Below are 72,089 nucleotides of genomic sequence, written 5' to 3'. Positions count from 1 at the left end.
AGTTGAGCGACATAGAGTGCGCAAACACTCCGCGTGGCCAAACCACTGCCGACAACTCTAATACGACTCGGGTTCGTCTAATACGTCCTACGTGGCGAAAGCAATCTCAACCACGAACATAGGGTCAATTACCGATTTCCTGGACTAAGGCATAGTCCCAAACACATTACACTACTACAGGTATTCATATGGAATGTAAAACAGTAATGGAACAACAACTTAAATCATGGTACATATGCATCTGAAGAATATCAACTTAACATAAATGTAAGCATATGAAATGCTTGAATTTAAATGACATGGAATGTAACTTGCATAAAGGGAATCATGCGCATCAATAGGAGTGTTGAGAATCACTTCCCAACGCCCACAATCAGTGTAATAAGTTACACTTAGATCATTCATGCATTTCTACAAACACTTAGCATACATGGAACAACATACATGACGTATGTTGAAATACATGCATTTAGACAATTCCTTTTACCAAGGAGTTGTCATACATGCATCTAGCATACATACATGACAAATAATCATGGCAAACATAAGTGCATATTTTATACGTATACGGTACTTTATAAATACACATAGAATACACAAATCTCAATATAACGCATGCATATCAGGAAAGCAACGTAAACACAACATTTGGCATGTAAAATCTCATCCATAACAAGAATAAATCATTAACTGGGATTGAAAGCCTTGAAAACCATAACCTATACACTTAAAGTCCGCACCTTAAGCAAGGAATGAACACCGAACTGATTTAGACAAGTTATCTTCGTCAACGGCGAAAGAATACCCTAAAACAAGGATAGAAATGAGATACAACAACTCCAAGACTAATCTAAGCTCTAACACAGGTTAGGGTTAGGTTAACTTACCCCAAAAGAACTTAGAACCGTCAGAAGAACGATTCAAAGTGAAGGTTCAAAGATGAAGAAGAACAAAGAAGAATCCAAGATGATTCACCAACTTATCTCTCTCACTTTCTCTCTCTTTTCCACTCTCTTTCCAAGCTAGGGTTAGAGAAAATTCGTATGGAAAAGAGGGCTAGGGTTTAAGGACTATAAATAGGCCTATATTTGAAAAAAATAACCCTAGGGACAAGGTATACTTAGGTTATAACCAAAGCATGCCTTTCTCGATCCAACGAAGCACTTCTGGTGGGCCTATAACCACGAAAGGTCAGACTTAAGCTCATTGACCATGGATCTAGGTCAAGCTGAGTTTTCATACCGACTGGCTCTTCAGATCAGCCGTGGCGGACCACACTCAATTCAACGGTCACGAAAACTCAATCAGGTCCACAAGCACTAAGATATGCCTAGGCCAACTATCCTGATCAGAGGGTGAAATTGGGTCAGAATCGAACGGTCAGATAGCTTAAAATCGTCGCGCAAGCGACACGACTCAGATTTCATAAAAAACTTAATAAATTCCAACCGTTCTCACACTCTTCACTCCGAACTCAATCAAATCGACCCAGAACATCACATGGACTTGATTTTCAAGGAGATGGTCAAGCCCAACTCGGTGACCGCAACAGCCTAAGATCATCGCTATCGGACTTTCAATGCGCGGCCCAGGTCCGATCCAGATCTTCTAAAAATTCTCCAGAACAACTGGATTTAGCGATGGATCCCAGATTTCAGAGTAACGTAGCGCTAACTAATCTACAGGTTTAGAGCCATGCAGATACAATTTAAAGTGATTGATGCGAATTTCACAAGCAATCGAGTATAGCGCTAATTACCCCAAAAACAACTACTTAAGGAAAGATTAGCATAAAAATTCCAAGGTCGTTACAAAAAATAAGACAGATCTATTTATCAAGTGGACCACACTGCACAGTGAGGATTGAACGTCTACCATTGGAATCCCTTGGGAATGTAGAAGTTTTGGATTAGTAGGAAATTTGTTTTATTCCTCTTAATTTAGGACTGTGTGACCCTATGATCGGATTGGATGGGAAATAAATGTTATGGCGGGTCTTGGGAATTTTAATGGTAGAAATCATTATCACCACTTATATTTGGGTGTGGCCCATTTGATATACATAGGGCCTATTGGCATAGCCCATTTGATATGCGTATGGCCCATGTGATGTGGCCCACATGCCATATGAGAGCCCATTTGATGTATTCAAGGCCCATGGGTTATGGCCCATTGTAATGTACATAAGGCCCATTAGTGCGGCCCATTGATGCGGCCCATTTGATGAATATAAGGCCCATGTGATGCGGCCCATGTGATGTATTTGGAGCCCTTAGGTCGAGGCCCAACGAGATGTATATAAGGCCCATTGCAATATGTGATTCCTCCATGGTTTATGTAATGATGTTCATGGCAGGCCTTGCCTTGGGGAGCAATGATGGTTTGATGTCCACATTGTAAGGATGATGTTGGTTAAATGTCTGCATTGTCACTCTCCCTAGGGCCCATTAATAGGCCCATACTTGTAGTGTGTAGGCCGTCTAGGCCCATCTTCGTTATGAGCAGAGTCCATCACCATATAATATGTTTAGTATAGATCCATGATTCATGCTCATACGCATCATATGTATGCTTGATATGAGGAGTGACTGATCATAACATATGCCTTCGGGCAGATTGTTTATGGGTTCCCTGATATGCGGAGTCGCCTTCATGAGCGCGCGGTACACGCAGGATTGTTATATGACTGATAGTGTGATTTATGCACTTCGCATTTGTATGACATGATTACTATATGCCCTAGCGATATCAGGGACATTGCCTCCACAGACACATCGTGGGTGGCCAGATTGGATACCGAAAATATTATTTCTAGTATCAGGGCACCATAGATATCCCTGGGTAAAAATCCCTAAACCCGATGGTATCAGAGGATGACTCCAACGTCGAGACAGAGTGGATACATGAGCGCACGAGGGCTGTATACCAATAGGCCGTGTCTCCCACTGTGTCGTGGTCGATTAGAAAGGGGTGTAACCTTACCCGCCTGAGTGAGGGGGTAATTTCTAGGTTGAGTTTGACCATCTTGAGGAATGGGTCCGCTATCGACGAGTCGGGCCCAATATTGGCAGGCGAATAGTGAGGTCTTTTCCACTCTCCTAGTTGTGCATTTGGATAGGGGCGGCAAGCTGGCGTAGAGTGTACTGACCCCGGTGATTATTCAGAATGAGAACTGTACTGATATTTGATGAGCCGTATGTGGATCAGTATGAGGATTGGTATACTTGAGTTGCATTATGCATCGCATGGTCTTGATATGGCCGATAGCATTCATATCTTGCACTGCATAGCCTTGGTACGGCTGCTTGCCATGTACTTATCAGTATGATTCTGCATTACTCTAACCTCACATTCTGAGCACGCTTATATTGCGCACACACTTACACCACCCTCTAAGCTTTCTATAAGCTTACACATGATTGATGCGTGCAGGTGACGCTAGAACGCAACTGTAGCTTCGCCAGAGTTGGAGTATGCAGTCGAGCTTTTAGAGTTTCTGTTATTTTCATTATCTTGTATTTTCCTTTCATACGCATTATACTGAAAGTTTTTGCTCATAGTGGATTTTGTGATGGTGTTCTTGTGGTTATTGATCATGGGTTATGCTTATGGTTATGCTCATTACGAATCAAAATCATGTTTGAAATCCTCCTTGTAGGATCTCAGGATCGAAACCTGGTGTATAGGTGACGAGAGCCGAGAATGGGGTACTGCGAAGGCTGTTGGCGGCGGATTCGGCGATCAAAAATTTTGTGAGCTCGGTTTCCAAGTTTGGGGCGTGACAGGAACACCCCTCTCCCACTGACGTGCACTGACAAATGATAGAAACTGATCCACATTCTCTTGAGCTGGGCATGGTGGAATGGGACACTATGTCCGAGCGTCAGCCTACGTTGGGGTGACGAGTCTCCCCATAGTGACCGCGACCGTTCCCGCTTCCTATCACTCCCCAAATGCTTGAAATTGGGGGTGGGGACCCCGATGGTATCAAGGATCGAGGGGTCTTGGTTTCGCATATTGAGGGGTCCTGGTTTCGCACATTGAGGGGTCCTGGCCTCGCAAATGGATGAGTGTATTGATATCATCGAGGTGTACCAGTTTCCCTAATCTGCTGAATGAACAGAATTAATTAAAAACTCGGATAACACATTCATGATCGTATTACATTAGTTAGGTTGGCGACTCGGCAGTTGAGGTCGCAATGAGGGAATGTTGGTCATGCGTGGACGTTAGATGAAGTCGCTCGAGGGATTGTTGTTGTGAGGCCATATATCATACCATAATTCATGCTTATGCATTAACAAGATTAGTTAGGGATGTGTAAATGTATGCTTTTCATTAAATTCATCATAGAATTGATATTTGATGTAACTTATGGCTAATGGCACCCACTGAGTTTATCACTCACTCCCACTCTGGGAGAATGTTTTAAAACACCAACCAGACACTTCATTAGATGCAGGTGATGCAGAGCTCGACGAGCCGTGCGGGATGAGATTAGACAAGGAAGAGGAGCTATCCTACTTCTTGCTTATGGGCGGGTCACCGTAGACTGAGCGGGATGACTATGGGTTGTTGAGTAGGGGACTCAACGCACTATTCTTATGGACATTTCATATATCTATTTTGTCAGGCAACGCCTTCTGCAACCCGTTTGATATCTTTTTGTAGACTCGTATATCTTAGCCAGCCGTCTCATTTACAGTAGTTTAGTTATGGTTGTGGTTTACGTTCCAGTCAATTCCATTTTTGCTCATTTAAATTGAATTATATGCAAATCGCTAAAATTAGGTTATATTGACACTCGGGAACTTGGAGGTCGAGTGTTTGCACGACCCCCAAATTTCAGGGCGTTACACCTATGTTTTGTCATAACCGGGTGGTAAGCAGAAGATTTGATCAACCGTGGGGACCACACTTGCGATGGACAGTCATCGGTGATCGATCGGGGCCGTGGCTATATGGATTCGAGAGAAAAAATATTCTTAACTCATACTTAGAGTTTGGCTGCGATCTAACGGCCAAAAAGTTATAACTTTGCGAAAGAGAGGGGGTCTATTTCACTTAAGTTTAAGATTTTTACCTAAGGCATTCACGCATTTTGAGCGGCCCAAGTTGAGCAGTTATGGGCACTATCCTGATTTGCCATCCGCAATGGATATCCAGCCCAGTGAGACAAACGATTTTCTATAGTTTTGGGCTTAACGGACCTACAATGCACATTCTAACTCTTATTTAATTTGTCTAGGCGAATCTCAGGAAGGCAAACCCCTGAGGTTCCTTTCAGGTCCCAATTTCCCTTAGGATTAGCTATGTATGTGACGTGGTCCCTCCACAATTTGTAAAAGTGGTCATTCAGCCCTATTTACTCCTAGTTTTTAGGTTTTACACATTTTCCCTTTGTAGCTTTCCTGGCACAGTCCTGGGGCGGTTCCGCCTTTGGGTGCCCTAGGATTTAGTTTTGATTTGTCACAGGTGTTCCACACTAGTTTCCCAAGAAATATCTAGGCAAGGTGTAACAACTACCTCCTCTTGATTAGACAACGACGGTGGCCCCATCAGAACTGCAACAGCCTGAAGAGCTCCATGACATAAGGAATGAAGGAAGGTCCAATGAATCTGACATGAGGAAGAACCCATCCCCCGCCAGATCATGATAATTAGGTACAATAGAGAAAATCAGCCTACTACATTCCAAAACCAAAGAAGGAAAATCGACATCTAGGATGTCTGACAATGTAAGAGTCATAAAAGGAAAGAAAAAAAAAAATCTTATGTTACTACCTCGAGAAGAATTGACCGTTAAAACAATCTAGTCATACAAAGTCTTGCTTCTCACCTAAATAGAATGAATTACCTCTATTGCAATAGTAAAAATGTCTTCATTTTTTAAATCCAAAATAGTACATAATGTGGGAAATAAAGAATCATGAGATGAAAATATCATTTTTGTGGGTTCAAATGTTGACTCATATAGCTAATATCTCAAGATAGATTTACTGCCCTCTCATAGATATTCCAGCAAACACAAAAGAATGAAGATGGCAAATAACCTTCAAGATACAATGAACTAATAGATCTAAAATTTAACATGAAGATTACACCTCTAAGTGTTAAACACACTCCAAGTGTTGACACTAATATGCCTCACAAAAACAATTTCAAAAGGACAAGAGCAAGAAGGCGGAAATAAAAGTATAACACTATGGATTGCTTAATTAGATAATGTTCTACTATCTCTTGGCCTGAAGGGACATGATGTCTCTCGTATAAAGAAGTATTTCTTCAAGACATCCATGTACCCATTTACACATAACAGTCATTTTGTCATATAAATGGATATTGACTATTTACTAGTGGAAATTATTTCTATCTCTTTTGGACAAATACAGTTACACAACAATTAACATCCAAATGCTAATTAACCCAACTAGACATGTGGCATCAATGCCACGTGTACAACCATATGTCAGGGGTCATTTGGCACCAAGGAAATGGTAGTAAATGGTGGAAATTGATGGTAAATGCATAAAGTATGTGCCTCTGGAGAATGGCACACAGATGGTAAATAGATTCCATTTACCACCATTTCAACCATTGCGGATTCCTTACTAAGATCTATGTTTTCAAATCCCATTACCACCCTGGACGACACCAACATCAAAATCAATAATATGCTTGCTTAAGAATTGGTGGGCCCCACTATTATATTTACATGAAATCCATTGTGACCAATAAGTGTGTCCCGTTAATTTAACCATACAGCCCAAAAATCAATTATGTGTGATTCAAGTGGGCCATACCAAGGAAAAAGTCGAGAGAGAGACTCACCCTTGATTTTTTTCAGGGCCCACCGTGATGATTATATGAAATCTACTCAAATCGTCAGATACAAAGCTAAACTATATGCATATACACAAAAAATCAAGCCCATTCTTGATTCATATGAGCCAAATGAAAGGAAACAATTTAAGGGTGAGGGTTACTGTTTCTCTTCGTATGGCTCACTTGAATCACAAAGCAATCTTATATTTGGACCCTAAGGTTCAAATTAAGCACACACTTGGTGATCGGGGTGGATTTTACATAAACATCCACAATATTTTTAAGGACTAGGTGGATTCACCTCAAGAGTTTGGAAATAACTTTGTTGGCTAGCTTCAAGAATTAATATACCCCATCTTAATGTTTACATGAAATCCACCCCAAACATTAGATGTACCACTCCATTTTAGCCGTATGGCTCCAAAATCAACCTGGTTCATGATTCAGGTTGGCCATATGAAGGGAAATCGTAGGTATCTCTTATATATTGTTTCCAATCGTATGGTCTACTTGAATCACGAATCAAGTTGAATTTTGGGCCCTACAGATAATATGGAGTGACACGCTTGGTGATCGATCGGTATAGATTTCACATAAACCTTACACTTTGCCACTATTAAGAATACAGTGAAATGCATGTTATGTCTAGAGAAACGTGCTAAATAAAAATTTTGAATTCACGTGAAATCCATATGCATAGCACCAAACACCGAAGTGGATTTTAATTCACGTGGATTCCATACTAGTTAAGATTTGAATTCCAATTCACATGCAATTTATACCGGCAAACTACCCTTATGCTAACTCGGTTAGCGCATTATGATCATGTCTTTAGGTGTCAATGAGTTAAATCTCTTATTTCATTCCCTAATTGCAGCGTAGTGGGCATGTGCATGTATAATAGAAGTGCCAGAAAGTCAGCCTTTTTAGGCTCCATTCAACAATACTCACGATGCGCTAAAAAGCACCCAACCCTGCAGCCTACGCTAGGGGTGCACATTTAACCGGTAGAACCGTAGAACCAGACCGGAACCGACCAAACGGTCCGGTTTGGTCCGGTTCTAGAGTGCACCGGTTCCGGTTCCGGTTCCAAAAATCAAAGAACCGGTGACAACGGTTCGGTTCTCGGTTTGGGGGTATGTAGAACCGAACCGAACCGTGAACCGATCCGTAGAACCAAACCGTGGATCCGATCCATAGAACCGAACCGTGGAACCAAACCTTGAACCGAACCGATGTATTTTTGCATATCTTATAATTATTTTCTCTAGAATAATTATTTTCATAAATGTATTTTTGAACACTTTATACAACATTTAAACCATTCATCAAATGGACCACAACATGGATGGACATGGGCTTGCAATTGGGTTGGATTATAAAAAGCCAAGAACCGTGGAACCGATCCGGAACCGAACCGGTTTTAACGGTTCGGTTCCGGTTCGGTTCTAGGGTGCCAACGGTTTGGTTCCGGTTCCAAATTTCCTAGAACCGTTAGGAACGGTTCGGTTCCGGTTTCACTCCAAAACCGGACCAAACCGAACCGTGTGCACCCCTAGCCTACGCTATCAAAATTTAAGCCCAATTTCCTCGGTCAAAAACCCCATCCTCTACCACTAATCTAACGGATTTTTAACAAAATCAATATTTATTTACTTTTTAAAAATAAATATTTTGTTTTTAAAATTTACTTTCGGAGTTACATGCTACCACAAACCAGATAAGATACTGAAGGATTGACCGGATGTCGAGACATCGCAGTAGTTGTGCTGCAAAGGAATATTACACGTAACCTCGCATCCCCTCTTTCCCGAACGCAAATTGCATACCGGCAATGCCAGTACTGACGTAGCTACTGGATGGGTTCTCTGTGGGCCCCACCATGATATGTGTTTTATCCACACCATCCATCCATTTTGGATCATGATTTTATAGTATGAGCTCAAAATTGATTCAGATCCAAATCTCAGGTCGATTACACCACAGGAAAATAGTGGTGATTGAATGCCAACCATTAAAAGCTTCTTAGGCCCACGTAATATTTATTTACCATTGAACCTATTTGATTGGGTCACACAGACCAGGATGAAGAAGGGGAAAAATACAAATATCAGCTTGATCTAAAACTTGTATGGTCCTTGAGAAGTTTTTAACGCGGCATTCAATCACCCGCTATTTCCGGTGGTGTGGTCCACCTGAGATTTGGATTTTTAATGTTGGGCATTCAATCACCACAATTTCTAGTGGTGTGGTTCACCTGAGATTTGTATCTGCCTCATTTCTGAGCTCATGCCAGCGTGGATAAAACACGTACATCATGGTCGAGCCCACTGAGCAGCTTGCCGACTGACAGTGTCAGTATGCAATCCGGGTCCCTCGTTCCCACCAGCAAATCTCTTCCTCTGTCTCCCCACATGCAATGCACGTGCCATTTGTTATCGAGAGTAGTAATCATCGTTCCGTTCGTGTGGTTGGGACGTCGATACGTGCATGACGAATGTGGCCAATTTCTTCTGCGTGCACGTGATGAGAGCGACAGAATATAAGCAGCAGATGAATGGCTCACACCTCGCACACGAGTGCTGAGGAAGCACTGTATGAAAGTAAAGCTGGAAATGCCACTGCTAGGAGAGGACACGAAGCTTTTGTCCCCATGTTAAAAGGGTGACTGTAGAGAGAATAACAAAGGCAGGGAAACCCATGTGGCCATCTGTTCGATTAAATGCCCCACCCGAAAATTGCGGGCAGAAACGAATCAGAGAGAGAGAGAGAGAGAGAGAGTTACCCCCAAGGGGTTAGGTGTGTGGTGCATATGCAGACAAGGGAGTTGTAAGTTTGTAACCGTGGATGTGACCATGCGCTGATGTACCTGTCTGCACGCTGCTGCTGTTGCTGCACTCACTCCCTCCCTTCAGTCTTCCGCATTCAATTTCACTTTTTTTTTAATTTCTCTTTCTTTTCTCAAGGACGACAGATCATACACCCCATACGGAGCTGCTGCTGCTGCTGCTTCTTCTATGATATCAGATACCCCATGTGTGGGAACTGTCGTCTCCTCTTGATCTCTTCTCCCGAGGCTACAAAATAAGTTCGTGTTTCAGTGGTATCGTTACTCTAGCTAGCTACGGTGGTATCACCCCAGAAGTGGGGTCCACATGATATATTCACGACATCTGAACCGTCCATCAGATGCTTCACCTCAATTTTATCCCCATCGTGCAAAGGGAAGCCTACCAGAAACTAGGGAGGCTGTAGAATAAGAGAAAGTTGAGAGGGACGCCTACCGTTGATTTGCATGGAAGGCCCGCCATGTTGCGTAAACAGAGTCTGAGCAATCAGGACCCTTCATCTGCCATATATGAAGGGTCAGGTCTCACCTTGTTCCTTCTGACATAGCTCACCAGAGTCTCTGGTCTTGTTGATTTTTAAAATCTAAAAGGTAACTGAAAGGTATGCAGAATAAGTTAGATTCGATAAATAAACCATGTAAGCCTTACTTCTACCTGGTACAAGGCTAATCTTACAGTGGTACTAGTATCAGTAGAGCATGCCCCTCAAAAAATATATTACCTCCTGCCATATTCCTTAAGCTGCCTCACCCTTGCTTATTTTATGTTAGTTCTGCTTAAGCAAGTAGGAAATTTGGGGTTCGAGTCCTTACCTGGGTGGTAGACTCTAAGGAGTTTTAACACAAGGTCTTGGGTTGATACCCAAAGGTGGTGAAATCCCACTACGGTGTGCGTTGGTATGTGTCGGTGTATGTCGGGTGCGTGTGTAAAAAAAAAAAAGCAAATAGGAAATTTGGTTCTTCACCATATTTATTACCTCTTGCCATAAGATTTTGGGCATGTTTGAATACGTTCATGGATTTTCAATGGAAAGTATTAGTTTTTCTACTTTTATCGTAAAAAACTAAAAATTATTCTTTATTTTAATATGATTTAAAAAATTTAAATTTATTAGATAATTGTCATCTTTTTTTTCTTTTTTCTTTTTTTTTTGTTAAAGAATTCTGAGCATAGAAAACAGTAATTAGTCAAATATTTCGATGGTGTTTTTGTGGAAAAGAACTCATATTTTTATATTAATATTGTGTATCCAAGCACACCTTTTATTTTTTAAAGACCCCCACATCATATGGGACCTCCATCCTATGATCTCAATGTTAAAATGGAGTTTGTTTACCATTGAGATGGAGCTGGAGCCTTAGTGTATCCAAACATGGTGGGTAATTGGGCGACTCGTGTCGGTATGAAATCCACTCATCTTTCTTAGTAAGATGGTGATTGGGAAAAGAGGATCCGGGAGGATTAAAATCCTCATCAACGGCAACATGGACAATATTGAGTTCTTTAGGGCTCACCATGTTATGTATGTGACATCTTCTACTTTCCTCTAGTGTGCCTATGAAGTAGAGAGGGTCGTAGATACTTTAATAATAAAGATGGAGTAGAGAAGGCCCAATCAAAGATGGAAATGATCCGGAGATTCGGAACCTTAAAATAGTCGTATCTTGCAAACTAAGATGAGTTTTTCGACATAGCATATATGATTTTGGAGTAGGAGAAGCTACTTTAGTCAACCAACTCGCTATTCTTGGTTGCCCACACCAGATTTCTGAGATTCAATCAGATCGATAGTTAAAAGTCCATTTTATTTTCATTTTTACAATAAATAGAAAGTTTTAGTTCAAGTATAACTTTTGATCCTTTGAGTTGTAGGAGTCATGCCCAACATAAAAATGGCTTAGAAAAGTTAGAAGTAGAAGTGTACACGAGTCAAGTCAAGCCGAGCTTTGCCCAGCTCGTGCTCGACTGGGACTGCTCGAGTCCCAGCTCGTGCTCGGAACAACAGCTCGTGCTTGGCTCGACTCGACCTTCGAGCTCGGAACAGCAGCTTGTGCTTGGCTCGGCTCGACCTTCGAGCTCGGAAAAGCAGCTCGTGCTTGGCTCGGCTTAGCCTTCAAGCTCGGAACAGCAGCTCGTGATTGGCTCGACCGAGTTCAAGCAAAGTTCAAGCAAAGTTCGAGCCGAGTTTTTGAACTGATGGAGGAGGAAAAGAGGCAGGAAGATGGGCCGTCAGCCGTGTGTCGGTGTGGCCGTGCGGGTAAGGGAGGATGAGGGAGAGAGTAGAGAGCGGGGGGGGGGAGGAGTTTTGCCGGCCGGACTGACAAAGAGGGAGGAAGACAGTTGTGCATCGGTGCGGCCGTGCGGGTAAGGGAGGATGAGGGAGAGTCAGAGAGTAGAGAGAGAGAGAGAGAGAGAGAGAGAGAGAGCTTCACCGGCTAGACTGATAGAGAGGGAGGAAGAGAGGGAGGAAGAGGTGGGGTAGGGTTAGGGTCGTGCGGGTGAGATGTATTTTGAAAAGGAGAGTGGGGTTTTTTTTTTATTTTTGAAGGATATATATACCCTGTATCGAGTTGAACCAAGTCGAGCAGTATTTAAGTCGAGCTAGGTCCAGCTCGAACTTGACTCGAAATGTTCCAAACTTCCAAAAAATGGCTCGACTCGATTCGAACAGAGTTTCGATCCGAGTCAAGTCGAGCTTTTTCGAGCCGAGTCGAGCGAGTTACCGAGCTTTTACTGCTCGTGTACAGCTCTAGTTAGGAGAATAATGTGGTTAGCCCAATTTGGACACTTCCTATTTTTGGTTGAAAACCATGAAGTCTAGTAGGAATTGAGACCGTCTATAAATAGTAAGTTTACTATTTATAGTAAGCCACCTTTTTAGGGTGTTTCAGTTGGAGTTTGAGTCTCAAACTCCATCCTAGTTTGAGCTCATTATTTAAAGGATTGTAATTTTTATTTTTATTTTTTTTATCATCAATTAATTTATTAGAAATTATTTCTATTTTTATACCTTATAGATTCAAGAAAGCTCTATAAAAAGTCTAGAGAACATCATGAATTCAGAGTAGTTATTTCCTAAGGAAGACGATGATCAACCTCATCCAATCCCTCCCTGCACCAACCTCTTGTTGTGAGGATCTACAACATGGTTTTAAGTCCAAGTCGACTCGAACGTCGTCAGACTTGATCAGGTTCAACACCACGAGTCTCCTAAATGAGTTACCCCCTACACAAATAAGTCACAACTCACTCAAGACCAGACGAAGAAATTTGAATCATCGAGTCTTTTAACCATGCTTTGGCATAAATACTTAGCCCGATTGACAAGTCAGTTAACCACGCCGCATAGAACAATTAGAGGAAACATCAACTGTAGGTTCGCCCGTCACGCCCAAAGCTAAAGTCCATCCACACATTGTGATCAGCTTAAAATTTTTAGGCATTATTTTACATTATTTTCTATGGTGCGGCCTTCCTAAGTTTTAAGTCAGTCTCTTTTTTTAGTTGAATGGTGAGCAAAGGGAGTCACACTTGATGGACGGAGTGGATGTCATGCACACACCTAGTGGGCCCCATAGAGCTCTGCCTTGTACACTCTTCTGGTCGGGTTGGTAATGTATAATGATACACATTTATATTTGTTTGTGAATAAAAGATGATATAGATGATCTGTATTTATTTATTTTTCTTTTTAAAGTAAAAGTGCATCCCTTTCCCAATAACAGACAAGTCATTAGTAGAGGGAGATTCTCTTATCTTCTTTCATCATTTAATATAAGGGTGACCCTGTATGCATACAACAAAGCAGCCTCAACTTGATGCCCATCCTCATCAGTCGCGTTGGATCATGAAGGGTCATACATCACATCGGTATGTGCCACTGTGGGTCTTACTTTGGTGTATGTGTTGTATATCCATGTTGTTCATTTATTTTGTCAGTTTATTTTAGGGTATGGGTTAAAAAATAAAAAAGATCCAACGTCAAATGGACCACACTACATGAAACAGGTGTAATTGACCATTAAAAACTGTACATTTGTGGACCACAAAAAATTTGGATTATCCAGATATATGTGTTTTCCCTCTATTCATGGTTGTGTGACCTAACTAATAGGTTCAGGGCAAATGAACATTATGGTGGACCCAAGAAAGTTTTTAATGGTGGGCATCACTATTTCCCATGGTGTGGTCCACCTGAGATTTGGATATGCTTCATTTTTGGGCCCATGCCCTAAAATAACCTTGAAAAACGGATGGACAACATTGTCATAAAACATATACATCCAAGTGGGCCTCATGGTCAGACCCGATGCAACCTGGTGAAATTTGAACCGACTAAATCTGTACCCAAAATCACATCCAATATTATTCATCTTATTCATTAGCTTCGGTCATTGCATTAGTATTTTCGTCCAAATGCACCCTTAATGAGAAGAAGCCGGTGGATTAAGGGCCTGTTTGGCCAGGCAGATTAAGAGGGATTAGGAGGGATGGGATGGTAAAATCTTGAGATATGCCAAACGAGCCAAACAGTATGAACTTGTCCCAGGATATGGCAAACCCATGGATCTTAAACCAATCTACTGACATCACCATCATTACCTTAAAATTGATCTCATCCCTCCTAATCCTTTTCGATCATGCTGGCATGTTTGGTTGGATGGATTGGAAGGTAAAATCCCACGATATGTTGGGCATGCCAAACAGGCTCGTTGAGCTTGTCCTGGATATAGCCATGGAGGTTAAACTAATCCACTGACACCACCATCATTACCTAAAAATCCATCCCATCCTTCCTAATCCAAAGGATCCGTACTGCCAAACAAGCCTTAAACCAATCCATTCCACGTGATGCCATTTCATTGGTCTACTTATGCTTGTCAGAGTAAGATGGAGTCCGTACTTGACCTGACAATCTTTCGAAAGGTGGGTCCTTTTCTAATAAAGCATATGTGAGCCAGTGAAATGGCGTCACTTCAAGGTCACACCGAGTTTAGTGTTACCAAAAATCACCAAATTTGCTTCCCTTCATTGATCTTATTAGAGTAGGGTTGAGTATGTATTCAGCCTCATAATATTTTGAAAGTTGATGGGCCCTTCTCGGACAGCATCTATGGACCAATGAAATGACATCACGTCCGGCTATATTGAATTGTGTATTACCCGGAAAACACCAAACACCCTTCCCAACAGGAGGGGCATGTTCCAATAGTAGCTTATGATGGTATCAAGCAAACGTGGGACCCCACGACATTTTTTGCATATTCTTGTAAATAAGGTGGGTCATCTTATAAAACCTAGAGTCCAAAAATCAACCCAATTCAGAACTCAGATTTGTCTCAGCACAGGGAATATACTGTCCAGGTGAAGTGTCAAGTGAAAATTCAGGCTGTTTTGCCACTTAGGTGGGCTCAAGGGGAATTCAAGGGTTCTTTGACATCTTATTTCCTTTGGAGTTGTTGTAATTCAAGGTAAATAGGTAATAATTACCTTTGTATTTCCAGTTGGATTTTCAATGCAGGTTTACAACCACCTTCTATTATTGCACTCCTCACTTCACTTGAAAAAGCATGATCAATTGTAAGGTCCACCATGATGTATGTGTCTTATCTATACCGTCCATCCTTTTATCCAGCTCATTAGTGCATGAGCTAAAAAATGAGGTAGATCTAAAGCTCAAGCGGATCACACCACAGGAAATAATGGGAATTGAACTCCTACTATTGAAGTATTCTTGAGGACTTTATAAGTTTCAGATCAAGCTGATATTTTTGTTTCCCCTTTATTCATGACTTTTTGACCTTATGAACAAGTTGGATGACAAATACACATCAATGTGAGCCCTAGGGAGAAAACAGCTTTCAATCTGTTAACATCTTTATAATCATTGTTTCCTAAGGTGTAGTACACATAAGTTTGGATTTACCTCATTTTTTGAGTTCATGCTTTAAAATGTTGTGTTAAAAAGGATGGATAGTGTTGGATAAGTCACATATATCTTGATGGGCCCCACATTTAAATCAGTATTAGCATGGTTTTTATGGACCAATTTTCGAAAGGTAATTCCTAGCCAATTTCAAACAGGTGCAGAAAGTCAAAATTATTTATTTCCATATATTTACCAAAAAAATTAAAAATCAAACACACTCTTAATGTGACCCACCTTAGCTTCGGATCGGGCTGATTTTCTGGGCTACGAAGTTTTCTACGGTGACTAACCTCTTGGACGAGTTAGATTCTACAAGCCTGGTAAAACCCCAAGCCTACCTTGATACCTGTGCCGCTGGTGCGCACGATAATCCGTTTCCGTTTGAATTCGAGCTGCACGCCACTCATTACATGGGCCCACCAAATGGACGGTCGAGCTTGAGTTCTTAAAACAATATATATGCATGAATTGTATAAAGTCGGGTCACGTTCTTCTGACAGCCCTATCGAGGTAAAAAGTTAATACGCCAAAAGCCAAAACAAACACGCACAAACCCTCTCTCCCCACCCATATGATACTCCTAAAGCATACGACACTTGATACTCACACACACTGCAGTTATACACGTGGCATACGCTAATTTAAATTAAACTAATTAAATTATAGCACCCACTGTATTTAACTCATGGTACTAAAATTAGATTGGTTAAACAATCATAACCTTTCATTTGTGGACATTTATTTTTTACATATTTTTTAAAAAATTAACTGTCAAATAAATTACCTTCGAGATGACGATAAGATGATTAAATAAGCATAATTTTTTATTAACAATACATCTAAACTGGGATTTATGATTTGGACAGTTTAACTTTTTGACTTTTACATGCCTATGCAATCTCTAAGTGCCTGTGTATCATCAATCACGGAGTGACTGAGTATCAAAGATTTCTCTCCTTGTTTTATCTCTCCAATCCCAAGATTTTATCCGTTTAAATCTCTCTCTGTGCGCCCGGGCGTACGAAAAACAACTGCTTTGTGCTTTTAAATATTCGCATTTACAGCGACCGTTTGGCTTCAACTGAGACATTTGATTCTTTTATTTAATCAAGTAAAGCAAAATGTCATAATAATGATGTGCGCCCCCCACCTATGGAGAGAAGGTAGTGAAACTGACTCTCTGACTATGCACGCCTTGCTTTTTGACATAGGGACATTCATATCTCCCATTTTAGCTGTCCGTTAGATCCTTTCCACTTTTTGGGCCATCATCAAAGATTTTTTCACCTGATTATATGAACTTTTCCATCTAAAGCCGTAGGAAAGAAAAATGAACGGTTTGGATCAAAGTTTCAGTAGTCAACATCAATGTTCTTCAAGCGGAGAAGTGATCACCAACAGCTGGATGTTTGGTAATTTGTCAATGCAGACAAATGCCACGTGTGTAGGACTTGAAAATCAACTGGCACAAAAAAATACGGTGTACCATGCCTACGTATTAGCGAATCTTTTGTATGACGGCACATGCGTAGTGTACAACCACTTTAGCATTTTAAAATCCAATCATAATAATAGAAAATTTCACTTCGGGTACGGAGAAACTAACATGTATAAAAAAGGAGAAGCCTATAAAAAAGAGAAATTTTTTACCTTTTCATCCCAACTCAAAATACGTGGGACTATCCATAGGTAAGGATACAATTTGAGTACTTGGTAAAATAAGAATTAGGAAAAAGAATAATTGAATTATTAGATGATTGCTTATATATTTTTATTGAGCGTAGCTCTGAATTTATACAAGAGGAATTGCCTTTAAATGAAATATTATAATGAAATCAGATTTATTATAAATTATTTATAACCTAATTCAATTACAACATCAAGGAAAAATGAATAAGAATGTGATGTAGAGAGGGTTGTGAACAGTTTCATAGCCAAGATGGGTTATGAAAGGCCCGATCGATGACAGAAGTGATCCCGACCGTACTTTAAATCGGACATATCTCGCAATCTGAAATGAATTATCGAATGTAAAATATATGATTTTGAAGTAGAACGAGCTACTTTAGCCACCCAACCCTGCTATGCAGGGTTGCGCAAGCCAGATTTGCAAAATGTCACTCGATCGACCGTGGCTTTCCTATTTTAATTCCATTTTTACCATAAAAAGTAAGTTTTAATTTGATTATAACTCTTCATCCGTTGGACTTTAGGAGTTGCGCCTAACGTGAAAAGTCCTTAGAATACTTAGGAGAATAGCTTGGCGAAATCAAATAGGACACTTACTATTTTTGGCCAAAAACCTTGTGCACTAGTAGACATCACGACCGTATGTAAATAGTAAGTTTACTATTTATAGTAAGTTGCGAATTCTAAGAGTTTTAGTTGTAGTTTGATTCTAATTTCTCTCTCATTGCTTAGTATCTATATTTAAAGAGTTGTGAATTTATTTATTTCATTCATCAATCAAATTATGAATTTATTAGAATTTATTTCTATTCCTTTTGCTTTCTTTCCTTGTGGATTTGAGAAGTATCTTTAAGGAATCCAAAGAAGTTCCGTGGATTCGGAACAGTTATCCCCCTTAGGAAGACTATGCTCGACCTCACGTCCTTCCCTGCGTCAGAATGAATATATCAAAATCATATACATGACTCAGCAGTAGGCAAAATCTATTTCAATATTGAGCTCATGGGATTGAGTGCCCATGTAGTGTGTTTGAGTGTGTAAATTCAAAAAAAAAATAAATAAATAAATAAATAAAATCTTCTTATTAGTACCGACACAAAGGTGAATCAATGGCCTCTACCATGCAAGAATGCATGTAAGGATAATCAAAGTTGTTCACCATCAAGACCAATTGCATAAAGGAGTGTTGTGTATCGTTATTGGGCATAATTAAGGTATGTAGTCAATTTATTTTCTAACTTATATTTTTAGTTGATATTATTGTGTATGTATGCATTTCACAATTTTCAATATGCAAGGGGATTTGGGAATTTGGTTTCATGATCCAGCAAATTAACAACCAGACAGTCAACAATCTAACTCATAATTTTGCAAAGTAGGTTGATTTTTGAGAGATGATTTTTGTTATTGGAAGGGGTTGCATGTTTTTCCTGAGTGGCAAAGGTTTGTCATTAGCACATGGTGTGGGACCTATTTACATCAATTGCTAGTGCATACCTGGCAAAAGACATGAATTTCCTATAACAAGGGGTTACAAGAATCACCCACTACCATCACACCATGTACTAAAAAGAGTGATACGTGCATGTCAGAGGTACAACCAGCATTAAATGTTGTCATTTTCATTGGACGTCAGGGTTACAAGAGATTTTGGTAAATAATTGGAAATTAAAGTCTTATCATAATTCCATACAATTGAGATTTGAACTAGACACTTTACACGTCAAGGGCTGCAACACATTAAAACAAATGAATTCCTAGAAAATAATTCTTAACCGTCAATTCACACCTAACTTGAAGAGAAATTATTTGATTTTTTGGGCAAAAGATCTAAGGATTGTTTTTAACCTCATGGGAAGCTCAGGTCTCAGGATATAGACCAATGGTAGGGTCCATGGTAGACAGACTCTTTCAACACTAACATCCTAAGATCAAATGCCCATGTGGTGTGGGTGTGTATAAATAAATAAATAATAAATCTCATGCATCTGTTTCAACTTGCACGTGTGCCATGCATGAATGTAAACCACTTTAGATTCATGTAAAATTAACAAACGTTCACGTGTCATGTTGGTGAAATTAGTCTGGTGCGAGTGATGGGTTCTCTACCGAGGAACCATTTTGATCGTATGACCATAACCATCATAGGGTGGCTGGGCAAACCAACGGCTATATGAAGAGAAGCCAACGTTTGGAAGGTTAGGATCATCCAATCAATGTGGGTTTTCATAGTGGGCCATGAAAAGGTGTGGCCCACAATGAAAGGAGGACTTAAAAGGTAAGTGATAGTCATTAGTCACACATGGCCGACCTAATGACCAGAGAAGCCTGGATCTTTGGGATACCACATCCCAAAAGGGGACCACCAGATGATTTCCTGAGTCCACCACACATGTGCCACATTGACTTTTGGGGAAGTAGGGATAACATCGGTCATCCTTCCACAAAGCTGTTTGTGAACATATCAGCTCCTAAACAAATCAAGAAGTGGTATTTCTATGCTCGGCCCAGAGTGCTGTTGGGGTTTTGGTGGGGCCCATTTTTCAACGATGCAAACCGTTAAATGACATGCCCCACCTAGGACGGTTGATGAATCAAAACCAACACAGATTAGGAGATCTAGCTGTATAATAACAGCATTTGCAACACACAACTGACTTATATGGTGATCCAACACCACATGATTGGGTGGTGTTTTTGATTGGGCAACATGTTGCTATTAGAGATAGGACAACAAAAAGTATGTTTGAAAGTTATTAGGTCGAGTACATATTTAATTGGGCTCATATCTAAATAGCAGCACATAACCCAATCAAATCTTACCGTATTCTAGAAATATCCAAAACTACCAAACTACGTGGTGTTGGGGTCACCACACAATCCAGGCCTAGAGAAAGGCATGTGAGGAGAGAGAAAGAGGGTGTGGGTCAGACAGAGAAAGAGGAGAGGGTGTCGGCCTACACATAGGGAGGAGAGAGGGAGTGAGGACCACTTATGCATAGAAAGACAGGATGTGGTCTACTGGCAAATGAGATTGGTTGGGTGTGAGCTATTCTATTCGCAGAGAGAGGAGAGAAATGGTGCATGGTATACACCAGCTTGCTAGTGTCGTAAAAATTTAAAATGGCATTAGGTCCTTTAATGCATAGAATGAGCACTGTTTGTAGGGTGAATTAGGTAAAATATAATATGTTTTTCAATAAGCACGAGGAGACATACAAACTACCTACGTACAATCTCCTATGCTGGAAACTCTTCCAATGTATGTTTAGAAATTCACGGGTCCTTACCCCTACGGTGGTAGTAGACTCATAAGAGTTTCAACACCAAGTCAAAGGTTAAGCACCCATAGTGGTGAAATGCGTGTGTATAAAAATAAAAAAATAAATAATCCCTTGCCCCTTCTGTTGGATGCGGATTTCCTGCCCAAGCCTTTCACGGGTAAGTTCTTACGCAAGGATGCTGGGTTGGGGCCGTATGTGAGAAATCCATTCCGTCCATCCGTTGAGAGAAATTCTCACCGCTTAAACCTTCTTAGGCTCCACCTTGATGTTTATATGCTATCCAAACCCTTCATAAGCTCATTCCCAATGAGATAAAGTGAAAACACCAAAAAGATAGCCTGATACAAAACTTTTATGGCCACGAGAATAGTTTAACGGTGCTCACTGAATGCCCACTGTTTCCTATCGTGTGTCCCACTTGAGTGTTTGATACACCTCATTTTTGGTCACACGGCCTACAATGATCTCGCAAAACAGATAAACGGGGTGGATTTCTCAAAAACATCTATGTGGACCCCACCCAGCATCCTTGTGCAGGAACTTCCTGCGCAAGCCTTTGGCAGGAAATCCGGGTCCCCTTCTGTCCATTTTCTTGGTTGAACATTAACTGCATCTGTCCTATATAAACTGTCTATTTTTTACCACTCATTGAAGGGTTTAGATTCTTCCAATCTAGGGCATTTCAGTGCATATGGTCCATCCACAATTAGCCACATAGTATAAACTGTTCAGATCATCTAACCATGGACCCCATTTGCCCACCCCTATTATGCAAATTGCAACCCTGAAAGGTACTTTTGCTCTACAACCTTTCAGACCCAGCTTTGTATAATGCCTCAAGGAAGCAACATTTTTGGCCCTTTGTCACTGTTGCAGTTGGGTATTCTACGTTGATGTATTATACAATCATTAGGGCGAAAGGTTGTACGGTAATTTGGGTTATTAGTTTTCCAAGTTGGGAGCAAGTGGGGCCCACGATTTCCACTGATGGTGGGCCATGGATCAAAAGTACCCAAGATTGAAAAAATCCTAACCTGAGGCTACAGAAATAGCAAACATTCAAATAAAAAATGCCCAATAGTATACAGCTATGATCTTCACCTAGTATTTTTGGTGCATAGGCCGTTCCCATTGGGTCCATCATATCAACGGTCTGTATCATTGGACCATGGACTGCATTTGTACAAAATAAAAACCCAAAAGGCTACAAGCTTTTTAGCCCAATCTTTGTACTTTCTCTGGCAGTAATTTCTACTCTTAAATCATAATTTATAACCATCATATGCTTTTCTTATGCACCATCTCTAGAAGGCATGCCTGAATAGGACACACGTGAGTGAGAGCAGAGCTAGTCATCAGGCAGAGCCCCACCATGGATGTGACTGAATCCATGGCCCACATGGATAATTCAAACAGCTGGGATTGAAGAGAAAATGGACACTCAAGGAAAACATATTGCCAACATCCCACATTCAATGCCGAAAATCAGTATTTTGGGATCAGGCCACAGCTGAGGAGCCTGTCCATTAAGCGGCTGGGACCCACATGCGCGGTCTCATTTCCGTCGAAAATAAATGATGTTTTCCACACAAAAATAAAATCATCCATGTTTGTAGGTGGGTCCCAGATATGGAGCATTTTCTCCTTTCCAGAGCGGCGGATCTTGCCGTATTAGTTGTCACTGCCTGGAGTGATGAAACAGTCTTTAACTTCCTGCCTACCATTTTGTGCGCGCGCGGGTGCATGTGTCTATATATATTAAAAGAGGCTGAAAATGATTTGAATAGGAAACTTTTGTTCTTTCCAGAATGAGTTGAAACTTTCATGATTACTCATTATCATTGCTTATGATTTCAATTTAGTATAAAAGAATGACCAGATTATCATTTGAATTATGAGGGATGACAAACACTTCAAGACGGAGCAGAAAGATGGACCTATGTCCCCACTTGGATAGCCACTAGCGGAGTGTTTGTTTAAGGGTCGCTTTCTAGTTAAATGCAGGGCCCTTCTTTTCAAATACAATACAATAATAAGCTGTCTGGGACCAATTTCATCTGAAATGCTTGCTGTTCAGTTCACAACATTTGTAATGAAATAAAGAGAGAGAGAGAGAGAGAGAGAGAGAGAGAGAGAGAGAGAGAGCCTAACTTGCTAATTAGCTTGACAGTTAATGGGGTGGTTGGTGGCTGCTGCAACATAATGAACTGGATTTCATTCCAATTTCTCTCCAAGCATCCAAATTTGAATACGTTTCCTTGAGCAACAACTGTTCTTGGCACTTGTGGGGCTTCTTGAGAAAGATCTGTCTCCCTATTCTTGAACATAGGCAGATATTTCACCTTATGATTTTAATACTCTTGTGACCTCACTGTTTTTAAATCCCTTTCCAGTCTTAAGTCAGAAGATTTGGAAAGTAGAATGTAGACAAGTTCATAAATCATATATAGGGAACGTCGGTCTTCTTTTGGTGTAAAAGCGCACTCATAATTCATTCATGCGTGGTCCATGTTCTTCTCTGTTTTTTTGTTTTTTTTTTTTAATAATAATAATAATTTATCATTGACAAAATAAACTGTAGGCGTGCCTCTAGAGTGTTTTGTGATCACCACGTACCAATCAAGCTGAAGGGGAAATTTTATAGGATAGTTATAAGACTATTCATGCTTTATGGAATGGAATGGAATGGAATGTTGGGAAGTGAACAATACATTCATGAGTGTAACTGAAATACAGATGTTAAGATGGAGTGGCCAGATAAGGAAGGATGTGATTAAAAACTAAATGAATTTGAGGAAACTTGGGAGTAGAGCACCAATAGGTAATAAGATGGGGGGAAAGTAGACTTCGATGGTTTGGCCATGTGCAATGGATAGAGATCAAGAACTGCAGCGGTTAGGAGAGGTTGGTTCAAGTTGAAGGTTCCAGAAGGGCTGGGGAAGGCCCATGTGGATGTTGTAAGAAAAGACTTGATGGCATGTGGTTTAACTAAAGACATGGTCCTTGATAGAGTAGAATGTCCAAACAGTAATGTGTAGCCAACCCCAATTATTAGTTGAGAACAGGAATGCTAAGATGATGATGATTAGGCCATGTAACAGCACAATAGTCTTCTGATTGGATTGTTGATGTGCCCAAACCACTCTTTTGGTTGGCGAGGAAATTGCCTAAATGGGCACTGATACTGTAGCAAGGCTGTCCATTCATTTACCTGAATTGTCAGCACAGCTATGGTAAATTGTTCAGATGATTAAGATGATCAAGCAGTTGAATTGCTAATTCACTCAACTATCACTTGGCGAGAGACCAGTTTTCTCAAACCAGTCAGTCACCCGGCTCAGCACAGCATAGTCAGAGACAGTCCAGAAGTGTTTCCATGAAAAAGAGTTTGTTGAAATTGGCGGGCAGATATAGAAAGGCCAAGCAGCTACAAGTTCATCTGCTTAGAAATGTTAGAAATGTAATGCTCTAGTTTCATGCATAAGCATCTAACCACTTGAACTAAGGTCAGAGATGGTAAATGTTATAAGAAGGATGCTATCCTGTAACAGTTGATTGACTTTTGATTTTTGTTAAGGATGTGTTTGGTTGCATGAAATATCACGATATTCACCCTAAAATAAAAGCAGGTAACACCATTCAACCAAAAAACTGAAGAATATGCATGAGTAATTATTGATTACACAGATCATCAAATCTGCCAAGTGACCATTTCTTATGTATTTTACATATATCAAACTGCTTCAGTGAAAGCACAGAACTTTCAGGTTTATTATCTATATGCTGGATTGGGCATCGTGTGAAATCAAGGTGGTGGAGATCATTCGTCATGGTTGAAATATTCATGCCATTGGTAATGAAAATCCCCGCGATTTTGTCAGTAGGAGTCATCACCCTGTAGAATTGCTATGTTAGAGGATACAAAACAACCTTCAAGGAGAAAATGACAAGCATTGCTCATCAAGAACAGAATCAATTAACTTTGAAGACAGAAAGCTCTTTGGATGTGAAGGTTTCTGTTACTTTCGGGACATGGAAATGTCTTCTCAAAATAATGCAAATGGTGAAAAATTTTGTCAAATTGAATGAATCTGCTGACATCTGGTGGATCAGTAAACAAGACTAGCATCCTAGGAAATGTATGCATGACGCATCCATCACTGATAAAAGTAAAAAAATCCTTAAGGACACGTTTGGATTGGTGGAATCCAGAAAATAAACGTAGAGAAGAAAATATTTTCCGTAGATGGGATGTTTTCCACCAATTGCAACAATAAAGTAACTTGTGGAAAATGGTTCTGTTTTCCATGGTTTTCTTGAAAAATGTGATTTCCCTTTACTCTCAAAAACCTACTAATCTTGTTTTCCACATTCTTTTGAGAGACTTTTCTCACTTTTTGACTGTTGACCTTTCCACTGTTCCTAAAAATCACATTTTCTAAAACAAAGAACCTTTTTAGGAATCTTTTTCACTAATTTCTTTACCATGGTTTTCCTGACGTGATTTCTAGATCTACTTCTTGGATTCCACAAATCCCAACAGGCCTTAAATAGAAAACACATGAGAAATGAGGAAAGCAATGGAACTATTAGGGCAAGTATGTGGGATGCAGGAAGAATCATTTCGAAGTTACGTTGGAACTCGAAACAAAATTGTCATAATCCTTTGTCATAGAGAACCTAAGGTAAATAAACAAGAAACCATCACATCCATTGAGTTCTATTTCATAACATATGTGAAACAAACAGCTTCAACTGATATCGACATATCATATTTTGTTGCATCTTCCTAACAGATCAGTTGCAGTCTGAAAGGTGGTAACCGAAGCTTTATATGCAAATTATTATAATAAAAAAAGGCACTGTTACCAAACAGCCCTCATTTCATTGATAGATATCATCTAAGATAGGCAGGTAACTAATCTATGTACAGAAGAAGACAATGAAACAATATTCTTTAAAAAAAAAAAAACAAGATTTTATCAAATTAATTAGAAAAATGTGTAAATCAAGAATTGGAAAAGATCAGCACAGACCAAATACACTACCGAATTGGTTAAAAGGATAAGATTTCTTGTTGACACGGGCAGTGAAGAAGTTCAAGGAGACAAGTTTGGAAGAGTACTATCAATGCAATTTTTCAACCTGCAGCCAAAAAAAAATAAAAAAATCACTATGCAAAGAGATTCCTTCCAACAACCACCTTAGATAATGGGTCGGCCACTTCATTGCCCCCCCTCAATGGGATGGATAAACAAAATGTTTATCCTAGAGTCAAATCAATGATTTCATTAAAGAAATGAAGCACTTTACTTCAGAATGGAAGGTAAGTTAGCTACCCAAGAAACGACATTGCTAAAAGCTCTCAAACAAGCCTCCATGCATGGTTCTGAAAATAGGTATTGTATCGGCCTAATGTGATACATGATGCCAGGCCGAGTCTGACCACCCCAAAAAATCTGTCTGTATTGGCCCATATTTATACAACTGATATGGGCTGATACAACCATTAAGGCCTGAATTTGATTTTTTTTTCCCCCTAACTTTTTTCCTTTTCTTTTTCCATTTTGACCATGGATGTATGTGATGATCATTTCATCAAATACTCCGAAATACTTCGAAATTAGTCTCAATTGATAGTTGGTTGAATAAAAATTTTGAAAAAAAAAAAAAAAAACATGGAGAACATGAAGAACTAATGGATATCAAAATCAAAGCTCCAACTCCATGATTTTTCATGCAAAACATGAAGAATCAATGGATTTGTAACCATTTGACAATGATTTAACATAATTTCAATAATTTAAAATTTTTAAATAAAAAAAAAAAAGGATTAAAAATTGAAAATGCTCACCGGATCGAACATTTGGGATATATCGACACTACCTGTGCATTTTGTATCGCACAGGTGGGATACAAGATATATCGTGGGATATATCGGCCAACATCATCGATATTTAAAACTTTGCCAAGGAATTCAATAACAGTTATAGCAACCATTGAAGCCAATAGTGTTATGAGCTGTAATAGCCGTTATGGCCCCATAACGATTAAAATTCTTTCTTTAGGAAAAAAAATAGAAAATAATGAAAAATTACCAAATTTTGAGAGGATTCCAAATATGTATTACTTTCTAGTTTTGAACATGTCTATGATGGTATAACATACCATTCTTTAGCAAGAATGTTGTCTTGGGCTGTCTGGTATTTTATCAATCTAACAAACTTAGATTTACTGCAAAACTCCTATATTTAATTTTCTAAATATCTAATATCAATAATTCTATACAAATAAGATTATATGAGCATGAATGTAATATTGAAATAATTAAACATTTTATATTTATATAACTATTTTAACATAGACAACCATTAGATGTTAATGTATGAAGTATAAACTATAAAGTAAACTCATAAGACAAAATATAACTGAAAATGATATTAAAGCCCAAAGGACAAACATAAATGCAAAAATATTATTCACCAATTGTGTCACCACCAAAATGAAAATTGTGTTGCCCGTGGTTGCTCAACCTCAATATCATCATCATCCGGCGATAACAGTGAAGTTGGTGCCACATATCCATAATAACTTAAAGGAAAGACAATGTCAATGTAACCCGAGGATGACTAAACATGATCACCATTGCCCCTAGGAATTTGTTGTGCTGAACCAGAATAAGGATGGGCACTAGTACTAGACATAGACTCATAGTCATAGCCACCATAGGTGGTATCTGTATTGTCCCTGGTATTGCTCGTACTGCTGAGAGTGGGACTACAATGATGAATGAATTGGATATGGATTTGGATATGTATATCCCCCATGTCAACCTACTCCATCTGGATCACAAAAAAGACTGGTTTTTTTTTTTTTTAAGTGCCTCAACATGCTCCATATATTGTTCTTGGTCCGATTCACATCCGTAGTCATAAGTCACCTGATGTACTGTCGGCCTCCCTATGATACTCCTCCCTAGCTAGTCATATCATGAATCAGTACACTTAAAAAGTCCGATGTATGCTTTGTCGATGCTTGTCAGCCTCAAACTCTATAGATGGCCATACCCTTGTGTGTTGAGCAACACTAGAAGCAGGACCAACAGGTCCATCATCATCGTTGTCGTTATCATCTATTTCAGCTTCGTTGTTGCAACTTTTCCCTAGGTCAAATCTTTTGTAACCCTTTTTTGGCTCCAAGACACTTATAAGACACTCTTGCTGGCCAGTGGGTACTGCTGGATCATGCACATCGACTTCCTTATTATCCTCTTCTACCTATTTCTTCCTTTATTCTACCAAGGTAGAAGTGGGTCCTCTTCATTGTAAACATTGTCCAAGTTTATTGTATAGAATTCACCTTCTTCAATTAGGTTCGCGAAATTTTTTTGTATTCTATAATCTCAGCTTCATGTTGTAGTGCATATTAACGAGCTGATCCAACGTCCTAACCTGCAACCTATTCCTTTGCTTTGAATGGATGAATGCAAAGCAACTTTAGTTCCTCTCTCAGCTAGAGGAAAAAGTTGTGAGGGTTAAAACTTTCACTGCTATTGTCATAAAAGTCTTTGCACTTTCTTAAAAATGAAGCCACCAATCAACTGTATAGAAAAAAAAAAAAAAAAACTTATGTTTTGCCGTAATTGTAAACTATCAAATGCACCACTCTACATTAATGATACAACAATTTCTACGATTATAGTAGTAATAAAACATCTGTTTTTACTTGGATGTGTTCAAAAGATTGCCCTTTGTGCAAGTGAGTTAGAGAAGCAACCCATGCGAAGTCCATTTATTTCCAACCGTGAGATATGCCAAAACATTCATATCGTTTTAAGCATTAAAATAACAAAATATGTAAGAAATGAATAAGTAATGACCAATAATTGAAGACTTGAACACAGTTTGTTTGACACCCTTATTTGCAAATCTAAGTCAGGCTCTAATCTCTTTATCACACTTTTCAACTCAACATGAACCTCTTCATCTTTGACAAATAATGGAGCATATCAGTATCTCGGATTTAAATAGTATCCTACATTAAAGATTTTAATGACTGCATAATAGAAATAACTTAGTAGTAACTAATAACACAAGAGAATAATGAATGTGAATGAGACATTACTAGAATGAGGCATTACATGGTAAATGAAGGTCGTGGTGAAGTCGATTTGTCAAAGGCTTGACAATCATCTTCCAATTATCTTTATAGTCATCACAATCACAATGAATAGAAAGCTTCATTTTATCCACGGCATCATAAAAGAAACCCATGGTAGGTATCTTGTCAGATTCTACAAGGCAGAGGACTTTTATTAGTGGTTCATCACGTTGAGGATGTTTTGGACTTTCTTCCAATATTTGTTGCTCTTATGGTTCGCACAACCTCAACCATGTCCCCGATGTCTTCTGCCTATTCTTTATGTTAAGCCATTTCTAAGAAGCAAACATCTCCTCAACTCTTTCTTATGCTCATACAAACTCTCGAGGGCAATAAAATATGTCGCAAATCGAGTCACCTCAAGCATGGACTTCCTCATTATGGCAACTACTTAGTTATAATTATAGATGAATGTTGTGACTCGCATTGCCCTTTCAATCAATTTTTCTTCTTTCCAATATCTTCTAATATAAGTTTGATGCAGTGTGCGACTAAAATATTTTTTTTAACTTGTTTGTCAACATCTTTTTCACTAATTCGTACAATGCATCATTGCCGATCACAATTCGCACCACAGTTTCCTCTTCAATTTCATCCACCATCCCATCCATAAGACCAAAAATATACTTTGTATTCTTGTTACCTCGGATGCATCAATTGATTTATGGAACACCATTACCAAATGGCAATACACCACAAAATTTATTATGCTTCATCTAGTTGGGCCAGCCCTACCATCACACATAATAGTGAATGTATCCTTTACCATATCAGTCTAAAGGTAGCTACATACCTCTTCACATCTTAGTACTCCACCTGTCCATTTCTCCTCAATCTTATAAGCTGTGAGTGCCTTGACTCCTTCACCTACCTCTACCACTGTATCCATTTCCATTTTCCAATAGGGGAGTTAGCAACATTTGGAGCTATGTAACCATATATGAATAAGTTGGTTGCTACCCTACTAAGCTTTTAGAATGCATTTTTACCCCAAATTTTCTCTAACCTCCTCTGCGTTGTCAAGCACTTCATTTTCACAAGGGGTGGGTAGGCTCTCTCATCATCATCGTCACCTCCATATCTGAATCATCACTAGACTCAACATACTCATCATCACCCACAACCATATAATCAAGACCAAACACCTCTACTTGAGTTGCTTCGAGAGAACATGCTTCTTCTTTTGTACGGTAGCTTTTTTCCATTTCATCTCTTCCAAATTCTTCCACATCATCTGTATTACCTTTCTTGGCACACTTGAGCATCCCACAACTTACCTCCTTTGATGTGCCAAATGTCGTTTCACTCATGTGATTCCTTTACTTACTAATCTGCCACAATCAATGTTTTCAGTATTACATCAATGCATGTTTGTCACCCTTTGAATACAGATACATATCGGTATCGCATAGGAAATATCACGTGTATCGCATAATGTGTCACAATTTTTTAGAAACCTTGGAAAATTAGTTGAATTTTTTAATGAAACTTCAGTGGATGTGAAAAATGGCATCATACATACTTAAAACTCAAAATATCACAAAAAACAAGAACATAACTAGTTTCCTTTGTATAGGGTCCTAAACTATACGTTGTCAAACAAACATGATGCAACTAGATTAAAAATCAGTTCTTATAATTTAAATCATAGAAAGCATGTATGACAACACAACCAATTAATTATTTTATAAAATCACACACATTGCATACAAGTAATTGAAATCAAATTGTCCAAATTATGTCCCATAACCTAAAAATTAAGTTTATTACCTCATCTGACGATGAGATTGGAGGACTTCTACTAAACAGTTAAGAATAAAAAAATATCCAATGGTCTTGTTTAAACAAACAAGTGTCTATGAATTAAAGGTCAGGTTTGTTCAAACACTGGATTGTTGGCAATATGAGAGGAAGCTTGATTGTGCAAATTTATCATTTTATTGATTAGCTTCTTGAGTACCCATGATGGACACGATTTGCTCAATGGTTTTGATATACTAATCAGACATAAAAATAAAAGATCCCTTTTTATAAATTTCTTTAGCAGGTATCTCAAAAATTTCCAATTCTTGAATTTTCAATGTTTTCGAAAATTATTTGTTGCTTTACGAGTATTATGCTCTAAAAGTGCCTCTTCATGGCTGAAACGAGCTGAAACTTTATGCAACTTAGGGTACAGCCAAAGCAACAAATGGTTCAATTAGGAAGAACTACAAAAGATATGAAAAAACAAAAAACAAAAAACCAAAAAACAAAACATACCATATACAAAGGAGAAAGTATACTTAGATATGATATACTTCTTCAACACACCTTATAAACTTGACTCTGATACCAATTACAAGCATGGTGTGGAACAAAAACTTAAAAGAAGATTGAAAGAAACTTAGATACAAAAAGCTAAGAACACACATTGAAGAGAAAAGTTCATAACTCTCATTAAGAAGAGGAGCTCGAAGAGGCTCTCTAGAACTAGGAACACAATCCAAATTTCTCTTTCTAAGAAAACTCCTCTCGATTTATAGCTGGAGAAAGAATCTTTCTTTGAGCAAATGTCATTTTCAACAATGGAAACACTAAAAAATTCTTCTTTATTTGTCAATTCTCGCTCGTGAAGAGATTGCAACTTTATTTTTTCAGACAAATCAGCTTTAACTTTTCGTAAATTTAACTTTCAGAAGAATCTCCTCTTTGTAGAGATGAACATGATTGGCAGTGAACCTTTGTAGTGGAATCTCTCGTTTTCCCGCAAGTATCATTGTTCCTGAGTAACAATGAAGCTTTACAAAGGAATCTCCTTTTTTCAAGTGGGCATCATTGTCCTTGACAGAGAGTTTAATTCAAAATTTGAAGTGATAGGCCAAATAAGCCTAGAACTATCTTTCATGTACTAGAGAGATGGAGTCACTTAGAGGATCTAGTATTGACTCCTAAATTTTGTTTTTATTATTATGATAAATTTAATTCAGATCTATGTTAAGGAATCATTATCCTCAGAAGATTATTATCTTTAAGCTCTAATAATACCTTAATTCTTTCAAAGAGACATTGATTCAAGGATTCAACCTTGTGAGACTTAATTTTGAGAAGGATTTTATCAAACCTCAAGAGACTTAATTTTGAGAAGGATTTTATCAATTAATGAGTCAATTTTCTTGGGAGAAGGCTCAGAAAGAGAAGGATTTATTTTATTGCTAAGGATATGGCAATTAGCAACTGAGACATCATCATAATCAAATTTGTCCACTGCTTGATGAGAACTGTTCGAGATAACAGTAATAATGAGGCTTTTTATTGGTCCATAAAAGAATTCAAGGAATGTTCAAAAGTGACTAAATAATTAAGAAACGAGTAAAGACCATTCCTTGTCTAAATATTTTCCAGCCTCAAGCTTTTAAAATAATTGAAGGGAACACTTAAACATGAAGAATATTGGGGGTATCCTAAAACAAAAAAATTAATAATGATTGAAAAAATTTTAAAATTTAATTTAAAAAAAAAAATTAGTAAAATTACTTGTGGAGTTTAGAAAAAAAAACAAACTCAAGCAAATTATTCTACAATTAAAAAAATCATCTCCCTAATTAAATGTACTTATAATTATAATATGATATTATTAATTAAAAATTCATTTTAAGAATTGATTACAAGTCTGCTAAAGAAGTCCTTGAGAAAGACGTTTAAATGTAGCATCAAAACAACTATTTGCTCAGAGGCAAGCACAGCTAGCGTTTTTTTCTTTTTCTTTTCTTCTTTTCTTCTTTTCTGCTTTTTTTTTTTTTTTTGAAAGAGAATTTATTAAGGGCCTATTTGGATTCATGGAAAGCATAGGAAAGGAAATAGTGTTTCTTTGGAAACCTTATTTCCAGGAAAATATAGGAAATAAAACATTGTTTTTGTTGTTTGTTTTTCAACAAGATTTTTAAGAAATTTAGGTTCTATTTCAAATTTATTGTTTGGCAAAAATACAAATAAAAAATCTATGCAGTCACTAGCATGTGCCTAATTAGCGCATGTGGCACATGTTAGATGCTTGAAGATGGATAGTGGCAAATGTGGCATACGTGGCATATGCGGGTACTTGAAGCTGTATTGTGGCACACACAGTGCGTATGAGTGCTTGAAGTTGTATGGTGGCACATGTGGCACAACTCACACATTAGCACATTGGACATGTGGGGCACAAGAGAAAATGCTTGACAAACATGTGGCACATTAGCACATGTGGGCACAAGAGAAGATAGATGGCGTACGTTAGCTCATGTGGGACGCTTTACATGTATAGGCGCAAGAGAAGATGGATGGTGACAAATGTGGCACATTGTTACACATGGCATAGTGGCATGTGTGTGGCATAACCAAAGATAGACAATGGTTCATTTGGCACATGTGGCACATTGACACATGTGGCCCATGTGATGGACGGTAGCACATTTGGGCTTAATCATTGAGAAACCCATTTTCCTCTCATCATGGGAAAATGCCTTTCTTAAGAGTGGAGGTGGGAAAATTTTTTGTTTATTTTCCAACAAAGATAGAAAGTGAGAAAGGGTGTTTCCCACAAAGAAAGGCTTGACAAACAACAAAAAAGTGAGTTTCATGGGAAACAATTTTCCTTTCCTTTCCTTTCCATGAATCCAAATAGGCACTAAGGGAACTAACATTTCCCGTACTGACTTTCTAGTTTGTTAATCTTTGCAAGGTTCTTGGAATGTTGACTAGGAGCAAGAACCAGAAAAATAAGAAAATTACAACTTTAATCTCTCAAAATGCCTCTAAAGAAATGTCATTATCATTAAAAGAATAAAATGGGAATTGACTCAAAATAGAAAATTTCTAAGGTTGATAAACCAGGTCAAAAGGTTGATAAACCGAGCAAAAAAAGCCCATATATTGAGAAAATTTTCATTCCCCTTTTCCCACTAGAAGATACTGATACAGTTTATACAGTCTCCTAAGTCCCTAAGAGTTTTAGACTTCCTCTCGCTGTTTTATTTGATAACGTGAGTAGCTTTGGTTCCTCTTCTTCAGAGGAGAGAAGGTCTTAGCATTGATCCTAGGGGTAGCTTTGTCTAGTTTGTTTTTCTTCCTTGAACAACTAGAGTTGAGACTCGCTCCAAAGAAGCAAGACACAAAATGAGGATGTCATCAGCAAACCAAAGACGGGATATTGAGGTTATGTAAGAAGAAGATTTTGTTCAACATGTTCTATTTAATACTAGTGGGAGAAGAACCCGACTCAGTATTGTTGTGAGAGAGAGAGAGAGAGAGGAAGCAAAACCAAGTCAAGAAATTTGGTAATAATAACACTTTCCTCTTATTACTAGAGGTAAATCTCATGAATTTTATATGAAAAATCTTGAAGATACTCGGAGTTTCTTAATCTAAAACTACTTTAAAGGTCCTGGTCAGGCCCAGCGATACACTTATTCTAGGTTCTGTCTTAAAGTTATTACTTTAGAGCAATGTGGAAACCCTAACCCAGCTCAGATTTTATCAAATCCATAACAATTTTTAAATATTACATATTATTGTGATTATCGAGATGCTTGGAGTAATATTCTCTTTATCCAAAATCATGGAAAAGCATTCCTAGTTCATTTAGTTAAGGAACTAAATCAAGTGAATTTCCCCACTTGGTTTTATCATTGGTGGAAAATTTTTGGAGCCTATATGGAAATTTTCCTTGATCAAGTTGAACCAATAGTTGAACAACAGTTGATTTAGAACAATCCTTTAAACTTCTTCATTTCTTTATAGTCAACAACACCCCTTGGATTCTCATATAGACCTATAAAATCGATACAAAAACTTAATTACCATTTAATGTTTTCAATATCAATGATATGGGCCAATATACCCCAAGATATATCTTGTATCGCACTTGTGCGATACAAAATGCATAGGTAGGCTGATATTTCCCACCTATTTGATCCGGTGAGCATTTTCGATTTTTGATCCTTTTTTTTTTTTTTTTTTTTTGCTATAAATCATGTTAAATCAATGTCAAATGGTTTTAAAAAAACCATGATTCCTCATATTTTGCATGAAAAATCATGAATTTGGAGCTTCGATTTTGATATTTGAGGGAGATGGGCCTACTTGCTAAAAAATGGGGAAAAAAAATGAAATTTCCCAATTTCTTGCAAATCGATTGCAATCTAAGTTAAAATAAATAAATAAATAAAATCAAACATGTATGTAAACTGATCTAGTGATTCTTAGTAATTTAGAGATTTTTTTAAATTATTTTAATTAAAAAAGTTTAAAAAATATTTTCTTTCAAAATTTCGCTTCAATCAGCAGTTAATTGACCCTCATTTCAAATTATTCAGGAGTGTTTGATGAAATCATCATCATATACACTCTAATTTTGAGACTTCGGGGAAGATGTGCCCAATTTGCAGAAAATTGAAAAAAAAAAAATCAAAATTTTATCAACTTAGAGGGATGAGTACCAGCGTTATATTAGAGAGTATCTTCACTGGTATCATTCTATTATGACTTGGGCATAACATTGTTAGTTTTTGGAGTAACAATACTATGTTAAGCCCCATCGAGATGGAGATGATGATTTTGAGCCAACCCTATATGGGTCCGAGTCACACCCACAAACATTACTCACAGGTATATTTCTAGTTTTCTACTTCTTTTACTTTTAAATGTATTTCTTATGTCTCTATGCATGTCTTCTTACATTCATAGATGATTCTGAATATCCTTGCATCAGTTCAGTCAGAGAACGCATAGATTAGGACCCCATACAAAGGAAACCTATTATGTGCACTTGTTTTCTGTTATGTTTTGATTTTTAAGTATGTATTAGTGTCTTTTTTTTAACAATTCTTGAAGTTTTACCAATTTTCCAATGTTTCCCCACGTTTCCCAACAACAACGATACATTACACGATACAACCGATCTATCCCAAGTGATAACCAAATGTATCCATATCCCACGGGTGCGACACATTACACGATAATGATATAGAAAACATTGTTACCATTATTATCTCCAAGAATTCTCATCAAGTAGTGGGACAATTTTGATTATCATCATGTCTCAGTTGCTAATTATTATGTCCTCAATAATGAAATAAATCCTTCTTTCTAAGCCTTCTTCAAGAAAATTGACTCAATTAGTTAAATCCTTCTTTCAGTCTCAAAAAGTTGAATCCTCGAATTAAGATCTCTCTGAAAGAATTAAAAATGCCTTATTAGAGCTTGAAGATAATAATCTTCTCCCTAATAAGGATGATGATTCCTTAAAACAAAATGGTGATTATTGTTTTGACAGACATCTAAATTAAATCTATTATAATATAAAAATCAAACTTAAGAATCAACACTCTTTCGCATTTAAAAAAAAAAAAAAAAAAAATTACTTCAAATCCTCTGACCGTTTCCATCTTTCTAGGACACAAAGGATAGTTATATGCTTATTTGGCCTATTACTTCAAAAATTGAATTACTCTCTATCAAGGACAATTATGCTCACAAAAGAGAGAGAGAGAGAGAGAGAGAGAGAGAGAGAGAGAGAGAGAGATTCCGCTACAAAGTTTCACTTTCACTCAAGGACAATGATGCTTGCTGGAAAAGGAGAGATTCCTTTGCAAAGGTTCATCATCAATCATGTTCATCTACAAAAGGAGATTCTTATGAAAAGCCTTAGTTCTGAAAAGTTAAAACTGATTTGTTTGAAAAGATAAAGTCACGGCCTCTTTATAAGCGAGAATTGCAAATACAAAAGAATTTGCGAGAATTGAATCCTCGAATTAAGATCTCTCCGAAAGAATTAAAAAGGCCTTATTAGAGCTTGAAGATAATAATCTTCTCCCTAGTAAGGATGATGATTCCTTAAAACAAAATGGTGATGATTGTTTTGATAGACATCTAAATTAAATCTATTATAATATAAAAATCAAACCTAAAAATCAATACTCTTTCGCATTAAAAAAAAAAAAAAAAAATTTCAAATCCTCTGAGCATTTCAATCTTTCTAGGACACAAAGGATAGTTATATGCTTATTTGGCCTATTACTTCAAAATTTGAATTACTCTCTATCAAGGATGATTATGCTCACAAAAAAAAAAAAAAAAGATTCTGCTACAAAGCTTCACTTTCACTCGAGGACAATGATGCTTGCTGGAAAAGGAGAGATTCCTTTGCAAAGGTTCATCATCAATCATGTTCATCTACAAAAGGAGATTCTTATGGAAAGCCTTAGTTCTGAAAGCTTAAAACTGATTTGTTTGAAAAGATAAAGTCACAACCTCTTCATGAGCGAGAATTGCAAATACAAAAGAATTTTTCCAGTGTTGCCACTGTTAGAAATAACATGTCCAAAGAAAGATTCTTTTTCCAGCTATAAATCGAGAGAAGTTTGCAGACAGATTTGGATTGTATTCATAATCCTAGTGAGTCTCTTGTAACTTCTTTTCTCAACAAGAGTTACTATCTCTCCTCTTCAATGTGTATTCTTTGCTTTTGTATCTATATATACATATACATACATATGTATGTATGTGTGTTTCGGGGGGGGGGGGGGTTGGTTTATGTTGACTACATGGATAGGTAGAGGGAGTTTGAGTGATCTCGGCATGGTTGGGGGGCCATAAAGGGTCGTTGTCATGGACAAAGTTCGACATGTGGTTTTTTCATGGCTACCAAATGTGTCAGTGGAAACTTTGTAGATTTTTTATAAATTACATGGGCATACACCAAGGATCCCACACTTTGAGTGTGTGCACCTCCTAGATTTTCGTGAAAAGAAAATTTCCTATAACCCATGGAGAGAGATCACAAACAATAGGGTAGGCATGTAAGACTATGGACATCAAGGACTTGTCCACAGACCAGCATTGAGATTCACTCCCTATTCATCTCCTTTGCAACTACAGTAAAAAAAAAAAAAAAAAAGATTAGTTCCAATGCAAAGGAATATTATTTTTAATTAGTTGACGTCTTTCAAAGTTAAATGGCAGAATAGAATTCATAGCTGACACCACTTAGTTGGGATTAGGCTTAGATGATGATGAACCATACAAAAGTCCAAGATTTTTTTTTCTTTTTTTGTTATAGACAATTTCTCTTCTATGATTTCATTATGACCCAACAATAGCACCATTAGCGACGTCCATACTCCATAAATTGACCTTCACTCCCAATTCCATATGTAATGACTGAAAAAGGCTAGAAGGAGAGATGCAAACACCAGCAATTGTCCTTTAAGAATTCACATGACCTCTAAATGTTCTCAACACATGCTACTTATAAAAGCATGTGGCTCACCTCAGGAATGTGCACAAAACAACTTTGACAACACTAAAGGAAGAAGGCACTCAATCTTCTAGAAAGTCCTTCCACATGTGTGGTATGTTAGGCAATGCTAACGGTGTCCATGTGTCCTTGGTTACCTATAATGGATGTTCATCGGCATAAGAGATTTCCTCAATCCTGCAATATTTCTCATGCTCTCTCTAAGAGGCGGTGATTAGAAGCTTAAATAGAGAGTGTTAGAAGCGGTCATGTGGGGTTCACCTTTGGCAGCCACTAGTGAATCATCAACCCCACTTGACAAATTGTAGAACCACATCAAAAGAGATGTATTTATTCCAATGAGTTGCCACATGGGAAAAATGAGAATTCATTGGAATGTGAATGGAATGCCTAGAAAGATGAAATATCCATTGGAAAATGAATGGGCCAGATTGGAAAGAGCACCCACCGTTAGTGTCTCGTGAGAGAATGGACACTACCATTAATGAGTTGGTTCCATTAATGAGTTGAGTCTATATATACCGAGCTCTCCCAAGCATAAGGTGCAGTCCATTTTGTAGTCTAATTGGCCATCTCTCCCTTAGTCCTTGTGCATCTCTCCCTCCATCGCCACACTTTACTTTGGGGATCATCTCAAACGGTAGACCAAAGGGGTGGACAAAGTCTTTCCTTCCCCGATGATTATGATTGTGAACCGCCCTTTGGGTCAATTGTTTCAGCTCTTGACAAGCAAGGTCCATTCATTGTAAAAGCAGTGTAGATGGCACTTTTTCAGCCTTCAAAAAGAATATCACTGAATTAACCAACAAGAGCTATGATATAACAAGAGACTCTTTTCTCATGTAAGTCTTGATGGAAAACTTTTGTTCCCTATTTTCAAGAACACATGCAAACATCACTAGCCACACCCAGTAAATAGTGATTTTTTTTATGGGGTTAGGGAAGACAAAATCCATCACAAACACCTTCTATTGAGTTATGGGCTCAGATACAATAGATGCATCAATAATAAGACATTCCATTTCAATTGGTCATTACATTCCAGAAACAAGGAATTTTTTTTCTAATGACAAGCATAAACAAGGAATTTTCTTGAGGATGGGATCCTAGTCTTCCATAGTAAATGATAGTGCCTTCAATCTCATGGAATACATGATAATGACACTTCAATTTGTTGAGAACCTAAAAATTCAAAGTAATGACTTTCATCTAGCATCATTAGATGGTGTTGTTTTTTTCTTGAATTAGCAAAGAAATTGCTCCCCAAAAAAGGAGAATTTTTCTGCATAAAAAGCTTTCATTTTTCATTTAACTATTCCTAAAAGAGTCTTTTACATGTATGCATGCCTTTCCTAAAGAAAAAGAAATATAATCCTAACCATCTACTTTACGAAAATATTATGAGGACTAAAATATCCCCAAATTACCCGAATCTAATTAGTTGGGATAAGGCTTAGATGATGATGATTGATGATGAAAATAAAAATATCCCTCAATCCCATGACAACCATATAGGCCTTCTATATAGGTCATAACTCAATTCATATAAGAACCACATTATCTTGGGCTCGTTTGATAGCTAACTTAATATGCTTTTCAAGAAGGATCAGTTTCATGTCATTCAGACCATTTGGTAACCAAAATGTGGCCAAAAAAAAAGAGACAAAAATACCAAGTTAAATTGTTCAAAAAGTCACTAGCTAACACTAACAATAAATTAACTAACTAATGTAAGGACTTAAAAGGACTAAACCCAATGGACATGTAGACCAACAGCATGATTGCGGCACACTTATGGTCCACTAATTGATTGCATCACCATCATGCGCCCACTAGAGTGTTTGGACAGATCATGGGGCCCATTCTTCAATCAAGCATATCTGAAGCCCACTTCTGGCTTTCTTGGGACCCATTCTTGGACTGCATCATTGATACTTGGCTTGAAAGTATTCCTATAATAAAAAATTTCCTCCAATTTGATTTTGACACCTCAGATAAGTGGCATCAGATTGTTTCTGATTCGAAGAACTGGGATATCCTTTATTCTTGGTGTCAACTGTATCGATAAAGTTTAAAAAGGAAACATACGTGACAATCCTCCTAATTTCTTCTTCAATTGATTCTCTTTGGAAGGGTCTACTGATGGTGATCTTCCAGTCTCTGTTAGCAGGGATATTTATAGGCTCCACGCCTCAAACCTGAAGTTCATACATGGGTCAAAAAGATTGTTATTCCTCTATACCCCCACCATCTCTTGTTTTGCTTACCACTTGTTCCATCAAGAAACTCCTACCAAATATTGTGTATGGTGATCATATCTCCACCACATGTCTATCCTTCCATCCTAGAGAAATGATAATATGATTTATTTTTATTTTTTTTCCTTTTTGGGTTATGTTAATCCTCTTGCATTTGGAGAACTATAGCCCAATGGTTCATTGTTGTGTGGAGCCCCAGGGCCATCCTTTCATCAGTCAATTGCTCTTTGGATACATAATATTGTTAGTAGGATAGACAACAAACAAATCTGTCAAACCTACCATATATTGTTGTATAGTTATTTAGGAAACAAATCTGTAAATATCTTTCCTGAATTACGGGATATATATGCTGTAATTAGGAGATATTATGCTGTGATTAGGGGATATAGATGTTGCTGTAATTAAGAGATATTATGCTATAATTAGGGGATATAGATGTTGTTGTGTTGTAATTAGGGGATACTGTAATTAAGGGATATATTGTAATTAGGGAAAATGATTTCTATATAAGAAAAGGACCACTCGATTGAGGGTCATTGAGAAAATATGACATGGTATCAGAGCCACTCTCTGCAACCTTGTCTTTGGTCCAATTTTCGTGGTTCTAAGCTCTAGTTTTCTGGTTTCTTGGGTGCAGGTTCTGGTTTGCAGTTTTTTTTTTTTTTTTTTTTTGTGCATTTTGAGAGATTCTAGTTATGGCTAACAACTCCAACTCAGAAGTCTTTCAAACTCGGTTTACAGGGAAGAATTATGATGCCTGGGAGTTTCAGTTTCAACTTTTTGTCATGGGAAAGGGGAGTTGTGAGGTCATGTTGATGGGAGTGATCCAGCACCTACCGATCCTACGACATTGGTTCAATGGAAGGTGAGAGATGCTCGCGTGATGACTTGGATTCTTGGGTCTATTAATCCACTACTTATACTCAATTTAAGGCCGTGCAAGACGGCTAAATCGATGTGGGAGTACTTGAAAAAGATCTATCATCACGATCATTACGCCCAGCGATTTCAGTTGGAAACTGATCTTGCTGCCTATTCCCAAGGTACACTCTCTGTTCAGGAATATTTCTGTGGTTTTCAAAATCTTTGGGCTAAATTTTCTAACATTGTGTATGCCAACGTGTCGGCCGAGTCCCTCTCTACTGTTCAACCAGTCCATGAAGTTAGCAAAAGAGACCAATTTTTAATGAAACTAAGGTTAGAATTCGAGTCTATTCGCTCCAACCTGATGCACAGGGATCCTTCAACATCTCTTGACATGTGTTTTGGAACACTTCTTCGAGAGGAACAACGTCTTCTTACTCAATCTTCGCTTCCGCAAGAGAATGTTGTCGCATACGCTGCTCAAGGCAAAGGGAGGGTTCGAGACATGCGTATAGTTTAGTGCTACAGTTGCAAAGATTATGGGCATATTGCTGCCCATTGTGCTAAAAAGTTCTGCAGCTACTGTAAACAGAAGGGGCACATCATCAAAGAATGCCCAACACGACCTCAAAACCGACCCATGAATGCTTATCATGCTACTGCTACTGGCCACACTTCGGATGGGGTAACCAACACTCAAAATCTCACTCCAGTGTCATCTTCCTTTGCTGCTACACCTACCCTTACACCAGAAATGGTGCAGCAAATGATTGTATTGGCATTTTCCGCGTTAGGGTTGCAAGGTAAGGGTACTATACGTACTATACCCTCTCAATCTTAGCTTGTTGATTCTGCTGCATCCAATCACATGACCAGTTCTCCTGATATGTTAGCAATGTTCGTAAGTACACTGGTTCTTCTAATATTCAAGTTGCTAATAGCCATCATTTACCGATTACTGGGGTTGGTGATATCGCACCATCACTTACTAATATTTTTGTATTACCTGGGCTTTCCATGAGTCTTATCTCGGTTGGACAATTAGTGGATAATAATTATAATGTTCAGTTTTCTCGTGATGGTTGTCATGTGCAGGATCCGTTGTCGGAGAGGACAATAGCGAAGGGGCCTAAAGTTGGGAGATTGTTTCCATTATACTTTTCCATTCCTAGTATCATTTCTTTGGCTTGTACTACTGTCTCCAATAATTGTGAAGTATGGCACAAATGTTTAGGCCATCCAAACCATGTTGTTTTATCTCATTTGCTAAATTCTAGTTCGTTGGGTAAAAAAAAATTTCTTCTTTGCCTCATGCTTTGTCTTTTGATTGTTCTACGTGTAAAATCAGAAAAAGTAAGAATCTTCCCTTCCCTTCTTCCGAGAGTAGGGTAAATAATTGCTTTGACCTTGTTCATAGTGATGTATGGGGCATTACTCCTATCATTTCTCATGCTCATTATAAATATTTTGTGACATTCATAGATAACCATAGTCGGCATACTTGGGTATATTTTCTGCGCTATAAGTCTGGAGTCTTTGTTGTTTTTAAATCGTTTCTAGCATATGTTGAGAATCAATTTACCACTAGCATTAAGACTTTACGATCTGATTCTGGTGGAGAATAAATGTCTCATGAATTTCTTGAGTTTCTTCGTCACAAAGGAATTGTTTCTCACAACTCGTGTCCTTATACGCCTCATCAGAATGGCGTGGTTGAGCGCAAAAATCAACATTTGTTAGATATTGCTAGGACCTTGTTACTTGCATCTTCTGTTCCTCCTAAATTTTGGGTTGAAGCTTTAACTACAATAGTATATTTGATTAATAGGTTGCCTTCTAAAGTGCTAAATTTCAACTATCCATACTATCGTCTGCATAAACAGCACCCTAGCTTTCTTGACTTACACACTTTTGGCTGTGTCTGTTTTGTGCATCTACCTCCACATCAACGTCACAAACTCTCTGCGCAATCTGTGAAATGTATCTTTATGGGATATAACTTATCTCAAAAGGGATTTGTGTGCTATGATGCTTCTTCCAATAAATTTCATATATCTCGTAATGTCGTTTTCTTTTAGCATCAATATTTCTTTCCTAGTTCTATTACATCATCTCCCGCAGTTTCTGTTCTTCCTCACTTTGATGATTTGATGTGCCCTCCTGAATGCTTCAAGCCTGGTTTTGTGTATGAACGTTGTCGACTAACTTTACCCCTTCCTAAGTCTGATCTACCACCTGATCCCGTTTTGCATCCTCCTTGACGATCTGGCTGTACTTCTCATCAACCAGATAGGTATGATTTCCCCCATACCTCCTTCACGGCTACCTTATCAACTGTGACGATTCCTAATTCCTACTCACAAGTTGATAAACATGAGTGTTGGAAAAAGGCTATGCAGGAAGAACTTCAAGCTCTTCAAGAAAATCGACACGGTCCCTTATCCTTCTCATGTCAAGTTAATTGGGTGTAAGTGGGTTTTTTCTGTGAAACTTCGGCCTGATGGGTCTGTGGACCGTTATAAGGCTCGTTTGGTTGCCCTTGGTAACCGCCATGAGTATGGGGTTGACTATGAGGAGACCTTTAATCCTGTCGCTAAAATGACCACAATGCGTACTATTATTGCCATTGCGGCCTCTTAGGGATGGTCCCTTTGCCAGATGGATGTGAAGAACGCATTTATTCACGGTGCTTTACAAGAAGATGTTTACATGACACCTCCTCCTGGCCTCTGCTCGTCGTCGACGTTGAATGTGTGTAAGCTGAAGCGCTCTCTGTATGGTTTGAAACAGGCTCCCCGAGCTTGGTTTGATAAGTTCTGGGCTACCTTACTTCGATTTTATTTCATCCAAAGCCAGTATGATTCTTCGTTGTTTCTTCGTACGACTTCTGTTGGTACCGTTCTTCTTCTGGTTTATGTCGACGACATTGTCATCACTGGGACTGATTCTGCCTTCATTGATCAACTTAAGCAACATCTTCATGATTCATTCCATATGAAGGATCTTAGTCCTGTCCAGTATTTCCTCAGTTTGGAAGTTTAGTTCGATTCCTCTGAGATTTTCCTACATCAGTATAAATACACGGAGGACTTGATTTCCTTGTTTGGTTTGCAGGACTCCTCTTTAGCGGATACCTCTTTGGAAGCGAATGTCAAGTATCGACGTGAGGAGGGGGATCTCCTTCCTAATCCCATGGTGTTTCCACAGTTAGTTAGTAGCCCCAATTATCTCACTATTACACGGCCTGACATCTCCTTTGTTGTCTAGCAAGTCAGTCAATTTATGCAGTCTCCTCGCCACCTTCATCTTGCTGCGGTCCGCCGAATTATTTGATATCTCCGGGGTTCCTCTCACCGTGGCTTGTTCTTCTCTATTGGTACTCCTCTTCGCCTTGTGGCTTTTAGTAAGGTTGACTGGGCAGGATGTCCTGATACTCGCCGGTCTGTCACCAGGTGGTGTATGTTTCTTAGTGATTCACTTATCTCTTGGAAGAGTAAGAAACAGGATTGTGTTTCCAAATCTTCGACAGAGTCCGAGTACCAAGCCATGTCGGCAGCCTGCTCGGAGATTATGTGGCTCCATGGCTTACTTGCTGAAATAGGGTTTCCTCAATCTACTCCCACTCATCTTCATGCTGATAATACGAGTGTTATTCAGATCGCTACCAATCCCGTCTATCATGAGCGTACCAAACATATCGAGGTGGATTGCCATTTTATTCGGGAAGCTGTTGATACTCGGGTTATCTCTCTTCCACATGTCTCAAGCAACCTTCAAATAGCGGATGTCTTCACCAAAGCTATGACACGACTACGTCATCAGTTTCTTGTTGGCAAATTGATGCTTCTTGATCGAACAACATCAATTTGAGGGGGGATGTTAGTAGGATAGACAACAAACAAATCTGTCAAACCTACCATATATTGTTGTATAGTTATTTAGGAAACAGATCTGTAAATATCTTTCCTGAATTAGGGGATATAGATGCTGTAATTAGGAGATATTATGCTATAATTAGGGGATATAAATGCTGCTGTAATTAGGAGATATTATGCTGTAATTAGGGGATATAGATGTTGTTGTGCTGTAATTAGGGGATACTGTAATTAAGGGATATATTGTAATTAGGGAAAATGATTTCTATATAAGAAAAGGACCACTCAATCGAGGGTCATTGAGCAAATCTAACAAATATGATTATAACAAGGATTGCAAGATTGATTGCAATACTATTTTCATTAGTAGGCTTATGGAAATTAGAAGGCAAGACATCACCAAACACTCCAATCCCATATTCAACCATGAAGAGTTTGCAAGCATATTCACAGGGCCTTAAGAAGGCTTTCTAGGCCGAATGTGGTATCAACAACTCCTAACAAATCCTAAAACAACTTTGAGAAGTCCTACTCAAATATCAACTCTATTATCCCTTTTAGACTTGAAAGTTTGGTGTATAATGAAACCCCAAATAGCTATCAAGATGGAAGTTATCCTATAGATGCGGCATCCATGCCTTGTTTGAACCCTCATCGAATCTTTTGATGAGATTCCAGATTCCATTTCCAAAACTCATTCTGTAATGTTTGGTGTAGTGTAAGCGATCAAGAGGTTGGTAACTCATATCACAGGAGGAAACTTTCCACAGATTTCCATTACTACTATTAGTGAGTGGCTCTGGGAATTTTTTATGGGCTGGCCCCTAGCTCTTACTAATCTCTCGATTTTAATATCATAGGAGTGGCTCACAGTTATCAATGAACAGAGACATGCCAACCAGCCTATGGAAATAACTAAATCAAGTTGGGTACCTTACATGATTGAAGTATCCAGTTTTGTCATGGTCAGCCTTCAAATACGTTTTTCAAGGGTAGATGTGTTGCAATGTAAAGGATTGAGCTTCTAAGATACGTTTTTTATTGATCATGGGCAATGCAAAGGCAACTAACATGTCTCTTTTTTCTTCATTTTCTCTTGAGAAAACTTGTCCATGAACAGATCAACCTAGCAGGATAGTCTTCCAACTACCTAGTGGAATCAAGGATTAAATATTGGTTCCGGTGTGTACCATACCGATCACAACTGAAACCAACATGTATCGGCCGATCTGGGTTGATACGTACAAGCACTTAAAAATTACATGCATCACATACAAGTAATTCAAATTAAACCATCCAAATTATAGGTGCCAGTTTAGATGTATCAAGTACAAAAACTTATGAAGCTATTTAATCATATGACTATCAGATTGCTATGCATTTATTAGATGGTAAAAATGAAAAATATCCAATGGTGTTTTTCAACAAACAAGTCTCCATGAATCAGTGGCTAGGATTGTTCAACCAATCTGATTTTGGAACTAGGACTTGTTGACTGTGGGTTCAACAATTTAGTCGATTTAATTTGAGTTAATGCAGGCCACGGGTACAATTTATGTGCATGCGTGTCAGGTGTAGTACTCTAACAGAGCATCAAATAACTCCCTGATGTTGAAACCAAGAACAGAATCACTTATTAGTGGAATCAAGCGTATGGTATTGCAAACCATATGATAGAGTGATATTTTTGCCCAGAGTGATGTTTGTGCCACACTCAAACCATGCATCAGGTACGGCCCACCATGAAGAAGGGATGCCCCAAAGACCAGGCTGATCCAAAGCTCCAATGGCCCACAACATAGAAACAGTGTAGAAACATGTCCAAACCTCAAAATTCAAGTGGTGTGGCCCACCACTGTTTTGGATTGGCATGATTTTTGGGGCATCCCCTCATCCTGGTTAGGAACACTTTATGAATGGGGTTGGATATCATATATACACCACGGCTGGCCCCACAAATGATGTGTGGTGAGCATTCTCCCTTTTTTTTTTTCCTATTCTGTGGCCCCCTTGAGTGAAATGCCTGATTCTTGAGCTCATGAGAAGGTGGGCAGGGGGATTGATGGACAAGGTGGATTAAGATACACAATGGTGGCCCCCATAGCACTTGGTCCGGATTGCCCCAACTCATCCAAGTCAACCTGATATCAATGTTGCAAGGTGATTACAGCCAAGTTATTGGCGTGTACAGGTGGGCATACTGTATATGTACCAATACTGGCACGTATCGGATGGCACCTACCAGTTTTGGAAAATATTTTAAACCTTGAATAGAATGGAAACTTTCTTTTAAGAAGGAATGGCACCAAAAATATCAGACGCATCACTAGATCATTTATTAGACAATCAGTTCAATCCAGATGTTATGATACGAAAGGGTGTAAATGTCATCAAACATCATTAATTTTCCAAGTGTATAAACAAAATCTTCTAAGGTAGCAGTTGTTTCCCATGGTTGTGAAATTTGATGCATGCGTTCTCAAGTATTAACGTTTCGATCCAAAAAGGAGCAACTACCAGTTTGGGATTTCTTTTGTAATAGTTGGCTGCATATGATTATGTGAATGAAATACTTCTAAAAGCAATGAATCACTATGATAACATATCTTTTATTTAAATTTCCTTTAACTGTTGGCAAAAAGGGAGATCAACATATAGGCTGGATTAGATGTGCACAAAATTATGTTTTGCATTTTAGATCATCCTAATCACTTAGAGATCTAAACATGAAAGGGGAAAACATCCCAACGAAACTCTTCTCTATCATGCACTCCCAGTCATCACACTGTGCACCTGGTGCTACGGCTACAGCTAAATAGAGAAATAGCCCAAATGGATGAGTAATTTCCCAAATTGCAAAATAACTTTACTACCCAGGATTGGTCTCGAAGGGAATCAGCAGATGGTGAGTAGGAACAAATAGCAGGGAGAGAAGAAGACAGGTCAAAGAAGATAAAGGTGTAGAGGGTGACCCAATCACTTAATAGATGAAAGGAAGATGAGAGGATTTGGGAGGTAGATAAGAAACCAATACATAGAAGCCATGCATGTGCAAAGGCAATTCCCTAGCTGAAGCAAAGACTTGAGCACTGAAAAATGATACATATCAGCCCCACTAGAAAGCTAGTATCTTCAAATCCAAATATTGTGTTTTTCGAGTTGTTTTTTACCGAATAACATATTGGTCATGGATATAATTAAACCAATATCAGCATTAAATAACAAAGCCAAAATCATTGGGTCCTGAGGCATTGAATCTCCATCACTGGGATTCTCCCTGAGGCGATTATTTGGGCCTAATGTCTTAAGACTTTTGTTGGCACTGCATAGAAGATTTTGCGCGATCATGGGGTGTTGATTCTAGGCTTTTAGGGGTAGGATTATTGCTTATCATTCCTTCTCAATTTGTTTCTGGAGTGTCTATCCTTTATTTTGCTCCTAACAAGAGTTTCCATTTAGACCACACACACAGAGAACAAGTCATAAATGCTTTTAGTACTGTATGATCCGTTCAAGGATGACAAGTCATGAAAAACTTCCCAAATGCAGCAAACGAAGAACAAAAACCTTGCTCTAGAGCCAGTGTGCAGATGTTCACAAATAGCTAACAAATCCATAATCAACAATGCAAAATACGGAGAAATGATTTTCCTATGGAAATACTTCGACTTGCTAACTAAAATAGGAATTGTTCCAAGAGATACAAATACTTTATGAGACTCATGTGGGTGTGTTCTTCTGTACACGGGATCTATGGATGCACTACATCTTATATTCTCAAAGCCTGTCTTGCTTTTTTAACCCCACACGCATGATGCAGTTTTCTGTTTCTTGTTTCTTGAGGCCCCTACCAATTAATCCTTTTTAATGCATTTACAGTTAATATACACAAAAGGAAAAGAAGGTGCAGATGTACTCACGTATTTTGGGCCAGTATACACTTCTTCCTAGTAAGGTTTGTAGTAGCTTGGTTTCTGAAACCACAGCTCATTAGAATACTCATCCTGCCCATAGTGATGCTGCTCATGGCTGTGCCTTTCATAATGACTAACCTGCTAAATACAGAGAATGAATGACAATGACCAACCTGCTAAATAAAGAGAATGAATGTAATGCAGGGGCATTTTCACACTGGGCTCGGGTGGGGTCGCCTGTTGGATGTAGGGGCACACTCGGGGTGGGTGACCCATGCGATTTAGGGCCCACGGGGGAGGTCTCGTGTTCGAGACTCCTTACCAGGGGTGATTAATGCGCATTTCACACCGGGCTCGAGTGGGGTAGCCCGTGAGATACGGGGGGCACACTCGAGGTGGGTGGCCCATGTGATTTGGGGCCCACGAAAGGGGTTCGGCCGAGGTCCTAACCCATGAGATGTGGGGCCTGGGCTATGAGATAAATGGATTAATTCGCCATACTCTAACAGTTCGAGCTTTTAGAGCAAGTGGTTAATTGTCCTGCATCAGAATGTCATATAACACTTGATACACAGGCACTCATAAATTGTACTCATGTCATATAAATTGTGAAAACCACTGTCACTAATTTATATTCCCAAAATCAGATTGGTTGAACAATTTTAACATCTGATTCATTGAAACTAGCTTGTCGAGATAAGACCATTTTTTATTTTTCTCTACGAACCTTCTGATAAATGTCCACCAATCCAATTCTCTGATAATCAAGTAATCTTAATTATTGATTCTAATTATTGATTCACAATACATCTAAAACTGGGACCCATAACTTGGACTGTTTAATATGAAGTACTTTTATGTGTCTATGTATCATCCTTCACACTCAGCCACAGTATCGAAGTTTTTCTCTATCTCCAATATTGCGTGTGCATGTGTCTTTCCAAAGTCTTGAACTATTTCTTTTCAACCTGTCCGGGCTTCTCTCACCTACTCCCATAGGAGGACTTCTTTCTCATATCTAATTCCTAATCACTTATATTGCAGTCGCAGATTATCAACAAAAAACAGAGGCGCAGAGAGAGAGAGAGAGAGAGAGAGAGAGAGAGAGGACACATCCACACAATGTTGGCTACTCACATATTTTGACTGAGTATGCTCTTCTTCCTGGTAATCTTCGTAGTATATTGGTTCCTGAAACCGCTTTTCTTCCTGGTAATCTTCGTAGTATATTGGTTCCTGAAACCGCTTTTCTTCCTGGTAATCTTCGTAGTATATTGGTTCATGTTGACTACTCACATATTTTGACTGAGTATGCTCTTCTCCCTGGTAATCTTCATAGTATATTGGTCCCTGAAACTGTTTTTCTTCCTGGTAATCTTTGTAGTATATTGGTTCCTGTTGGCTACTCACATATTTTGAGTGAGTATGCTCTTCTTCCTGGTAATCTTCATAGTATATTGGTTCCTGAAACCTCTCTTCTTCCTGGTGATCTTCATAGCATACAGGTTCCTGAAACAACAACAGTGCACTATAGTCGTCCTGCCCGTAATGGGCCTCCTCAGGTCTATGCTTTTCATAGACATAGGTAGGATTTCCATAACTTTGAATCTTGTCTCTACTTTCATCATTAGGATTCAAATACCCAAACAAATATTCTACCATCCCATTCCTATGATTTCCAGAGTTTTGGTTATTGGCATCACATGGATGGTAGTTGTTCTCATCTTCTTGAGATGCAAAAAGCCAGCTATAGAATGGATTTGGATTTACACAAGGCTCTGCATAATTCGGACGGTAATCATCCACAGCTTGAATTTCCCAACCGTAGCTCTCTTCTTCACCTTGATATGGGACCACAGGCTCATTGTTGTTGCTGTGACCACATCCATAGTTACCGCCAATGCCATGAGAGAAGATACCACCTTCCCAACTACCATTACCATTGTTGGGTTTGGGATTGTTAGGTGAATTCCCACTGCCAGCATCAGAGAGCGGCTTTTCTCCATCAGATGACCGAGGAAGCACCTGGCCACTCCGTGGCGGCCCATGATCAGCCCCCTCTTTCCCGTAAGGTGAAGGTATGGACCCATAAGAGAATCCCTTCAGAGTCGATGAATTCGGGTCCTGTAGCGACGGAGGATAGCAGGTGGCGTCTGATGCCGGGAGGGGTTTGCCGTAGGTGAGAACAAGATCTAAGCCACCATCATATGGAGTTGGGTCGTACTCAGGGAAATCATCATCATAAAAGTTGTTGTTGACTTTGATTCCTTCTGCACTGCTAACTACAGTCTCCGGCGCCGAAGAATAGTAAACTCGTTTGCTGTGATTGACTTTAGAGAAGGCTCGTCGGAGAATTCTGCCTGTTGATTTCATGGTGGGTACTTAACACATGAGAATGAGTCACAGAGATTCTTCCAAACGGATATTCTGAGTCAGACTCAGTTCTCAGTATGACAGTTTATACCCGTAACAGGTAGAGATAGAGAGAGAGAGTCCGCCGCAGACACAGAATCTAAGGGCATGCCTTAAACAAATCATGTGCAAGGACTACATACATCTCCATCAATCCAGACCGTCCAAGGGCTGAATCAGCAACACCCAAATGAGCATATCTTTGACACTCTGGCAGAGTGTCATGGATGATATGCCGGCACTTACAGATTACTTCGAAATTGCATGCTTAAAAGAGTCTAAATTATGGGCCAAGCTGATTTGATTATCTGATTACCAGATTAATGGACATTTATATTGGACGGTTGAGATGAGAAAAATCCCATGGTGCTATTTGGACAAATAAGTGTCCACAAATCAGAGGCTAGGATTGATCAACCAATCCGAATTTGGGACTGTGACTTACTACAGTGGAACACACTATTTTGTCGCTTTAGCTTGAATTAATTGTATGACACGTGTACCATTTATGAGTGCCTGCATATAACGTGTCATGGGCCGCCAGAGTATCAAATAACACCCCCACCCAAATCGCATTAGTGAGTGCCGTACGATAGATCAGTTTTACCAACCACGTGCAACAGCGGAATCGTATACATCACCTGTATTAAGCAGCTGTGTAAAACACCCAAGCTCTGTGGACCCAACTTGTTTTCATATCTAAATCCAATCCGTCCATCTGGTGAGAACCGTTATTTTGAACTTTATATGAAAAAACTCATCCGAATAAAAGCTTTGATGGGCCACACCAATGGAAACAACGTAAAACTACTCCTAAAACGTTGTATTCTTACTTCATCATGGTAAGTTAGACCTGATTAACTGGTTTGGTGAAAGATACAAATCATGGTGGCCCCAGACACAAACCTACGGTTGGCATCCCATCCCATGATTCCCCATGATGTAACCCGCCTGAATTGAGAATCTGACTGATTTTCTGCAAATCGTCCTAGAATCAACGATATAACTTGATGGACGGAGTAGATTTACATATACAAAATGGTGGGCCCACAAACTAAAACTTTTGCTTTAAAGGATTCAGGTCCACGCGCAAGTATAGAATGCCGTAAAAACGAGTGAGAAGAAGAAAAGAGATACCTCATTTTTTCTCAACTGTTCGCTAAAGCGGCCTTGCGACGCACTCCATCCAGCGTCAATAAAAAAAGCGCCATTTGCGCACCCACACGCATCTTCTTTCAGGAATTTTGTCGAGCATTGGAGCTGCATTTAACGGCATGGGGCAGTATCTGGCATGCCCACCACCAACATGACGACCGCCAAGCGCCCACACAAAAGGCGTGTGAGAGTGTCGAACGGTTGAGTGCATGTTTGAGCTGAAGCTCGTGCTTTAACTTTTGAGATTGACCAGAAATAGAATACATCCCAACGTATGGGGATCCGATCCATTGACGATTCTCGATTTGTATAATGGAAAATCAACAAATGTAGGCTTCAATTGGCTTTTTGGCTTGGAACATGGACGATCCTAGTAACCTTAGTACAATCTCTGTCTTGGAATATTTAAGCTGAGAGGTTTTCCGGGCATCTCCTAAGCGGAGCCTTGTCAAATGAACGGTTTGGATCATCTGGAAAACCAAATTCAATGGCTATTCCAGCAAACCTCACTTTTTCTTTCGTCCCCTTTTCCTATCCCTTCATTTTCTAGGTGTTCTCTGTTTGCATTTTTTAGGTGTAAGCTGTTTGTAACGAATAGAACTAGCTGTCCACCGAGTTTGTACACGCGGGCCATCTTTGGTTTGGCTGCGTACGTAACAGACCCTAATAATACTTGTAAACGCAGAAGCAACCTCAACTGGAATCAAACAATGCAAATGAAAAAAAGGATATACAAGCAATTACATAAAACGCATGAATTTACGACACTAAGCAACAAACAATCCACCGTAAACAGAAAATTACAAAAAATGGAACAATTGCCCTGGGGTTAAATGATCATTTCAGCCTCCCAAAGGGTGAAATTACCTTATTTACTATTTATTAAGTGGATTCATAATCTCATGCCCTCTAACTGTCCATATCATGCCACATTGCATATTTGCTCTCCAAATTACTACAAATTATAAGAAATTATATTCCATTCTCTATAAATAGATGCTCACCTTCTCATTTCAACACAACTTGAGAGGGAAGGAAGATTGGATGCTCAGAGATAGAGAGAGAGAGAGCTCCCATCTCTCAACACTCAGCTTCCAAGTCGTAGCAACCTCAAACTCTCCTAGGTCATACAAGAGAATTCAGCTCCAATCTCAACCATCCATTTTCGTATTCTCTTGCAACCAACCAATCTCAACCCACACATACATCTAAGCCATCTTAACTATCCAATATTAGTGGAGTAGGGTTAGGATTCAAAATCTACAGTTATCTTTTCCAGGAGTGCCCTAACTCTCCTTACCTCCTCTCACATCTTTGAGTGCATTGGCGGCAATCTAGCCGTCCACCTGCACTTTTTCTATTCATATTTTACATATTCGCCCTCTCCTACATCCCCTGCTCATAATTGAGTAACCCTTAGTTGTATGCTCCACACCTTGTTGGTTTTTTGGGACCCCAATGCACCGGAAACCAAGTTTTTTTGACCATATGTTTTATTTTCACACCAAGTTTGCTTGACCATATGTTTCATTTTCTTTGCTAGGTAACTACCAACTCCCTAAGTTCACCCTAAATTGAGACATTGCGATCTCCCTAGCTTGTAACTTGAGTGGTAATATATATTTAGTTATTTTCATTGTTGCATCATTCACACATCGCACTTTGCATTTCCTTTATCTCTTCATTGCTACTATAACTTCTAAATATACCCTGGGTTGAGATAATGAGGTCTCTTTGGTGGTGATTTGGGGAGTAGTGGCCCACTAATCGATTTCTGACCTTGTCATTAAGTAGAATAGTTCATTAATATAAGACTTTCTCAAAACCTTCAAAATTCTATAAAAAGAATCCTAAATCCTGTAAAGTAGAGACTATGTGCAAGCGCGAGTAGTTGAAGGTACCTAATCCCTTCCCTCACCGTTGCTGACATCCTTACGTAGAATCTCCAATCACAGACTTTATTTAGGAGTTAAGCTGATCATAGATTTTAGGCCTCCCCTGGCTAGTGGGAAATCTAAGTCAATTAGATATATTGTTTTGATTCCGCACCATATCCATCAAAAACCAATACCGTAACATGACACAAGATGTCGATTTTAAATGCGTCCACCTGTGAAAGCAGGATGGCGTTCACAATGTCATTATCGACACTGCTTTCTATAGTTCTGTCCACTTAAGTCTTGGATTTGCCTCATTTTCTAGGCTTATACCGTAAAATGACATTTACAAAAAGATGATCCGTGCCATAAATCACAATGAGACATGCAAAGCCCCATCCTGTTTTGAGCTCAAGACAAGTGGGTGTAGTACTTAATCCAAATCTTATTTAATGCATCTTCAAATATTGTCTACTTTTAAGTTTTATAAATAAACGCATACCTTTTAGGTATAGGGTTGAAAAAGCAATAAGTTTGACTTTGGTTAAGGGCTAATTAATAGAAAAAGCATTTGGTGGTATAAAAGATCATTTTACTTACTTTTGAGCTCATATTACCTAATGGTTAATGGAATCTACTACGATATCCTTAGTACATCCACTACATGCATCAATTTCACTAGATCATTCTAGAATGTGAGCTAAAAAATTAGGCAAATTCAAATATCAAGTGGCAATTGCTAGTTCACTTGTTTGTCAATCACGTGTATCAGCATATTAGTGAGTCAGTTGAGCCCTTAAAAGTTGAAAACCGAAAACACATGGATACTTAAAGCGTGTTTAGACAGTCAAGAGGGATGGAATTAGGTGAGAATAAGAGGGTTATCCTGCGCCATCCCATCCCGTCTGCTGTTTGGGATGGCGGGGATGTATTTCATCCACCGCACCCTCGTAATCGCCGCCCAGATCCTGCCAATCCTGGGATGCATGTTTTCATCGCTATGTGGGGCCCACCGAGATATGAATGAGATATCCACTCCTCCATCATTTTCACCAGCCTACATTTAGCCATAAACCTATTTTGAGGCAGATATCCATCAGTGAGTGGGGCACACCATGAGAAGCAGTGGAGATGCAAACCCATCCATTCGTGACAGTCCAAACACTCTGTTGTGTATCCTATGGGCTATCCTAAACCCATGGGATCAGGGGACAAACACTGACACCACCATCATTACCTTAAATTTCATTCCATCCCTCCTAATCCCATGGGATCGGTCTGGCCAAACACACCCTTAGAGCATTAAGGAGTAAAGAAACATATAAAATAAGGTGTCTTAGTGACCCTAACCTTAAACCCTTTAGGTCCAAAATAACCTTAGCCTCTAGATGATCCAATTCCAAATAGGTAAACATTTGTTTGATCATCACGTAGCATTAATTTGATCATAATTATATAGGCTTCAAAGATGTAAATGTGCTAATATATAAACAACTCAAAATAGCAGTTTTGAGTGGATCTTGATCCCATCAATAGTCTGTCGATAGAACTTGATACGATCGAAGATCTCCTCGATAACATCAAAGAAATAGTCCAACAACCCAACTATATATTTCTGGATTTTCTCGATCGGATCGAAAGCTAGTTCGATCCTATCGACAATGTCGTTGAACTAGTCATTTTATAGCCATTGGAGACACTTTCCTTATAAAAAAAGCATTCGATCATTGGGCAAATTGATGAGTTTTTTGTGCAATTAGAGCCCAGGTTGTCACGCCCCGAACTCGGAAACCGGGCTCACAAAATTTTCGATCGCCGAATCTGGCGCCGACAACCTCCGTAGTACCCCATTCTCGGCTCCCGGCACCTATACACCAAGTTCCGATCCTGGGATGCTACAAGGAGGGTTTTAAATCATCAGTTCAATTGTAATGAGCATAACCAAAAGAATAACCCACAAACAATAAACACAAGAACACCATCACAAAATTCACTATGATAAAAAACTTTAAGTACAATGCGTCTGAAAGGAAATATAAGATAATGCGAATAGCAAGAACTCCAAAGGCTCGACTGCACACTCCTGCTGTTGCTATGTTACGGCTGCGACCTGGCGTCACCTGCACGCATCAATCGTGCATAAGCTTATAGAAAGCTTAGAGGGTGGTGTAAGTGTGTGCGCAATATGAGTGTGCTTAGGATGCAAGGTCAGAGAAATGCAGGATCATGCTGATGGACACATGTATGCAATCAGCCATACAAAGGCCATGCAGTGCAAAACATGAATGCGATCAGCCACATCAAAGCCATGCGATGCAGAATGCAAGTCAAGCATGTCAATCGTCATCCACATATCAATGTAGCTCCTCACTAGAGCATCAAATCAGTGCGGTTCTCAGTCTGGATAATCACCGGGGTCAAGTACACTCTACGCCAGCTTGCCGCCCCTATTCGGATGCACAACTGGGAGCGTGGAAGAGACCTCACTATCCGCCTACCAATATCAGGCCTGGCTTGTCGATAGCGGACCGATTCCTCAAGCTAGTCAAACTCAACCTAGAAATTGCCCCCTCACTCAGGCGGGTAAGGTCACACCCCTTTCCAACCGACCATGACATAATGGGAGACGCGGCCTACTAGTATACAGCCCTCGCGCGCTCGTGTATCCACTCGGTCTCGACGTTGGAGTCATCCTCTGGTACCATTGAGTTTAGAGATTTTCACCCAGGAACATCTATGGCGCCCGTATGTGAGAACCAAATATTTTCGGTATCCAATCCTGCCATCCACGATGTGTCTGTGGAGGCTATGACCTTGATGTCGCTAGGGCATACAGTAACCATAATCACACAAATGCAAGTGCATGAGTCACACTATCAGTCATGCAACAGTCCTGCGTGTACCATGCACTTATATGGAGCAACTCCACCTATCAGGGAGCCCATAAACCATCTACCCGAAGGTATGTGCAATGATCAATCAATCCTTACATCAGGCATACATATGATGTGTATGATCATGATTCATGAATCTATACTAAGCATGTTATGTGGTGATGGGCTCCGATCAAAACGAATATGGGCCTAGACGGACTATATGCTACAGGTATGGGCCTATTGATGGGCCTTAGGGGGAGTGATAATGCGGACATCTAACCAACATCATCCTTACAATGTGGACGTCAAACTAACATTGTTTCCAAGGCATAGCCTACTACAATAGTCAACACATGAACTATGGTAGAATCACGTTGTAATGGGCCTTATATAGATCTTGTTGGGCCTCAACCCAAGGGCCCAAATACACCAAATGGGCCTCAATCCATGGGCTCATATATCTCAAGTGGGCCTTAGTGGGCAGGCCACAAACACATCAAGCTGGGCCTAATCACACGAGCCTTACATACTTCACAATGGGCCTCATAATATGGGCCTTATACAAGTTAAGGTAAGCCTCAAAAAGAACCACCAATACATCAAGATGGGCCTCAACAATGGGCCTTAAATTATCTCCAAAATGATTGGACAGTTGGATGAAACACATGCATCATGGTGGAGCCCACACTAATGGAGGGTGTGGATTTCAATACATACATAGGTGGGTTCTAAGTAGGACTCACCATAATGTTTATTCTCCACCTAGCCTAGGGCCCAACATAATGTTTATTTTCCACCCAACTTAGGGCCCAACATAATGTTTATTTTCCACCCAACTGTTCATAAAGCCACGTGGACCAAGGTAGGGCCCACTGTGATATTTATCTGCAATCCAATCCATTCATAAGGTCACGTGGACCTTGAGTGGGGCCCACTGTGATGTTTGTTTGCCATACAGACTGTTCACGGGTCTCGTGGACCATGGGCCCACGGTAATGTTTATTGCCATCCATCCTGCTCAAAGGGTCACGTGGGCCCGGGGGGGGCACTGAAATATTTATTGCCATCCAACTGTTAAGAAGGTCACGTGGGCAGGGAGCCCATCGTGACATTTGTTTGCCACCCAACCTGTTTATAAGGTCACCTGGACTGGGGGTGGGCGTGGGCCCACCAAAACGTGGTTCACAAATCCAGCCCACCCATTATGTATGTCCCACTGGACTAGGGCACGAGCCTTACACAGGTGATTCCCCACTTAATATTCCTATCATAGATTCTAAAATAAAGACATTCATGACACCATTCTTATGATTAACCAGTCTAACGAGTATTCCAAGCTTCATTAAGAAAGTATTCATGTTCTCATTTCAAGCTTCATTATGAAGATGTTTACGTTATATCCATTGTTTTAGAGATTAAACACAAAGCTATATGTTAATTATTGTCTACACATTCTATAGAACACCCATCTAGATGAATCCCTACTATGAACTAACTAACATCATTAGTTATAAGAGATTCAATCCAACTTCCATTACATTAACATTTCAATAAGAATATCATTGTCAATAGCCGATTCAAGGAAACGAAAGAATACCGACTTCAAATATCAGAGGAGCATAAGAGAAGCAGATGTGATAAGTGAAGACGAATCTCAAACAATGTGTATCAACAGGACTCAATTCGACAAATAAGGTTGTCATCGTAGAGTTCATATACTCTTTTGTGTAGGATTGAGTATAAAATTTATTGCCCAAACTCAATATGTTCTTATATAAAATCGCCACTGGACACAAATGCGCACGTATTAGTCTTTGTGAGAGTATCCGACGGAAGTATACTTAGGTCCTTAGATTAGGATTGTAGTGGTTATTGGTTAGCTGTTAGAAAACCAACTAAGTCTCCTCAGGAGCGATTAACACGGGTGGAAACATGGTCTACCGACATGAGTGGAAACATGGTCCACTAACACGGGTGTGTACGTATAAGTTCTTGTGTAAAACTCAAAGTTTGTGGTGAATCTATTAAAAATTATTATAAAGGTTAAAGGTAAATATATTGAAAACCTCCGAGATAGTGAAATCAGGTACACTCGAGGAGAGTGTGTTCATCGAGAGTAGAGTAGGTAAGTAGTCAAACTACTATATATCCTTATGTTTACAATTGTGATTTGTACACATTTCTTTTCATGCTTATTAGTTTAATTGATCGAATTATATGAATACTTGAATGGATTGTATGCTAGGCATCTAATTAATTGCACATGAGTACACAAGATATCTATTTCACATATAAACTAGTTGATCAACTTGTTATATTATTTCTAGTCTATACTATTGGACTCACTTGACTTAGAAGCCTAAAAATCAATTGTTTTTACTTAATGCATATTTTTAAGTGGTCCTATTCACCACTCATTCTCTAGGACTTAGCCATTATTCTAAGCTCCACCAAGCTTCCACATGCCATAATAGATAATCTACACAATTTGAAATGGTATTAAAGAGGGTTGTTCTTCAAAGACTTGACTGTCTAGAGTAAGATCTGTATGAGCTTTGAAATCATGTCTACTCATAAGGGGAGTGTTGTTACACAACCATCTTTTTTTGATGGGTCTAACTACGCCTATTGGGAGGCTAGAATGAGGGTATTTTTGAGATCCATTGACCTTATGGTTTGGGCTATTATTGAACATAGTTGGCATATGTCAATAAAATAAGTTGTGGTTGATAGTAGAACCATTAGCACTCCCAAAGACAAATCTAATTGGAGTGTCGATGAGAGAACTACATATGGCTATAATGCAAAAGTTCTCAATGCGATTTAATATGTGATTTTCCCCGATGAATTTAAACGCATTTGTACATGTGAAATGAAAAAAAAAAAGCATGAGACATTCTAAAAACCACCAACAAAGGAAATAGCATAGTAAAATGTTCTAAGCTTTGCTATTAACCCCACAAATTGAAATCATATAAATGGAAAAGTCTGAAACTTTCATGGAGTTCTATAGTAAATTGAATGATATTTGCAACTCCATATAGGCTTTAAGAGAAAGAATTTCGTAGGGATGTAGATGTAGGAGAATACTTAAATCCGGTTCGGATAGGTTCTCCTCCAAAGTAATTTCAGTAGAAGAGTGTAGAGACAGATGGAATGAAAGTAAAAGAACTTGTAATTTTTGTACATACATTTAAACTACACTTTAGAGAAATTTCCTCTAAGAAGAAACATACTGTTCTTAAATCTTCACACAATCACTCATATATATAAAAGAAAATAGAATCTAAAGATGACAGTGATGAGGTAGATGATGAAAAAATAGCTAAAAAATTTAAGAAATTCTTTTGATTAACAGATGGAAAGTTCGTGACAAGAAGGAAAATCATTTGAATTCAAGCGTATAGATAATTTTTTTAAACAATCTGAAGAAGTCTAATGTTACAACTGTGATGGTTATGGTCATATTCTCAAAAAATGTATAAGCAAATCAAGAACTAAAGCAAAGGCTATGACAACAACATGAGACTATACGAAGGAGTCTGAATCAGATTCATGAGACTCTCTTAATGATGACGACCTTGGACACCTACGTGTTCATATGGCCTCCACCAATTCAACTCTCCTTGGAGTCTTAGGAGTAGGGGTGTACACTGAGTCGAACCAAGTTGAGCTGCCCTCAGCTCGACTCGACTCAGCCACTAGTTGACCCCAGCTTGAACTCGGCTCAACTCAGTTAGGTCAGCAACTAGGGCCAGTTCAAGCCGAGTTCGAGCCAAAATCAAGCATCTACAGCATTTTCACAAACACATGCAGTGCACTTTCAATTTTTCACTATATATAAAATAGCAGCAGCTGTTTACAAGTATTTCATCAAACACCTTATAGGCAATATCAAAATCAAGGAACAATGGTATTTGTTTCATGTACGTACCTTCCTTTCCACTAGCCAACACTTCGTTGAGTCATTTCATCAAACACCTGGTGAGCAACATCAATATCAAAGTAACTGAGTCATTGAACTAGTTCAATCTAAGTTCGATTCGAGTTGGGGTTTGATCCAAGTCGAGTCAAGCTCGGGTAAGCTCGAACTCGGTTCAAAATTTTTTCGAGCTAAAAAAATCAAGTCGACTCAACTCGAATTCAGCTTCAAACTGAGTCGAATTGAGCTTTTCGAGTTGAGCGAACTAACCGAGCTAACTCAGTTCTTGTACACCCCTACTTAGTAGAAGATCCTGACCATAACACATCAAAAGAAGAGGAAGAAGAAGAAGAAAAGTCATCCTCCATTAAAGAAGATGAAGATGAGGACTTGCAAGAGGCCTATGACTAGCTTTATGCCAAACACATGAAGATTTCTAAACAATTAGATTGGGTTAAGGCAGAAAAAATCAATCGGCTGACCAATTATACATAGTAAAATCTGAAAATCTCTCCTCATACGAGAAAAGGGAAATCTTGAATCTAATTTTAATGAGATTCTAAGGAGATGTTTGGGTCTTGAATTATAACTTCATAAAGTTAAATATGAAAATTAAGACCTAAAGTTTTAAATTAACCAACTTGAATCTCTTCTTCCCTATACCAAGCTAAGGTTGCCCATAAAGACTAATCAAGAAAATCTATTATTGTGGATAAGCCTTTAGGGGTTAAGGCAAATTTTGAACTCGATAGTCACATCTATACTACAACTCCTATACCTCTGGTAATCCAAAAAGGCTTGTCTACTTCAGGAAGTAGATTGAGAGCCTCTCATGTGTGCCAAGCTTGTGGAGATGTGAGACATTTCAAATTTGAATATTTAATCTAAAAAAGGGGCCAAGTCCACCTCAGTCTAGAATCGAATAAATATAATTGTGACTGAGAAATCGACACACCAATAAAAAAGTACTCCTAAAAGATCATCAAAGAATAATAAGTTTACAGCCCATCCAAAATTGACTAATCATATGAAGGTAATGTTAAAACAAGTTGTCATTCTAAATGAGAAAAGTAGAAAATGCTTAATTGGGAGGACAACAACCATAGTAGGAAACACATAGAAAAATTCATTATCGAACATAAATATCCAACTATGAATTCACCTAAGGGAGATGAATTTAGAATAGAGGAAATTTCTCCCATCTAGGAAATTCACACCCATGTATGTTGTGAAAAAGTATAGGTGATCTTTAGAGATATATGTGGGCTTATATGTAAATATGAGTATGAAAAATGGTTGGATGTAACATAAATAAGATTGTAAGGCTTACGAAGGTTCCACTGATGGGTGTTCCACTTTAGTTTTGGATTTATTTAGTTTTTGGATTCACATCCTACCAGATTATGAAACTTATAGATAGAGGGACGTCTTCAGGACATTGAGGTGAGCCCAGATAACTAGGTGGGTGGGTTATTCAAAGGCTTTTTAACTATGGGCTTTTTTATCCTTATATAATACCATTTGCTTTTTTATTTTACAAACTCACAACCCTCCTACACACACGCATCCACACCCGCACCACAGCGGATGCTTGAACCTGCAACCTTGTGTTGAAACTCTACAGAGTTTGCTACTGGGGCACGGCAACAACAAGCGCTACTTACTATATGCTATACACATGAATTTCTGACCGTGACACTCACTTTACTAGCGGCCTAAATGATAGATGTTTTTTCTTAAAAGACTTTCAAATAGCCATTTTTTAAGAAATACACTTTAAAAAAAAGTACTTAGGTGGAAAAAAAATCCATTTTAATGGTAATACGCACGCAAGTTGAGAATTGCGATAGCCTTTTCCGGAGCTTTGTTAAGCAAACATGCGTACGAAAATTAGCTAATGCACACGCTACCATATATACATCATGGGGGACGTGTGAAATATCCAAGCCATCCATCAGATGATCTCACCATGTAGATGTTACTGCAGTGAAAGGTGGTCCATTCAACTGGCGAACTATGATATTAGAAATAAGCTTCACTGGTTAGAAAACTTTGGATGAGTTTTCTTTATCATCGTATATTATATTAGAACTATGATAATTGTGGCCCATCTGACCACTGAAATAACCTTATTCTTCGGTTGGTAAATCTAAATACTAATATCCTCGTGATGAATGGCTAAGATATTGCACCTGTTCACTACGTTGGCACGTGGGTGGCGTGTGCAGTAGCTGACTTTTCCATACGTGCGGGCTCAGCAAAGCTCGCATTTCTATGCTTGAGCGATCCACTGTCATCTTTACAACCGCTTGCTTGTGAGACTTGTATTTTATTGAGAAATGATGCAGTGCTATTAGAGCACTGTAAGTTGCAGTGCTCGTAGTTGTATCCAAGCACTTGAACAGTGTAATCTTTCAATCTGGACAGTCCATTAGGCCCATCTCGTATTTAATGTGTTACACCGCGAAACTCGCACGCATCCAACGGTTCTAACAAGCCAATCAATGAGCTTCAAATGAACGATCAAGATCACTTGTGTAAAACTTAATCCAATCGATAATTTGACCATCCATTCGTTGGAGCCCATCACAGATTTCTTATGCTTCTAAAAAACCAATTTGATGGTATATCCTAAACATCCCATCAATGGCTCAAAAAACGGATGGATGTAAAGAAGGCTACATTAATGGATCTAATCATCTTATCATTATTAATTTCCACCTGGTAGCCTGTAAAATAAACGCTCCAGATTGATTAATTGGACTCTCCACATTTACAAAATTTAAGTAGGAGCACTGACAGTGCTGTGAAAGCACTGAATCAATTTCGGGAGCGGATTAGGCTTAGTGGGTGTTACCCTGACCATGTGGGGGCCACCTTGATGTAGTTTCTGTACATCCATGCCGTCCATCTATTTTTCCTTATTATTTTAGTATGCAATCCCAAATCTGAAGAAGATATAACTCTCAAGTGGACCACATAACTGGAAACGGTGGTTAATGGACATTAAAAACATTGTGTACGCCACAAAAAGTTTTGAATCAAGCTGATATTTATATTTTTCCCTTTATCCAGATTTTTTTTGACATTATCAACAGGTTGGATGGCAAATAAATATTACGAAAACCTTATGATGGTCCCTATGAAGTTTTAATGGTGGGGTGCTCAATCAACACTATTTCTTGAGGTGTGGTCCACCTGAGATTTGGATCTGCTTAATTTTTGAGATTATGGTCTAAAATGGGATGGAAAAACAGATGGACGGCGTGGATATACAACACATTATTAAGGTGGGCACCATGGTAACGGTAACATCCGGTAACACCTAATCCGCTTCCATCGATTTCCTACTTAAATGTACATATTTTAAGGTCATGCGTTGGATCTAAAGCCATCCATGTTAGGTGATCGAAACTGTTGATTTGACGAGATACACGTAGGGAGGTGGCTGGTTCGAAAATCTTAGGGATTGGAAGATCCTAAACGTTCAATCAATGACCGATAAAATAACAGCTGAGGAGACGGTTCATGTTCAAAGGAAAATAATGAACTGATTAATGGGCCACAAAGGCTTTGGATCAAGCTTATATTTGTTTTTTTTTCCTTCATCTAGGCTTACGTGACTTTATCAACCGATTAGATGGCAGATAAACACTATGGAAACATTAAGGTGTGCCCTAGTAAGTTTTTAATGGCAGGGTGTTCAATCACTGCTGTTTTCTAGAGTAATGGTCCACCTGATGATTGCATCTTCTTCATTACTAGGATCATGACCTAAAATGATATGGAAAAACGGATAGACGGTGTGGATACAGAATTCAGACATCAAGGTGGGCCACACAGTTTGGCAAAGCCCCAAGGGATTTGAAAAATCTGAAAGGAGATCCATTGATCAACATTGAAAATTTAACTTATGAAATAGAAGCCTAAACCCAATTCCTTCATTTTGACTCTGAAACTCATACAATATACAAACATGTAATTTAGTAATGACCAATCTATATGGTTACTGGCCTTTTACAAACAAAGCCCTTCATTCCTTCCTTAAGACAGGAACCCAAACATTCATGCACTATGAAGGCACCATTGAGGATTTGTCTCTCTCGGCTGTAAATGCACTTTGAAAGGGCGAGATATTCTTATGAGAACCAATCTGATTCTTTGACTATATATATATATATATATATATATATATATATATATATATATATATGGAAACGATGCTATGAGGTTGACCTCTTGGGAACTTCCCATTAGGTCGAGCTGTGTGGGCCCCACCATGATGTGCGTCGAACATCAACACCGTGCATTTGATGGGTCACCTTTAGGCCATGGGATATCCCGAAAATCAGCCATATGGAACTCAGGTCAGCCATACCATCTCAAGCTATGTGAAGACATGCCTAAACAATATAAATCACTTGGTAGGGCCCACCTGAGTTTTAAATGCAGCTGAAACTTGGTCTGACCCCTCATCCAAGTGGGACACACAAAGTGGATGGGCTGGATTTGTGAACCACATCTCAGTGGACCTAATAAATGATTATGAATGTTTTAATGGGAGGGTAACCCCTCTCAACTATCGTATGTGGTGTGGCACCCAATTCCTGGATTGACATAATTTTTAAGCCTGTAGCCCACCATGGAATGGTGCATCTTGCTGATGGGGTAGATGTTCAACACACATCATGGCGGGGTCAACACAGCTCAACCTCATGGTAAGTTCCCATGAGGTCGACCCCATAGTACTTTATATATATATATATATATATATATATATATATATATATATATATATATATATATATATATATATATATATATATATATATATCATGAATAGGTCCACAACATTCTTACAAGAGAGGGAGTTGAAAGCAAGATTGTCTTAAGATGGCCTCGAGATCCCATCATCCGAAAGTAGGGCTTCATAAAAACTGATAATGGCATTACTAATGAATCTTTATCCATAACTCTATGCCCGGCAATAACTAGGGAAGAAATACAATTGGACCTTGCCCTAGTGCCAGCTATACCATGGAAGACTTTGGTATTTTTATCTCCCTCTTTTAGGTAGACCACTTGGGACCTTTGGCACCACTTGATTTCCTCTTCTTTGACCCTAGCTAAATAATCGGAAGATTACTCACCTTTCAAAGCCCAATTGGAATCTGAAAGCAGACCACCTTCCTTCTTAATGTTAAAAGCCTGGATTTCAGATATTTTATCTATCAGATTCCTGAAGATCTATAACTCAGTATTATATATATATATATATATATATAAGAAGAAGAAGAAGAAACACAAAATTAGTTCCATCTTTAATGCTTCAATTTCCATATTGTTTGTGGAATTTGATAGGAATAATAGGGAATGCATGGCTCAACCAAAACAGTTGAATTTTGGGCTGATCTCTACCATGCATGTGGCTCAGTAAGATAGAACCATCTTTGTGTTGCTTTTTGGATAATGGATATTTTATCAGTCCAATTCCTAAACATCTATCTAATTGATATCTACAAAAGAGAAGAAAAATAAAGGAATTCAAATTAAATGCTCACATTTCCATATTACTTGGCTCAACCAAGAAAGTTGATATTCTGCTCTCTTCCATACATGTAGCTCGTGTGTATATCAGACTGTCAATGTGTTGTTCTACCTTGGATAGGTCTTACTTCATAGCCAAACATTACATTGATTTATGATCCAAATTGTATGAACAAGGACATCTAAATGGATGATTAAAAACTATGGGCAAAAGTAAACATTCAATATGTGTAAGTGCATCGATCAGCATATAGGATCATTTGATCAGCATATTTTTTAGGTTATGACCCATCCAAGGTGAGATCCAACTCTTGAACTGTCCGGGCGAATGTAGGGGAGATGACACAGGTATCAACCGTCATACTCATGCTAAGCACGTTGTATTTCCTCAAAATATTGCTGAAAATATAAGTTTTTATCAACCACCATTGGTAAATTTGGTATCTATTTTCTTTATCAAATAGAAGCCCATTTAAAATATTTAGTTCAGTTTATTCAAAATGCTTTCTTAGCTGCTTCACCCTACTTCATTTGAAAAATGTTCTTGCTCTTATTTTGTGCAACAGAGACTAATCACATCATCATCATTATCTAAGTCTTATGCCAAGTAATTGTCATTATCATCATTTTTTGCAACTGTTCTTGCTTCACCCTATTTCATTTGAAAACTTTTCTGCAAGTCCACTCTATCATGAGCCATAACTTCAGTGAGACCACTAATCATCAAGTCTTTTCTTACTTCCTCCATTCACTGTTTTTGGGTCTTCTCCTTGCCCTTTTAGAGCCTTGAACTCATACCAACTCACTTTTTTTTTTTTTTTGTTAGCTTGTTAGTACACCCACTGTCATTTCACACTTCACTGTTAGCCACCCTCGCTAGGGAATCGATACCAAGACCTCTGTGTTGAAACGAGGTATCTTTCACTCAGTCTACCAACTCACTTCTAATCGCCATAGTTCTTCGTTTCGGTTGCACATGACCAAATAATTCAAGTCTACTTTCTCTCATCTTATTACCTATTGGTGCTACTATGAAGTTCCCACGAATTAATTCGTCTCCTAGCCTTGTCTTGCCATTCATCCATTTCAACATCCTCATTTCAGCTACACTCATCCTATGAACATGTTATCCCTTAGCTGCCCAACATTCTCATAAAGCATGGATGGTCTTATAGCTATCCTATAAATTCTCTTTTAGTTTGAGTGGTACACAATGATGACATAAACTCCAGAGGCAGATCTCCAATTCTTCCACCCCACTTGAATTCTATTTTGAACACCCTAACTGAGACTAATTACATTCTATGGACAACATTGTTAACTGAGACTAATTACAAAATCTGCTTAAAAACCACTATTTAGAGGCTGCAATTTTCACATAAAAGATTATGTACTGGACATAATGTTAGAATTACATTATTGGACCCAAGAACAATGAGATTGACCTTGTTAAAATGGTCAAAGCTGTTTTCTTCTTTGAGTATCAGAATGATTAATTGTTTATGTTACTTAAAAAAAATAATCAAAGAAAAGGTCTAAAGGCTAGTTGCTTTATGTTTTCCATACCCAAGCCTGGATAGTTATTTTTGTTTTTGACTTGTATTGATTTGCAAGTGATGTTGTAATAAAAAATTATAAATAAAAATCTCTGAGAGGTTCGTTCCTTGTTCTGAAGGGACGAGTTACAAATATGGTGGATCTGAATATGATGCATTGGCTATGGATTCAGGTGCCAGCTTCACCAGGTGCAGGAGGGCTGCTGTAAAGGCTCTCAAAGTCAATGAATCAACATGCACACACATGAAATGCACATTTGGGGGTGAAGAGAATGGCGGTGGTGGGGATGAACAGAAAAGTCTATTTGTTGCTTCTTTTTTCTTTGACAGGGCTGCTGAGGTGATGAGTCCTGAAAGTCTCCATTACTTTATTTCCTTTTCAAAAATCAGATTGAACTTTGCCTTGTAGAGAGACTGCAATGTCATATGTGATTTATATGCAGGTCTTTCAGTAACTTTATGATGCAGAAAATATAGGGAGTTGATCGATCTGAGTAAAAGTTATGTGATTGGGCTGTTTTCTATGAGCGGCAACTGCTCAGAGAGTCTGAGATTGATTGTCCATTGTCATTTTTTTTTTTGAGACGGAAAACAGATTAATATTATTTCAATTCTCAATATATCATCTAATGTGTGAACATGATTTCTTGCAACATCATTTCCAGATGAATCTTCCACGTTTCGAAACATTCTTCCTGAAATTGTGATAGCATTAAAGGATCTTCTTCCTCTGGAAGAAACTCTTCAAATGCCATAGTTGCAAGCCTACGACCGCCAAGCAAATGAAGAGGGACAAGAAGCTCAACAAGGCCATTCTCGCTTTGGTGTTTTCGTTCAGCTTCTGCATCTCCTCCTCCCTTGAGAAGAAATTACACAGCTGTTAATCACTGCATCATGAAATGTCCTTCCATCTAGAAATGGTGCAAGCAGTTGCACATACCTTTCTCGGAGAAATATCATCTCTTCACGGATGGCATGGGCTGTTTCCTCCAGCTTCCTAAGCTCTAGGCCCATGATCTAAGGCAATCCACAGATAGAAAGGCTTTTAATTCAAACTCATAAAGCTGGGGACAATGTAGTCTTAATGAAAACTGGCCCAAAAATATGGCCATCCAGAATCAGCAGTGGACTTTGAAGGGAAAAAGAAAAGATGGTTAACAAAGTTATAAAATGGTAAATGTTTAATGCCCAAATCATCTATTGGGATAAAACAGTGATAAAATGGTAACATTCAATGCCCAAATCAGTGATTGGGATGAAGACATCACATTCATGATTGGGTACAGCTAATCAGTGGCTTGGATCTTGTACACGAGTGGGCTGTTCATTTGTGTCCCGAATCTTACATATATAAGATAAGCATTTCCCAGGAAGATGGCCGGAAGCTCTCTGCCTGCTACGCTGTCCAAGTACGACTGAAAAGGTTTACCGGAAAGTGAAACAAGGTGTACCCAAGTTGAAGCTCATCTGTATAAACAGTGGAGGGATTTGAACTAGATTTTCGCTTCCAAATTTGGCAAGCATCCAAATATAAACATAGATACCATACAGTTATACTAGGTAAAAAAGTATGCTAGTAATAGTTCACTGAGCCAGGATTTACGCCTCGAATTCAGTTCACGGTGGGCCCATCCCTAGGCCATCAATCAAGAAACAATCCCAGCCCAACATTGACTGGACCATGACGGTCATCTCAGCTGTCTAGCCTGCTGACAGCCACTCACCTGGATTGTGCTTGAACCAAGAGCACCCACAACTTCTGAAAACATATATAACACCAACAGTGATTATTGAGCAGAACTTTATGCAGTGAAGCAAACAGAGCAAAAAGCAGGCCACCTAGACCACGCCACTATAATGAACGATATTTGAATAGCATTACCAAAATCATCTCAATCAATTACTACATGTAGTGTCACATGCTGTTATTCAGTGTATGTTCTAGATTGTCAATTCCACAGCACAACAATCTCACGAACGTGCAGAGAATCTGATTAGTGATTAATGTTTTTAAAGGTTTTTGTATGGCCGGTACGGTTTTGCTTCTAGGAAGTGCACAATTAGTTAACATTAAACAATGTCCTTAAATTGTTTATTAAGAATTGATTGTTCAAAAACAAGTTAGAGCCCACAAATCAGATGTTAGGGCATTTCAACAAAAAAGTCTCAACAAATCAAAGGTTAGGATTGTTCATACACGAAAAAAGAAAAATGAAAAAAGAAAGAAAAAAAAAGGCCCATTTCAACAGTAGTGTCCAAAAATCAGAGGTTAGGATTGCTCAACCAATCTGATTTTGGGGCTGTGACATATGGGTTCCAAAATTCAGTCAATCTAATTTGAGATAATGTATGCCATGTATGCAACTTCTGAGTGCTTGCCTATAAAGCATAATACCCTGCTATAATATCAAATATATCCCTGTACACGTGAGGGGGGGCACGTGTTAGAGGTCAGTCAGACAAAATACGTCAGAGATCTAGGCCATTCATTAGCAAGGTACACTTTGTACATGCCATGGACCAAATGAGGTATGATGTTTGGTGCAAAAACACTATTGGAAAACTTCCAAGTTGCTTCCAGATAAAGCGATTTATCTGTTAGTTGCGTCTTAATAAGTAGTTGGTGGTGACCCCTAACTAAACGTGCTTAACATTTAATTAAGCAGCTTTGGGAATTAGAGTCACCCAAATCGCCTTTTTAAGCAATGCCAAACAGGCCCTTCATGGTATCTTTTACATCAGAGCATGAACATGCTAGTCATTTCTTGGGCTGAGTTCCACATGCAATGCATGGCTATGTCACATTATACGGCAGATTGATATGGTAAGTGGAGTAAACCATCCACAGCCAAATTACTTCAACAGCAAAAATATGCATATCGCAAAGGAAGTACAAGTAAACCATCCACAACCAAATTAATTTTCATTATTGTTTCTTTCTACAAGTATAGGAAGCAAATTCAATAGGTTAAATCATAGGTACCATATTTGCTCTAATCCCCAGAAAATTTTGAGAGAAGATAATGAGATGTTCATTAATCAAGTGAGAGGAATAGGCCACTGAGCAATGGAAGTGGTGGAGAGCCCCATCCTTGTGTTAATTTCAGCAGGAATGTGGCGAACTGCAAGTCATGCAGGTCGAACTGACCAAAAAAGAAAGGGTAGCTGCAACTTAAGCCCCTCATGAAAATACAGTGCAATGGTCACATCGATTGCTTCTGTTATCTGAAGCTAGCCACAGACCAAGATGCAGGTGCAGGTATGTACAGTTCCTTTACATGTTGCAAACTTTCTTCTGAATGGTTACACTGCCAATGAATGAAAATATCTATCAGAAGTAAGAATCTGAGACGCAAAGGATGCAACATGGAGGTTGAATTTTGATTGAAGTTTAAAGCATGAACAGAACTGATAAAGGGGCAATGTCATGATCTGAATGAAGCATGGAACACCATGCTGCTTGATGGGAGCCTACCACCTACAAGCATCCCCTTTTCATATGAATAAAAATAGGTGTTGCAAGTAGGAGCAGTGCATGAGCTGGGTGAAGTACTGATGTTGGACAAAGTCAAGGACAATCTCATGGATGGCCAAGATCAAATGAAATTGGGCTAGAAAGCTTGATCCAGGGTCTAGCACGCACGATAGCTCCCAACAGACATAACTTTGCAACAAGTTATCTGTTTCACATGTATAATATGTGTTTGGAAAGCTGCTGCTGAGATCTACATCCTATCCAATGCCAAAGGCCATTGGCACCCAAACAATTTCACAAAATTCAATTGTTTTAGTGGTTAAATTTGAGTTTTAAGTCAAA

At 38.8% G+C, this 72,089-nt stretch overlaps 3 protein-coding genes across 12 annotated transcripts in view; 1 reads left to right on the top strand and 2 right to left on the bottom strand.

The window, feature by feature from the left end:
- Nucleotides 1-24,228: 24,228 nt before the first annotated feature.
- Nucleotides 24,229-51,496, bottom strand: LOC131251200 (uncharacterized protein At5g39570-like). Of its 8 annotated transcripts, none has more exons than XM_058251771.1 (4): nt 50,209-51,496; nt 50,065-50,163; nt 48,934-49,068; nt 24,229-24,471 (listed from the first exon to the last, which is right to left on the bottom strand). In XM_058251771.1, the coding sequence occupies exons 1-3, from the start codon at nt 51,298-51,300 to the stop codon at nt 48,961-48,963; spliced, it is 1,299 nt and encodes a 432-aa protein (XP_058107754.1). In that variant the 5' UTR covers nt 51,301-51,496; the 3' UTR covers nt 24,229-24,471; nt 48,934-48,960. The 8 variants fall into 8 exon arrangements, with proteins under 8 accessions (XP_058107754.1, XP_058107755.1, XP_058107752.1 ...); XM_058251772.1 differs by having other exon boundaries at nt 48,934-49,065; nt 50,209-51,493; XM_058251769.1 differs by having other exon boundaries at nt 50,065-51,487.
- On the top strand, nt 41,230-41,658 carry LOC131250591 (uncharacterized). Its single transcript, XM_058250878.1, has one exon. It carries the CDS (start codon nt 41,230-41,232, stop codon nt 41,656-41,658), a length of 429 nt encoding a protein of 142 aa, XP_058106861.1.
- Nucleotides 51,497-68,583: 17,087 nt separating the features above from the next.
- LOC131251199 (transmembrane emp24 domain-containing protein p24delta9-like) overlaps nt 68,584-72,089 on the bottom strand; it is a 7,846-nt gene continuing 4,340 nt past the window's right edge. Inside the window, exons 3-4 of one of the 3 annotated variants that reach the window (XM_058251766.1) lie at nt 69,213-69,289; nt 68,584-69,129 (exon numbers count right to left, since the gene is read on the bottom strand). In XM_058251766.1, coding sequence (XP_058107749.1) covers nt 68,985-69,129; nt 69,213-69,289 — 222 coding nt within the window. In that variant the 3' untranslated portion in view covers nt 68,584-68,984. Of the gene's footprint in view, nt 69,130-69,212; nt 69,290-69,423; nt 69,688-72,089 lie in introns of those variants that run through there. The other 2 variants (XM_058251767.1, XM_058251768.1) reach the window with 2 other exon arrangements.

Source organism: Magnolia sinica, chromosome 7 (assembly GCF_029962835.1).
Source record: "Magnolia sinica isolate HGM2019 chromosome 7, MsV1, whole genome shotgun sequence".
NCBI classification, from domain to species: Eukaryota; Viridiplantae; Streptophyta; class Magnoliopsida; order Magnoliales; family Magnoliaceae; genus Magnolia; species Magnolia sinica.
Note: the sequence above shows the minus strand (reverse complement) of the source record. Positions and strands in the feature narration are given on the sequence as shown.

Coding starts and splice junctions, on each gene's coding strand:
- LOC131250591 (XM_058250878.1), top strand. CDS start 41,230: ATGTGGGAGTACTTGAAAAAGATCTATCATCACGATCATTACGCCCAG.
- LOC131251200 (XM_058251769.1), bottom strand. CDS start 51,300: ATGAAATCAACAGGCAGAATTCTCCGACGAGCCTTCTCTAAAGTCAAT. Junction 49,069..50,064: donor AGCATACTCAGTCAAAATAT/GTGAGTAGCCAA, acceptor CTCTGTATTTAG/CAGGTTAGTCATTATGAAAG.